We start from the raw sequence: 72,089 nt of genomic DNA on the forward strand, positions 1-72,089 counted from the left end.
ATATTCAACGACGATATTACAAAATTATGACAGCAGAATACCCTCTCGGCACAAACCAAATTCATCCCGCTAGTAGACATTATGCCTACTAAGATGCGCTGTTCCAATTATACAAACAAATTTTTGTCGTTCATTTTACCGTTTAGTCACCAGATTCTAAATAGCAAATATCAGAGGCAGTGAAAAATTCAATGGGGACGCCGAAGGTTGGTGTAATATTTTTTAATATTTTTTTTTCTCTAAGTAATGAGAATTGAAGAATTTAAATTTTACTCCTTGGTCTTTCTTGTATACAAGAGGAGATTTTTTTTCTGTTTTCTTTCATCAAATACTGTAATATTATTTCGAAACGCCGTGTTCAAGCCGAGTGCTTTCTCCGAGGCCCGGACAACTAACTCGACCGCCCCCCATTAGCACACTTGCGGAAAGCGTGCGCTTCGGGAGCGGTAAATCCAGGGTCAGTCCTCGGTCGACTCACACCTAAGACCTTAAAAGAGGTCCTGCAACAAAGGACGCACATTAGATGCACTATAATGATTCCTTCGTCGTCATATGACTGAAAGTTTGTTAAGTACGACGTTAAACACCAAGCACTCAATCACTCACTCCGCGATAACTAGGTCAACATTGCTCTCATCTTAAAAGCCACCACCACAAAACTGAAGCATACAATTCAGCGACAGTCGAAAGTCTAGGTCAGCCTCAGAGGTACTTAGATTTATTCCCAATGGTTTCAGAATTTAGCATGAATCTAGTTATATAGCAATCCTATTGCAATTTTGTAAATATTTAATAAGTATCAAAATGACCCTCCCTTTGGAAGCTACGAGCTGAACCCGGAATACCCCGACCGTGCATTTGAAGGCTACTTAAAGTGTAAATGATATAGGGGGCTTCCTGTATCAACAGTTCAAGCAGTGGAGGAAATATCCTTACAGTATGTCCAATTTCCGGGAAAGCTATTTATTACTTGGACCTTCATTGCCCAAATCCACAACTTCTATCTGTCATAAAAGGCTATTATCCTAACTAAAGTACGGGCAATAGCTTCGACGTTAGAGAGCTAGCGTAAACGTGACGTCACCATGCTGTCGATAATGGAGACGCGCTGAAGCTGTGTCAAGAAATTTCAGTAAACTTTACTGGGTTGAAACAAATCTAAAACAAATGTTTAGTGCAGGTGTAAGATACTTTGAATGGTAGTCTTTCAGTGGACATAAACATTAGGCAGGTACTGTCTTTCCCATTAATCATGTGTTCAAAACTATGGGCCTTAGTGAACCTGGAAGTGTAATATGTCACGTGCTAAGATGATAAAACAAGCAATGGCTGAAAAAAACTGTTTTGTAACAGAATAAAGATGTTGCTTTTTACACAACATCTAATTGGTTGCATACGAAGTACTAGTGTTTGGAAAACAGTCGCACACCCGGCATTGGGATGCGTGTATTTTAATTGCTGGGGTATGGGGTGGAGAGCTCAGTGACCCTTTGATTAACTTGCTGGTGCAGCAGAATGACTCAGGAGGCTCTGACTAATACAGTCGCTGGGAGTTCAAGTCCAGCTCATGCTGGTCTACCAGTATCTTGCGGATGGTCGTGGGTTTCTGCACGGTTTCCTCCAACCATAATGCTGGCAGAATAAGTTAATTATTCTGGAGTAGGCCTATAGCATAAAACGTCAATCAAGTAAATAAATGAGCCAGTGGCTGGAACAAGCGGCGTGTTACAGCGATCAATCCATGGTTCTAGCGGTTTTTTTCCTTTTTTTTTTTTTTCGTGATTATCCTGCGGTCATTGTTTTAAGGGTCTTACTGACGCTAGTTGCAGGTTCAAACCCGGCCATGGAGAAGGGATTTGTAGAATAACCCTCCGTCACACCCTGTGGGGCCTTGGTGACAATAAGCGGTCGACGAGGCTCGTGTGGCCGTCTGCGCAGACCACTTGTTTGAAGCGTACTCAGTGGTTTTTACCCATTGGAGACCAGAAAAGCGAAAAGGACGGAGTCCCAATAAGTGAAAAAAAGTGAATCTCTATAAATAAAAAGGCAGAATCCCAATAAGTGAAAAGGACGGAGTCCCAATAAGTGAAAAAGGCGGAATCCTCATATGTAAAAAGGCGGAATCCCCATATGTGAAAAAGGTGGAATCCCCATGTGTGAAAAAAGGCGGAATGTCCATACGTGAAAAAATTGAAACCCCAATACACGAAAAAGTCGGAATCCCAATAAGTTAAAAGTCGGAATCCCAATAAGTTAACAGTCGGAATCCCAATAAGTTAAAAGGCGAAATCCCAATAAGTTAAAAGTCGGAATTCCAATAAGTTAAAAGTCGGAATCCCAATAAGTTAAAAGGCGGAATCCCAATAAGTCGAAAGGCGAAATCCCAATAAGTTAAAAGGCGGAATCCCATACATGAAAAAGGCGGAATCCCAATACAGGCATAAACCGCGATTTCCGGACGGTGTGGTGGGGGGGGGGGGGGGAGAGCTAAACACAAAAAAACAGACTTAGCCTATAGTATGGTGTTTAAGACATCGATGTTACGTTGGTTTTTATACAGAATAAAGTCCAGACAAGAATATTCCCATAAAACTGGCATAACCATTACTTCTGCCCGTACATGTCAAATTTCAAAACAAATGGATCAGCAGCTCTGGATAAGGTGGTTTAATGTTTTCATATACATATGTCTCAACTATAGCGGCTAAGTAGGTCAAATGTGCGTAACTGTTCATATCTCACGGTGGAGTCGAAGTGATCTGGTGATGAACAATGTAAATTAGCAGTTTTGCAGTTTTCTAGCAAAAAGACGACAAGGAGTTTTCAGATACGGAAAATAATATCCGTGACAGAGTGGTACGAATTTCAATTCTATCACGGAGGCCTACGTCATGCGGGATAAATGGTAACAATCCCAAGAAGTGTAACACTTTTTTAAAGGAGTTGCAAACGTACAAACATAGCCTATAAACACGTAAGATTTATTTATCATATACCTTTAGACATACATATTTACAAGGTCATAAAATAAACATGTATACGTACATAAATGCCTACACATTTATGTGCATTATCAACAAAACATTGACATGTGGGTAAAGTGAGTTGTTACAATGAGTTTCTCCATACTGATATAACCAATTTGGTTATGGTTGATCATTTTTAGTAAATATGTGAACACTGTCGTTCATAGCTGCTAACGATTTTTTTTTCCATTATACATTGATTCTCCAGTAACTGGAGAAAATCTAGTATTTCTAAATTTAATATAACGTACGAATTTCTTTGCAAAAAGTATAATAGAATTTGTTAAATTTTCGAAGTGTATAACATGACTCTACTGACCGTTGTGTAGGGTCGTAAGCACTGATTTATGCACAAAAAAAAGGGGGAAAAAAACCCCGACGCAATACAACTGCGCTACAATGGACACGTGTTGAGTGTAGTGCACAGTTCAGTCCTGAAGTTGTATGTGCTCCGACGACTAGCACCAAATCCGTACGAATAGCTGAGTGTATTGTGCTGGTCACATTCACTAAATCCATATATGCTCGCCTCTGACCGCCTCTGACCAGCATGCATGCATTCTAGACTACTGTCAAAGATGTTTCATTCAAGGACGGTGTATGAAATATAGGTGTTCGTTTACTATTGAATTGCATGACGTCCACGCGCTGAGGTACGTCGAAAGTCAAAGGATTAATGAAACACGTGGATTTTCGTTCGCTGCTTAGAAAATATTTTAGCGTATAAAAAGTACTGACAAAAAATCATCGGGCTATTATTGGGTGAAGGGGTACCAAAGTAGTTTAAAATATAGTTTATCTAAGGCCCCAGCAGTCAGTCAGGAAATGAAGTAACATTGTCGTAACGACAACGGTCAAAACCACACTCCCTACACGGTATGCCCCGTTCTCTCAGCTTTACATCACTGCCACCACTAGAAAAACGCCGAGGTCACTGGGGTCAGGGTGACAAGGCAGAAAGTGATGTCAATGATTCCGTTATACGTGTGCATCTCCATATCTAAAGTGCCAACATCTGAAACCATTTTATGGATGAATGCTGATAACACAGCCCATGTAGAGTTATGATACCTTACAATCTGGATTGTAAAGTTAAGGCTTTCTGAGGTTGTACACACTGGTGTGTTTAGATCGATGAGTCCATTATTTACAACAACTGAATAACTTTCCCTTTACCAGCTGTGGAAAACGCCAATCAGTCTCTTGTCTTTGCTACTCTTTAAAAATCCACTTAACATATTTGTGTTTTGAGAACACACATCAAATAGTACACATCTGAAACATCTCTGGTTTCTTTCCTGCTCTGATTCATGATGACATTTCACATTAAAAATGGCCGACAAATGATATCGAGGTATAGCCTACTTGTATGTATTATTCATTTTATCTACCGGAATCAGACGCAAGCCAGCGAGCTGTCTTTGCTGCGTACAAATACACCAGTGCGTGCGCGAATGCTGAAGTGTGTTTTTGTTCTAGACATATATTGACACTTGCGTGCAGTTAACAGCTTACCTGTGAACATACCTGCTAATTACTAAGATAAGGGCTGTCTTGTGATCTCCACCAGGTGACTGGACGCTAACGGAGGTGTGACTTTTCAGTCATGACAGGTAAGTCTCTTAAGATGTACCTGCTGAAAGCGGCAACTCTGATCTCTCTTGCCTTCGCTGTCCATGCAGGTAAGCTTTTTATTGTATTTATAATACATATTTACTAGTGTAATTTCAAAATAGAAATTCAAGCTTCACATTATTGCTCAAGAATTTTTTATATGGGTGATGCTGGTAGCGTTAAAATCACACTCATAAAGCTGTCTGTTTGTTTTGTTATTGATCACATACCGATGATTGATTTATTTAGTGGAACTAATCGATACGCTTAAAACCTGAACATTATAAACGCCATATACAATAATCCTTAATCATTCTAAGCGATAACATATTTTAAACCAGGAAACATTATGCGCAAACTGCCATGTAGGAACTTTGTATACTGAATTTAATATTACATGCAAGGCTCAGTGGGCTAGTTACTGACCTGTTTTAACAATAAATAACAATACACACAGGGCCAAGCCTGATTGAATATGGTGTATACAATGTCGGCGATTTTAGACATTTTTCTCTCACACCAGTCCGTATTACAATGGTACTGTCATTCGCTATCAGGGCTGGGTTTCTAACTTAGAAGAGATTAACGAAAATTTGCATGTTTTAAGCGTATGAGATAACATATATACAAAGCTCCGCAACTTCACTTCAGAACCACTCCACGTATGTGAGTGATTTCTTGAAATCTTTCGCATATCTAAGAGAGCACGGCCAGCAAAACACACGCGTTCCTGTCGTCAAAAAGAATAGCGATCTCTAACATTCGTACAGTTGAGCATTCGTCCTTCTAAAGCAAGTCTTCGTTCACAGTTATTCTGCCGTATATATAGTTGTTTAAATAAAACTTCTGAACAAAATTCACCGGTGATCTTCTCAGTGTCCTGCCTACAATAAGCATAATAGCATCGCTTTGAATGGGAGGTTTTGTATCAATGTCCTCGAGCTTTAATAAAACTAGGTCAAGTAAGGGTCTACACAGAAGACCTGGCTGTCAGGGGAAGTGGAGGTTGGGGAGGGGCTGTGGTAAGAAAGCCTAACCTATGACAAACTGAAGATTAATCTCTGATCTCCTGGATAATATCCAGAAAAGTAGATGATATGTGATTGGTATATCAGATGTAGTGATTTAAGTCCAGTTGTGATCTTGTGTCATGGCGGGATGAGCTTTTTGTATGAATACTGAAGGTCCCTGTGTAGCCTTGCTTAAAACGACAGGGTATGAAATGAAGAATTATACTTTGATCTAAAGCAAATTTACATGTATATAACGAAAAGTTAACTATAGGCGTTTCATTGTAGGGTCCCAATATGTATATATTAGGATTAAATATGAATGTGTTTATTTATTGATTGATTTATTTGTTTGGTGTTTTACGCCGTACTCAAGAATATTTCACTTATGCGATGGTGGCCAGCGTTACGGTGGAAGGAAACTGGGCAGAGCCCTGAGGAACCCACGGCCATCCGCAGGTTGCTGAGAGACCTTTCCACGTACTGTCGGAGAGAAAACCAGCATGAGCTGGACATGAACTCACAGCGAGCACATTGATGGGATGCCCGTAAGTCATTGCGCCGCACTGGCGCGCTAATACCCCTCGGCCCTGGAGGCCATGGACACGGATTGGACTGCTACCTCTAGTCTCCTACATTTCTGTATTAAGCAACGTGCAAAAACGGGCAGTGAAACCAGAGCCGCGACATTAGTATGACAGTTGACACACTGGATAACACGTAATCGGTGAAATCCGACCTCTTATATTATATACAAGCGTCTTATATTACCATTCCGTCGTCTGATATAATATACCCGGCGTTTTATATCATATATCCGTCGTCTGATATTATATACATGGCATTTTATATCATATACCCGGCGTCTGATATTATATATCTAGTGTCCTATATTATATACCCCGTGGCTTATATTATATGTCTGGTTCTTCTATTATATACCCGGCATATTATGTTATATATCCGATGCCTTATATTATATATCCCGTCTTATATTTTATATTCAGTGTCTTATATTATATACCCGGCGTCTTATATTATATATCCGGTGTCTTACATTACTGTATATAGCCCTTAAAATTAGGTTGGACAGGTATATATAATGCGTGTTTTATTATCCGGATGACAAAGCTGTTTGCGGAACGGATTTGTGGGCCACTTACACGTTTCAGTGTGCAACAGTTACTACCACTGAGGTACCGGGCGAGTTTCACTCGAACTGGTCCACTTCCCGCGGATGAAGAAAGAAAATCGGCTTTGTTACGTCTATGTTTTAGACCCGGGACAAACATATTTTAACCACTCAACCTGAAAAGCTGCAGACAAACTATATGGTCCAGTAATTACACAGTGTTGTCGTTGTTTGTTGTGACACATTTGACCATATGGCCTCAGGAGCGGACCGTGGTCGTGCGATTTAAGGCGTTCGCCTTTCACACGATGTGCTGGTTCAAAGACGACTCACTTGGACAAGGATTTTGTACATTACGCCGCTCTCACTACACCTTGGGCCTGGGTGACAAGAAGTATTCGATCACATCCGTGGCCGTTAACGTAGTCTAAGCAGCTACCGTTCGTTAAGACCACTTCAGTTCTTCAGCATCTTATCTAAGTTCAGTGCTTTACACCCCGCGCTCCGCTTTCCTCAGATTCTCCCCGCACATCTATGAGTAAAGAATTATTCACGGCGTAGAGCAAAAATTAATCTATTAATCAAATGAGAGGAAGGCTTCGCGCTTAATTTTGCTGTATCCTCGCTTGCCCGTAACTTGACTGATTTGACCTGTCCTATTACAAGGGGTGAGTGAGTGAGTGAGTGAGTGAGTGAGTGAGTGAGTGAGTGAGTGAGTGAGTGAGTGAGTGAGTGCTTGGGGTTTAACGTCGTATGTCGACAAATGTGACGACAAATGAATCCTTAGAGTGCATGTAATGTGCCTCACTGTTGCAGAACGGATTTCCACCGCTCTTTTATCTAGTGCTGCTTCACTGAAACGACTTACCGAAGGCAAGTAAGCGGCCCTTCCGAGCGATTATAATAATACGGGTCAACCAAGCGAGGAAGTTACAACCTCTGCTATCGGGGCCGGTCCTATGACAAGGAAATAAAACATAGTGATGTGGGTGAAATAATGTTGAAAGCGACCTTAAACACATATCTCACCAGCCAGCCCCTTCCAAACCCTCACAATAAAACAGACAAAAAACTCTAAAAGCGAAAACACTTTAACGGCGGTAGAGGAGGGTTAATAAAACATTCTGTGTATCGGTCTCTTTTTTTGTTGTTGTTGTACAATATTACCGCTATGTTAAATTGATGGAATGTATTTAACAGAATAATCTGTTGCAATTACAACTGAATAAATTCTAGCGTCACTCAAACAGAATACATTCTAGCGTTACTCAAACAGAATTTTTTCTAGCGTCACTCAAACAGAATTCTTTCTAGCGTCACTCAAACAGAATACATTCTATTGTCACTCAAACAGAATACATTCTAGCGTTACTCAAACAGAATTTTTTCTAGCGTCACTCAAACAGAGTTCTTTCTAGCGTCACTCAAACAGAATACATTCTGGCGTCACTCGAACAGTATAAATTCTACTGTCACTCAAACAGAATACATTCTATTGTCACTCGAACAGAATACATTCTAGCGTCACTCAAACACAATTCATTCTAGCGTCAACCAAACAGAATTCATTCTAGAGTCACTCAAACAGAATACATTCTAGCGTCATTCAAACAGAATACATTCTGGCGTCACTCAAACCGAATACATTCTAGAATCCCTCAAACACAATTCATTCTAGCGTCATTCAAACAGAATACATTCTGGCGTCACTCAAACAGAATACATTCTAGCGTCACTCAAACACAATTCATTCTAGCGTCAACCAAACAGAATACATTTTGGCGTCACTCAAACAGAATACATTCTGGCGTCACTCAAACAGAATACATTCTAGAGTAATTCAACCAGAATACATTGTAGCGTCACTCAAATAGAATACATTTTGGCGTCACTCAAACACAATTCATTCTAGAATCACTCAAACACAATCCATTCTAGTGTCACTCAAACAGAATACATTCTGGCATCATTCAAACAGAATACATTCTAGTGTCACTCAAACACAATTCATTCTAGCGTCAACCAAACACAATTCATTCTAGCGTCACTCAACCAGAATAATCTGTTGCAATTACAACTGAATAAATTCTAGCGTCACTCAAACAGAATACATTCTAGCGTTACTCAAACAGAATTTTTTCTAGCGTCACTCAAACAGAATACATTCTGGCGTCACTCAAACAGAATACATTCTAGCGTCACTCTAACAGAATACATTCTGGCGTCACTCAAACAGAATACATTCTAGAGTCACTCAACCAGAACACATTATATTTTGGGATCAGGAAAAGTCGTGTTATATTAAGGTGGTGAACTTCACCATATATATGTGTCACTGATTGTGTCTTTGTTCCCAAGTCTATCCATTTTCACAGATATTTCTCCATTGTCTTGGTTATGCGCATCTCGTGATATGTCCGAAACCCTGTGTGTGTCAGATTTTGTAAATTCGGCTGTGCATGTATTCAATATGCCTGCGCTCGTAATGCTAGATGCATTCATTTTTCTGTTCGCGTTTTTGTATTTGTTGTTCTCTTGGCTGTAACCATGAATAGTTGTTTGTTTACCAGTACCAAATTTACCTCCACCTTCAGAGATTTCGTGACTTCTTCCCGTGCGATACGTATCCACCCCGCCATTTTTGGCATTTCCGAGTTTACTTGCAATCTTGGTTTTGTCAGTATGCATGGTTTTCTCGTTCGGCGATGTAGGTCTGTCCCAATATTTGTTCGATGTTTTGAACCGATATGAATCTCCGGATCTGTGACTGTTTCCGGTAGTTCTTGTTACACTGAGTGTAAGCTCATCTGCGTCCACGTGAGCACTGTTGCACTGTTTTCGTTTACGACGCTTTTTCTTATATCTCGGATATACCAGCAGGTAACAAGCCTCAGAAATAACGGCTGCGAGGAAAAGAACTCCAGGTATTATCATACCGAGGTAAACTCGCCAACCTCTGATCAAGGACAATAAAACCTCGGGGTGGCTATCTCGTCCAGGGTAACACAAAAATGTGTGACCTATCGCGCCGTAGTTTCGTATAAACTCATTGACAGTTTTGTTGTTACTTGAAGCATCTTTTTCGCACGACTGTGTAGAGCACTGTAAATATCGAAAAGCAGTTTGACAGTTAATGCAGTTATGATCAATACATTGGGATTGGATCTTTATATGCAGTTGGTAAAATTAGAGTAATCTAAAAGTATAAGTCCAACATTCGCATATATACCGCCCATAAAACATAAGGGCGTTCCGAGTCGATAAACCCACGCAAGAAGCATTTCTAAAGCAATCTAAATCACTAATGCTCAAAAAGAATCTGTCACAAATTATAACAAAATAGTAAATAAAACTGGTAACACCGGAGAGAGAAGCTGACAACAGTTTCAGTGATGCAGATAAGACAGGTGACATCCTAGGCATGACATCTGATTCAAATTTGTTGTCCGTGAATAATTTTCAGGTCAAAATAAATATAGGTGTGTCAATAGATCCTTGATCGCAACTATTCATAAAGGAAACGGAACTGTCACAAGTCTTCAAGCTGTGCAAGGGTAATGTGGAACCAGTTTGTTCACAGAACGCCATCGCTGAGCAGGAATGAACAGGAATAAACTTGACAGCAAAGGCTTTCCAGTGACTTGTGGGGAGGAATTGAGCCGTATAAATGGGAAGATATCTGTTACTAGATAAGATTTACACTTAAACAGTCTCGAATCTCCATATAATTTACCTGGTATTTAACTATGAGCAAGATGACCATTATGACGTCGTAGTTTTTATTTAAATGAATGGATATTTTTACGTACTTTGATCATTTCTGCGAAACAAGAAGCATTATTTATGAAATTCATATCGATATATTATGTATGAAAGATTCAATGTTTTGATTTCACTTGCTCTTAACTTCGAAATAAAACGCAAAAAAAACAACAATGTTAATACATCGGTTGTTAAAACGATAAATTAGTAATTCATTTCATCAATCAATCAAATGAGTCTACATACCCGTTCATTCTTGAGGACTCCGTACATATAAGGATCGTCATACAACATGGCGTCACGAACAACGTCAAACTTTTCCTCGTTGACGTAATTAACCCTTATCTCCACGCATGGTGACAACGATCGGCACACCGGAGTTTTTATAGCTCGGTACCCACAGTGACAGTCGACGCTGGGGTGGCGCCATACTGTCCTCACGGTGCACGTGGACTTTCGCCCTGAGAACTGGCGGGTGTACATGTAAGGTGTGACGACGCCAAATCCCACGGCGAGGAGAATGACGGGGCAGCTACAGATTAACAAGATACACGCTGTGTGCCATAGAATGACGTCACGGCTGCACTTCCTGCATGACGTCATTTCCACGTACGCCTTCGGCTCGCTATCGCCTCAGCTAACGTAGTCCACTTCTGTTTTCCCGATTTGGGCGAGTTAAAATGGCCGCCGATCCCAGACACGGTAAAGGTAAACAGGAGATTGAATCCCGGTTGTGAAGTTCCCATGAAGGCCCTACTCACACTACAAGATACAAGATATTTCCGAGTACTGAAACGCTGAGGTCCGGCTTTCACAATCGGTAGTTTCGACTTAAGGATTCCATCTATAATACATCCTTCTATTCGTTGTATTTACAGTTTAGCAATATAAGGTCACTACATATTCTCTTTGGTTGAAGTCTACTTTAGCTGAAACTTCACTCCTCATAAGTATGACAGGCGACTGAGCGTCGCCAGTGGTAACCATGTAACTCGAGTCGACTGTTGACATTGACATTGTCGATCCCGCAAACACGAGCCTCGTCCTCAGCGCGTGACAGCACGTACGAGTAGCTCTCATTCACAGTTAGAACTAAGCTTGTCCTCAAAGGTCGATGACTTGCGTGATACATGTCAAGTCTGTAATGGAATTAAATTTAGTTCTGATAATGTTGATTGGCAGAGCACCAAAATAAAATCCAAACAGAACATTCAATGTGTAAATTTTTCAAAATTATGACAAGTAGATTCGATGCTGAAGCCTATATAGATGTGAACACGCTGTACCTCCTAGGTTTATGAATAATAAAAACTGAATTATTTTTCTTTCTTAGCACTAGTTTTGAGGATTACGTTTTGATTACGTTTTGTTTGTTTGTTGTTTTTTATTTTTCACAGCTAGGCGTTTTCAGTTGTTATAGTGATTACTGAAAAACGATTTCCTTTGCATCCCACATGCAGGAAGAAGAACTAGAGATGATACGTTTGTAGCCAGTGATCTTATGCTCTTGCTTAGTAAATATTGCCGTTAAGTATTGCAACCATAGCTGTCAAATAGTTGTATCCAATTGTGCGTAATTCAGGAGGAGTGTAAGCATTCAGGTTTGTTATAGATGCATCAGTATGAAGGTTTTGTGAATAGTTGCAATCTAAGAGCGACTGAGACAACTGTATTTGTATTCGATCTACATATTATTCATAAAGCTTCGAGTTTGAAATTGCAATCAGATGTCATGCCTATAATATCTTCCCTTTATAATTGAAAACTTTTGACTTCTCTCTTACATGTTACCATCTTTTCTTTCATATTCCTTTTGGAACTGGTTACATATTCCTTTGGGTGAGTGAGTGAGTGGTCGGGGTTTAACGTCGTACTGAACATTTTTTCAGTCATATGACGACGAAGGAGTCTTTAGAGTCCATGAAATGTGCTTCGTTGTTGCAGAACGGATTTCCACCGTGGTCTAGTGCTTCTTCATTGAGACGATTTACCGAAGGCAAGTAATCTGCCCCGCCCGAGCCATTATACTAATACGGGCAACCAGTCGCTACTTTTATGCTAAACGCCAAAGCGAGGAAGTCACAACTTCCTCTTTTAAGGTCTTTTGTGTTACCCAACCCAGGGTTGGCCCTGGATCTTTGTCAAAGGTGATGTAGAACGCAGTTTGATGTGAAAAAATTTGTTTAGATATATAGTCCTTCTGTTGTCCTTCTAATGTTATATCTATACTTCATTTTTGCTTTTTGTTTTCTCTCTCTCCCCCCCACCCCCGCCCCAAGTGCTGAACTTTACACGAGTGAAGCAAATAAGAGTACAAATGTATGCATCTGCTTGTGGTTTAACCTCGTACTTATCTATTATTCGGTAATATGACGGCGAGGAGTTAGTAAGTGTGTATACATACCGTGATTTTTTGTGGGAGAGTACCGCCATTAAAGTATCATGACGAAGACACCAGACACGACACCACACCCAGTCACTTTATACTGACGCCCGGCCAACCACTCATGTTTCCTTGTTCTAACCTCTCAGTACTGACCGCCAAGAAAGGCAGTAGCCTGTGCCGTTTTAAATTCTTTGGTATTCACTGATTTGCACTGTACTTTGTACTCCAGGTAAAATGTAGTAACTTTGCAGAAACAGGCGACTCGCGTAACAGTAGACAACGAACGACAAGTCGCGACCAAAACTGCATGTTCAGTGCGGAACTATTTCTAAATTAGGCCCAGTTTCAGGCGATATTTGGCCGAAAATAGAATATGAATAACAATAGCAAATAGTTGAATGAATGCGAGGCAGGAATTTAATCGTAGTGGGCTTGTACTATCCTGTTTCAGTGAAATAGTAAGGATCATGGGTGCTGGAATATGAACGCTGGAATATGAACGCCGCACATATTTGTACTTGAGAATATAAGGAGTTTTAAAAGTCGATCGTTTCCTCTGCTCGGTTAGATTTTTAACCTCCTGTCGTTTCCACACAAAAATCATGTCCTCTCAATAATTCTGGTGACGTGTAATAAATTGTAATTCTGATCGCTGCATTTTTTACCAAAGTCTGCTTAAGCCAAGGTGCTAAGGGGCGTGTCATTTGCTGGTGTTTAAACATTTACATGAACAAACCCGAACTGATGTAAACTGACAAGAGGCCGTATTTCACCGGTTACGAGTTACTATTTGCCAACTATAAGACAGTCGCCAATGCTCTGATTATACTCTCTGATCTGTATGCGTATTTCACTGGTTACGTGTGACCATTCGCCAACTATCAAACTGTTATTACGTTGAAGTTAAATGCAATTTATGTGACGTCACTGGCCTAGCATTACTCAAGATGCTGTGTTGTCATCACATTTAACATACAATAACATTAAAACAATGCAAAAGGATCAAGCCTCGGGAATGCTACTTGTTGCACCCTCTCTTGGCGCTCAGCATGGAGAGGTTAGAGCAAGGAAACAGGACTGGTTGGCCCGGTGTCAGTATAATGTCATTCGGTGGGGTGTCACGTCTGGTGTCTTCATCACGATACTTCAGTAAAAGCAGCACTTTAGTGGCATGGTTTATATGACTGTAATCTTGTTAAATACGCCGTAAAACCCCAAGCATACATACATATATTTTCTGTTGCTTGTGAATCGAAACAAACAGTACAAAAGCCGTAAATTAACGTGAACAAAAAAAATTACTAAAACGCATCTATATGATGTTTTTTGCTGCTGTTTTTTTTTAAAACATAGTATACGTTGAGAATTCTTTAGTGAGACATTAAACAGCTCTATATATCAGTCCACTTGCACATATATTTTTTCGCGTTGTTGTTCTTCGGTGTTAAGGAACCACATGTAACATTTTCTGATTCTGTTTGATTTTCAAAATACATTAAGGTAACGTCAGAACGCCATAACGTAACGATATCTATTATACAGTTGCGAAATATATATAATCTAAAACAGTTCTACACATTTCGCTGAAAATGTCGGCCCCACTCCCTGCATCGCATGAGCGTCAAGAGGGCGACGTTATTAATTGTGCTACAGGCCCATGTTCCATGTTAACGACGAAGAATGATTGGATTCTACAGAAAAATAATTTATTATAAAATATAAAATAATGTTAAACATGTATAAAAATATATATAAAGAACGTAAATAAGACAGTCAGCGTTTTAAATCTCGATTTAAAATATATAAAATTGTAAACTTAACGCTGACTTGCACTGGCAATGTAAATTCTTAGGTTCGAGGAAGATAACAACGAGGTTTTGCAATACTACATATACACATACTGATAAGAACAATAATAGGATAATAGGAACCTTTTGCGTTTACACGCAAAGATACTTCTGCTAGTCTATTGCCATCGTAATTCATTCAGTCATATGCTGTAAGTTTTGAATCTTTACTAGAATCCGCTCATATTTCATTCAGAAATTGTCAATCAATGGTACACGTAGACGTACTCATACACGTACAAGTGGTACACGTACAAGAAAAACATTAAAAGTACCCCATAAAACTGACGTGCATGTCTTCTTATATCCTATTCACACATACACATGCCTGCATATATAGTGCGGATATACGTCACAGAGACCACACAAAGTGATGATGTTTCAGTACTCGTGTAAGTCTCTCCAATGAACAGATTGGTGTGTGTTAGCAAAGTCTATACGCTTACATGTACAAAATTCGAGAAATCTGCTTGGGCACAGAACAACATTAATAAATACTCCCGTTTGTGGCTATTTGCAAGCAGGTATTGCGTGAATTTTTTCCCGTGACCCTTAAACAGTTTACATATGTTATCAGGGCATCTTGTACTTCACCTTTCTCCGGCCGTATGTGGGAAGGCCTCTTAGCGACCTGCGGATGGTCTGAAATATTCTTGAGTAGGGTGTATATCACCTATCAAATAAATAAATAAATCCTATCTTTACTACCGTTTATACCTGGGACAAACTACACAATAGCAAATTTCCGTGACGGCAGCGGTTATAAAGATAGCAGTGGGTAACAGCATCCCCAAGAGAACCTTCCAGTGTTCTATGATGTTCAATAGAGCCTCGGGGTTCGAATCTTTTCCGGGATAGCACGGAAATGTCCGACCTATCACGCCGTACTTTTGGACAAACTCGGCAACTGTTCGGTTGTTTTCGGCTACATCTTTGTCACACGTACTTGTAGAGCACTGCAATGAGAAGACAAAGAGATTTTTCTAAAATTAGACCTGGTTAGGCAAATGTTTTAACGGGAAATCCAGTATTCTTGACAGATGACAGACTGACTAGAAAGTAAATCTGTGTAAAGGACCTCTTGTTTCATGATGGGAAATTGCCCAGCCCTTGTTCTGTTCTATTGCTAACCCGCAAGCATTGAAGATCTTGTGCGGACTCGTTAGGCGGTTGAAGTTGTTATATGACAGATTCAGTTAAGGAAATAAGACAACTAAAAAACTAATACAACTAAAAACCTTATACAACAATGGTCGCTCATACCATAAATGGTTTTAAAGTACTCTCAATCTTTGCACTACACAATGAACTGGACACCCTGACATGAGTTCGAAACTCGTCCGAGCTCCTTTTCACTGAAATCAATTTTCGCTACATACATTTCAATTGTTGAAATTAACAGGTACTTCTTGTACAAAGGGTTGTTATCACGTGACATTCACATCAGGTGACAAAATAATGACTAATGAAAACAACAAAGAAAAAGACAGGTCTGACACATAAAGCGATTATGGACAGTTGAATCGTTAGTTATGGGCCAACGCACGCTTTTGATGGACTACCCGATCTCTATATTTATTGATATGGGTAACCTGTAAAATTACAACATGTGATGATGTCATAATCAGACATAGCACTTAATCACGGCCTCATTGTCTGCAGGGGTCTCCGTGGCCGAGTGTTTAGCGTGCTAGTGCAACACAAATTCTCAGGAGCCTCTCACCGATATGGTTGCTGTTAGTTTAAGCCCAGCTAATGCTGGGTTCCTATCAAGTCGTTCGTGGGAGTGCCTGTCAGCAACCTGTGCATGGTCGTGGGATTCCGCCGGGCTCTGCCCAATTGTCTCCCATCATAATACTGGCCACAGTAGTATAAGTGAAACACTCTTGAGTACGATGTAAAACACCAATCAAATAAATAAATAATTTGTACACAGATGGCTCGGAAAAGCCAAAAGTAAATACGGGTTACACTCTCACTATCACGCAGTCGCGCCAAAATTTCCACTGAGTGATGACGCACGCTCCAGTACACAGGCCTATATCCGCACTATCCAGCCAGTATTTATCTGCTTCACTGCAGCCTGTACATACATTGGTCTTTCCAGAATGTGCTATTTACGTCTCGCTCATTTGAAGGGGAAAAAAATGTTAATTCCCATTGAGCGCTAAATCCGGGTCACTGACAGAAGTATCAATCTTTATAAACAGGTGTGGCGATATTGAGATGTTTGAAAGGTCATATATCACGAGACACAGCCGTTAAGGCATGTATGTATTTACGCTTGGAGTTTTACGTCGCACAGGAGTTTTTCAGTCATATGACTACGAGCAGTCATCACGTGTGTGTACATACCCTGTGTTCTCTTGTGGCAGGGCGAGTCCATGTCCCAAGAGCAACCTTTAAAGATTTGACAGGAAAACGCAACGGCGAGCCCCAAATAATTTGTAATTTCTAATTTTAACACTGGTAATCTTGAGAACGCTCTGACATTCTGCTGGATTTCAGGGCGGCTATAAATCACTGCGGATCTAAACACAATGTATCTATTTAAAAATACTTCTTTATAAACCACGATACGAATATTTTAAGTATGTCAGAAAACAGCACAACCTGGTGATTTATTTATTTAAAATGGGAACTTCAACATACCCACCGTAAAGAATTATCTGTAATATATATCGAGGTATAACTGTGACATTATAATAAATTCGTAAAATTAAATATTTAAATACACACTAAAAATAAGTGGTTTGTTTTTAAACACATTTACAGTTTCGAAACTGGTATTTACTTCAAAAACATATCATATGTTTACTAGAGTAAACCTTTTTACACGTTTACTAAGTATGAAATGCCGATAGTCATGTTTAGTGCACTATATGATTTTCTGAAAATATGCACCACATTATTATGCAAAACTTTTCACATGTACACTCTAATAAACACATCTCTTTAGAGTTACTTACTAAATATAGTTTTTATGACTAAACACCAGGACGCGATTCGAAACTGTAACAAAAATGCGTCCATAAACGAAACACTTATTTTTAGTGATTAGGGTCGACCCTATTATCATTGACATATTAACATATTTACATTTGCCATGGCAATGTGCTTTCGACACACAAATATCAGTGTCTAACAACAGCGTTTATTATTCCATGAACGTATGAACTTGTGGCCTGGGCATTCGTAACAAGAATGAGACACGGCAAATATACCCTTAAAAAAAAATTAATTTGCAACATAAGACGGTTAAAGTCGGGATAACTGACACATTGAACTGTAAAGTCATATCTGAGACTCTTAATCCAGTTCGGCGAAACTTACTCTGTATTATAGTTTTGGTTAACATGTAGGCATACGTACCATTAGACGTAAACCTGTGTAGTCTTGTTTTAAACCTTAGAAACATAAGGTTTAGAACTGTTGATTTCATGTTAGACTAGGGAGGTTTTTAAAAATGATTATAAGTGATCATTGAAATTAATTAACTCACAACATTCATCATATCTGAAAGCTTCTACAAACTAAAAATAAAATGTTCCAAGTGAAAAATTGTGTATGATAGGAGTAAGCTGTAGTAATGCCTTTAGTATTTGAAATCTGATAGTATTGTATGAATGGTGAATGCCAAAGCAGTTTAGAGTAGGATTACGCCAAATAGTTGGCTAGATTCCTATTTTATAAAAATATTTTACAAGATTGTGCGTATTAGCTAAATTTATCAAAGACTTTGGTGATTAGCGACCTATGGTATTATTCGCTTAATGATTTAAGCGCATTTACTTGAATGGCGTCTAACATTGATCCACTTACAAATGTAAAATTGTACGCATTAAATATTTCAATGTGTAGCCAAAACTTGTGATGATTATAAGAATTTTAGCTTTGTGCTTCAAGCATGTGCGACAAGTCCCTTGTAACACTTACGACCAACCTGTATGTTTTTGTAAGTGGCGTAAGAGTATGGACTGTTGTACAAGGTGGCGTTCCCAACTCGTAGCATGCTCACGTGGCTGACGTAATCAACCAGGATCTCCACACAGGGGTGTTGTGACGTACACTCAGCGTCCTCATCGGCGCTACAGGTACAGGAAGAGATGCCATTTTGTTTGAACGCCGTCACGAAGCATAGGGTGGGGTCGTTTGAAAAGTGTCGGGTAAAACCGTACGGATAGGCCACTCCAAATCCGACAAAGAAGATCGCGGCCGCTGACAAGCAAAGAAGAAACATCGGCAGAACTCCAAATAATCCAAATTTACAATCAGAGTTTGTTCCAGCCATTATTATTCCATCAAGTTTACGTTGTACTCTTGCTCTTCGAAAGGACAGAACTTTCGAAAACTCTTTCACAAGATACGTGGAATGTCACTCAAGACTGGGCTGTTCTGTCCGACACACGATTTACCTGCCCCAAGTCTGCTTGGGAGTGCCCTATACGCGCTTGCTTCTGCCTATCTCAAACAATATTGGGGCCCCTCTTTTAAGTGCGCTCTATTCTTACTGTGTAAAATAATGTTATGACTATTTGTAACTGAATACTTCATGCAAAGAAAAAGTTATAGCTGAGATGGTTTTCAGTTAGGAACTTGACGACGGAAAACATTCCCACACATATATACTAAGCCTGTATCCGGGTTCCATTTGAGTGAACGGCTTTAGCTTACAGTTCCGACGAGATCGCGAGAAATACCGCGTGATTTCGAGTTTATTACGGTTTAATAACAGATCACAACAAGCTGAATGCTGTAACGAAATCAGGCGAACACACAAATTATGATAAGTTAGTTACTACATACGTAAATAATCAATAAAACTCCACAGCAGATTATTATCCGATTTCTCATCCAAACAAAATATTCATGCCAATGAACTAGGTAAAAAATCATCGACAAATTCGCAAAATAATGTCATTAATGGTATTATCCCCATAATAAAAAGGAAAATTGTGATCAATGAATTAAAAATTTTTTAGTCCTATGACTGGCTGGACATAAATGTAATGAAATCAAAGTATCTGTACGTTTCACTACCGGATAAAAGTTTGTTCGTGGAGAGAATATTGTCGAGCTGTTCTCCCTCACACTGAGATTTTCTAAAAGAAAACAAATTCAGTTGTATATCCCGATTTTATATCACTTGGACAAAGAGTGGCCGTTTATGGTTGTCTACACCTGTGTGTTACACAAGGTTGAGGGCAAGTGTGTTGTGAAGCCTAAATGTAATAATATTGATGACAACAGGCCTGGACCGACAGATGATGAGTAAATTAGGGTGATGAAATATGAACAACGGTAGCACAAGTCATAATATTAGTATGGGATATTATCTAAACAAAAATGGCCAACAACCTGCGGATGGTCGTAGGTTTCCCCCGGGTTCTGCCCGCTTTCCTCCCACCCTAATGCTGGCCGATGTTGTATAAGTGAAATATTCTTGAGTACGGATAAAGATAAATAAATATGGCGATGAAGAGGATGTAAATAAGTAAGATGTTGTGAATGAAGATGAAGATGACGATATCAGCTCTTACTACTGCTGTGAGAATGACGTGGCTATGATCTTAACGGCTTCCGATAGCTACCTTATTTATTTATTCCATCGATGTTTATGCCGCACTTAGAAATATTTCCTTCATACGAAGGCGGTCAAATTATGGGTAGGAAGAAACCAGACAGAAACCTTGGGAAACCCACAATCATACACAGGTTTGAAATATTGAGTTCGGCGTGAAACAACAATGAAATGAATAAACAAGGCTAATGAAAACGGTGGAGCTGATGATGACTGTGATGCTGATGTTGATGTTAATAATAACGATGATTCACAAAATGTAGTGTGATGATGACATTGATGATGATGAATATGTAGATTATGTAGATGGTGATTATGGTGTTAATACTGCTGATGTTGATGATGATAGTGAAGAAGATGAAGATGATGGTCAAGACGATGATCAGTTCTACGCACCTGCATTTTCTTGTCACTTAGGTAACTGTACGGATGGTGATATAAAGTGGCATTTTCCACAAGCGACTGGTTTACGTGGCTGACATATTCCACCACGATCCTCACGCACGGATAGTTGGAAAAGCAGGAGTTATAGTCTTCATCGCAGTAATTACACGAATACAGTCCTCGCTCTTGCACGAACGTCACGTGACAGGTCACAGGCTCCTGCGAGAAGTGCCGAATGTAACCATATGGTAATGCTAACGCGAAGCCCACTGCGAAAAGTGCTATGGGAGCTGCACAGAGAGCAACCAGCACAACAGTTTGACAAAACACGCATTCACAGCAACAGTCTTGCTTCTTCGCCATTGTTGTTTTGGTTAAATAAAAAATGACTCCTGTATTGTTCTCAGTGGCATGCACCTGGATTCGATGTTGGATTGGATGACTCCAATCACCAAATCAGTGCGTTTTCTCAGTAAACTCGGGTTTGAGTAAACTGGCCGTTACGGGTGAACTGTCTTCTTGAATTGTAGACTAGGTTACGGGTACAGAATTCTGGATTATTTCACCGGCTGAGCCGTGATATAGATACCTTTGTAGATGTAAGGTTCATGTAGTCTCCCTTGTAAAATACTGACATCATAACAGTACACACATAAGTAGGTTAGCACTTCCAATAATGCGCTCTAACAAACCGGCCGTATATCACACAACACAGCCTGTAGATTTGGGATTCCTACACTGGCGTAAAGGTGGAGAACCAGGATTCAGATGTAACAATTCACCTGGTCAATTCAACACCAGGACTCCGTTATACGCAGTTGGCCTAGTTTTACACATGCACAGGTGTGACTACACCTAGTCAGATATGTCTGGTTCATATGACTATACATATTAGTACAAGAAAATTTCTCTTTTGTTAATTCACTGAAGCATACAGATATTCCGGGATCTCCATCCACATATTTGTGTGGGATTTTTCCGTTATCCTCACCTGTACGGTTATGCTGATACGTCTGTTTAAAACGCGCCGTATACTTGATATATCCGCCTCGTCACGTTGTTAGGCTTAAATCCAGCGTTGTTTTTCCCCCTCAGCCACATCTGTGTCTCGCGTGACCTATATTTCACATAGGGATATGCCTTTTGTTGTGTCCACACACCTTCTCCTGTCATTCCGTGTATTCGTGGTTATTGACCGCGACGACAGGCTAGATCCGTGTTTGCGGCCAATGGGTCATTCTCAAAATATCTCCGTCACTCTTGGGTAAATTAACTCGGTATTTCTCGTAAACTCGATTCAATTCACGATCTTCACTTAAACGCGGCAATGCTTACTTACATCGGGCAATGTACGCGACAGATATCTTCAGCTCGTTCATTTTGCGTCCATTTTTTTTTAACATTAAAACTGTCTGATTGTTACAGCCGAGTGCATGCTTTGCCTTGATTGCGATGCGCATGCCCGTTTGTTTGAGCTGAGATGATATGAATGGGGTAGCAGCTGATAATGGGGGTTCTGCGGTGTTGCAGGCTTTTGTGATATTTATTCAGTTTAGCACAAATGATAACAGTGCTGACAAGCTTGTAGCACATATTCCGGTACACGTTATTGCTTATGGTTGTAATAAAGGTATGCATACGTGGAAAGGTCTGTCAGCAACCTGCGGATGGTCGTGAGTTTCCCCCCGAGCTCTGTCAGGTTTCCTCCCACCATAATGCTTTCCGCCGCGGTATAAGTGAAATACTCTTGAGTATGGCGTAAAACACCAATCAAATACATAAATAAATAAATAAATAAATAAATAAATAAATAAATAAATAATATAGGTATATAAAGGGTGAAGGGGTCTATCTATTTTCTTACTATACTTTGACACTATTGTGACCTGGTATGGATTTACGTAGTTGGAGAGATCAGAGTGAGGATGTAATACTCATGACGTAGGAATGGGATTATTACCAATGCGACGGATGTGATGGCGATGTTAATTGATTATTGTGATGATTGTGATGAGAATGATTACGATGATAACATCCGTGACGATAATAATGATATTCACGGTGATGGATTTCTGATGACGATGATGGTGGTAATGATGACAGTGGTTTTTAATTAGTTTTGATCGAATCCCCATTGTAATAAACATCAGAAGAGCCTATTAATTCTTGCAGCACATACCTTCATACCCATATACTCGACGTAATAATACGGACTGGTATACAATGTAGCATTTCCAACACGTGACGCGTTCTCGTGACTGACATAGTCTACTAAGATCTCTGCGCAGGGCTTTTCCGACACGCACTTGGTATGTGGCTCTATGCTGCAGTCACACGTTACCATGCCTCGCTCGCGCACTGACGTCACAGTGCACGTGGAGATCTCCTGTGAGAAATGCCGCGTGTCGATGTAAGGCTTAACCACTCCGAGCCCGACGCCTAAAAGTATTATATGGGTAGTAGCGATGGCGGTGATTGCCACAACGTGACCAAACACGGATATGCATCGCCAGATGTCGTGTTTCACCATACTGAACGGTCGGTAAGACTGGAGTCGGTATCGGTTTCGAACTCTCCCCACGAAACTGGCAGTCTAATGGTGTAGCGCCACCCACACGCTTCAACTGATCCAAGTCCACAGCTCAGTTGTACAACCTTCTTGAGTGGAGCAAAGACCACGCCAATGGCACTACATGTACACTTGAGTGGAGCAAAGACCAGGCCAATAGCACTACATGTACACTTGAGTGGAGCAAAGACCAGGCCAATAGCACTATATGTACACATTCAGCTCATTGAAATTCCCGGCGCATGCTCTCTAACACATACATGTACATGACCTTGATAACTGTGTATAATACAGTAGACTGTTCAGTTCTGTACTTATTTATTTCTTACTCTTCTATAACACAGGCTTCACGGATATACATAGACGTAAATGAATACTCATGTATCTAACTGTGATGTTCATGAACGAATGTAGTGGAATTTCCATGTGAATTAGCTGTATAGTTGTTCGCTTATTGATTCCCTCCTCGTGACACCTGGACTGACCCACATACCTGTATACCCGTCCATGTCGACTTTTCCCCACCAATATATCCGCTTCGACCCGTATTTCTTCTCTGGTATTTAACGTTCCGTGGTGTTGCAGGCTTTTGTAATAATTGTTCAGCTCTGCCAAACATGCAGTACACACTCTGATTGTGCCTATTGTTCAGAACTGCACGTGAAGAGTGTAGTGTATAAAGAGGTCTGGTTATATGGCTACTACACTACGCATGAGTGAGTGATTGGGTGATTGAAAGTTTTAACGTCGCTTTCAACAATATTTCAGTTTTATCGCGGCAATAAAAGGTCAAGTAGTCGATCTACTACGGATAAGTCATTTACTAGTCAGTCAAAAATACATCAGAAGTCACATAACAAACACAGACGGTACACTACGCATGACTATGGTACATACATGTATGTATGCTTAGGATGTTACGTCCAGCTTAAAAATTTTTCGATCATATGACATTATCATCATGTCATTCGATCATTAAAACAGTTAATTGTTTAAAACAAAACCGGTGGTATTCTGTATCCCAGACTAGCATGCATACAAATTTGCACATGTATATTCGTTGTTTAGGTTGGAGAGTCCTTTGGCTTCACTAATAGACAAGGACGTACGCATATGTACCTATATACCCTAAATCCTGCCTGTCTTGGTCATTTGATAGACAGTTTGGAATTTCCAGGTGAATTGCCTTTATATTCCACTGACTGATTTCCTTCTCGTAACACGTGGGCTGACCCACATACCTTTACGCCCGCCCCACTTCTCCTCATACAGCATATCCGCCTCGGCGTGTATTTGTCCTCTGGACCACGATGCAACTACCACGGCACATTTAGCCGCGCTGGTCTAAAATTAAATGTGCAGTAGAGTTGGTCTAGTAGTCTGCGTTGTCTTTAGCACATATAGCCGCCATTCAGTCCTATAACCAGCTAGGGAAATCCCCTCAACTCATTCAGTCATAACACTCCATACGACTTCCTATTTTAGTACCTCTGTGTCACACACACACACGGATGCATATCCGCTCACACTCGGTTGACCTCTATAGCTGTGTTCTCATACACATGTGTAACTCGGGTGCAGTGTTCCCTTGTCAGCTGACACGAGTGTGTAAGCGCAAAAAGAGTGTTCTTGCTGTACCCCGCTCCAATATCGGAGAAATGGGGAGTGAAAATCTCGTTAGCAAACATTGTTCTCGTGTTACACTTTGGCATTCGAAATCTTTTTCTCGTGTGGAAGCAGTACATGTACAGCCATTCGAGCACACCCTATAATGTCCGTCAACGATGAGCTGCTTTCATACTTTTATTCTCTGAATAAAAATTATAGGCCTGCGGTATAGTTTAACATTGTAGATATATTGGTGGTCATCTAGGTTTGGACTTCTGTGTCCCTTGTATGAACACAGACCTGATGTTGATGATGATGCATAATGGCAATGTGGTATTGATGACTACAAATGGCAATGTGGTATTGATGACTACAAATGGCAATGTGGTATTGATGACTACAAATGGCAATGTGGTATTGATGACTACAAATGGCAATGTGGTATTGATGACTACAAATGTCCAAGGAGACTTTTACCGATTACGTGTGACCATTTTCCTATTATCACACTGTCTCCACTGCTCTGGTGTTATCCACTCTGTAATAGTCAGTTACATAACCCAGGATTGTGCTGGTGGACTAAGCATTCCTGACACCTGGATCTTTTGTATTGTTTTCATGTTATTGTAAGTTACTCGTGACGAAACCAGAACATTTTGCGTAATTCTAGACCTGTGATGTCTAACAAATTCCAGCTAATATCACTACAATTTGTTTCTTTTTATTTTTTATTTACATAATTTCGCTGGAGCCCATGGTGCTATGTTTGTTACTACATGTATTCACGCATTTTCATGAACAGTTGGAATAAAATACTAACTGGGGTAAATTGACATTGCTATGCATTGCTACAGGTAGACACCGCTGTGGTATGATGTGATGTATTCGGCACTGTGTTCCAGTGAGATAGAACACAATCCAAGCAAACAAACAGTCAAAAAATAAAAGATATCGCACCTTAAAACATTTTGACATGCATGCTGCAACAATACATTGCAAGGGAAATTCTTTTATAAATATTCAAGTTGTTTTATTTACCGTGGCATATAATTACGTAAAGTTATGTACCTTGTTGTATCTTCAGACTGGACAGAAGACATAAAGGAGAGGAATGCCTTGTTTACCCAGTACTTCCGGTCTCGTGATTTCCCCGCTATCTCGAGAATGTACACCGAGGACTGCCATCTGATGCCTTCTGGTGAAAAGGCGATGGACGGACATAAAGGTTGGTGCAAAGCTGTCGGTGCCATGGGCACAATCAGAAATGCATAAATTACAAGTGTCCCCAGATGTCCCATGTCCCATTTCATGACAACGTTACTTTTCATTCCATTCCAGGTGAAAATAATTGTGACATCATAACATCACATGCAGAACGATTTGCAAACAATGTGTGGGACATCTGGTTTACCTATTTATATTATGATTGGTCCAATACGTGCTTGAATTTTGTACACGTGTGTTTCAATACCTGATCGACAATTCGCAAAGGTCTGTAGGATCGCACAGCTCTCCTGAATTTAAATACCAGGCTCAGGATGACGAACCTGTATTAGAATTAAATTGCTTTTGTTCAATTTGTGGTATAATTCCTGAATTTATAATAAAAATTTAAACCCTAATTTTCAATTTATCTTCACAGTCTAAGACAATTCTAAGTAATAAACAAAAATTTATAAGGTAAGTAAGTAGTTTAAAGCAGAAAACTGTTTTGTAGTTAAGTGTAAGCCTGACAAGTCTAAGACAGCTTCGTGATACTGGGGCCTGGGGCCGACTTCACAAAGCCATCAATGGTTAAAGTAAAAATTTGAAAAACGTATTTAAAGCTTATTTTGGGCTTTTAGAAATAAAAAAATTATGGCTATCAATACCGAGAGAAACTCATGATATCGCATTGATTTCTACCCCGAGCTTTTCATGCGTGCTGGGATTAATATACTTATGGCTGGTGCGTGATGACACCATAGTCTAACAATGGCTATGTATAGTAGAATATACATGCATGCACAATTCGAAATAAAACTTTCGCAGATAGCAAGCAAATATGAAAATATATCAGAAATATTGCCTATATTAAAAGGTTTCCAAAAAGTTCTAAAAAGTAAATGAAAGTATTTTTACGCATATAGATTGTAGTCGTCCGTCTGAAAAACGCTGGTTTATTCTTCAGGTTTATCATAGAAAATCGTCCGTCTGAAAAACGCTGGTTTACTCCTCAGCGTTATCATGGAAAGTCGTCCGTCTGAAAAACACTGGTTTACTCTTCAGCGTTATCATGGAAAGACGTCCGTCTGAAAAATACTGGTTTACTCTTCAGCGTTATCATGGAAAGTCGTCCGTCTGAAAAACGCTGGTTTACTCTTCAGCATTATCATGGAAAGTCGTCCGTCTGAAAAATACTGGTTTACTCTTCAGCGTTATCATGGAAAGTCGTCCGTCTGAAAAACACTGGTTTACTCTTCAGCGTTATCATGGAAAGTCGTCCGTCTGAAAAACACTGGTTTACTCTTCAGCGTTGTCATGGAAAGTCGTCCGTCTGAAAAACACTGGTTTACTCTTCAGCGTTATCATGGAAAGCCGTCCGTCTGAAAACGCTGGTTTACTCTTCAGCGTACTTTTAAAAAAATGCAATGAAATTTTAAGTTTTTAGTTCTTTAAAGTATTCAAATGGTAAAGAGTAAATTAGTGTTCTTCAGACAGAGGACTAAGGAAAGTTGTCCGTCTGAAAAACACTGGTTAAACATTTCAACGTTCTTATACTTTCAAATATTTGAATTTTATTGTGGTTCTGAACCGTATATCTGGTGTTTAGACGCTATCAGTAGTTTTCCCATGCTCTTCCTTTCCATCTAACACCGCTATATTGATGGACTGTAGCTCTTACTACATGAATGATGCTCACAATGATGATCACAATTACATGAATGATGCTCACAATGATGATCACAATTACATGAATGATGCTCACAATGATGCTCACAATTACATGAATGATGCTCACAATTACATGAATGATGCTCACAATGATGATCACAATTACATGAATGATGCTCACAATTACATGAATGATGCTCACAATGATGCTCACAATTACATGAATGATGCTCACAATTACATGAATGATGCTCACAATTACATGAATGATGCTCACAATGATGCTCACAATTACATGAATGATGCTCACAATTACATGAATGATGCTCACAATTACATGAATGATGCTCACAATGATGCTCACAATTTCATGAATGATGCTCACAAAAATGTCGCTTTGTGTGAATGTAAGAAAACAAAGGTGATGTGACGTGAGAGTACTTTGTCAGTGGCCGTATAATCCATAGAGCTTAAAATTCCAAAATTAAAATCCATTTAATTCAATATTTTAAAGTCTGCAAATATAAGAAAAAAGCATGCTTATTTATCCCCTTTGCCAATGCTTTCTTCAGCTCTGAGCTGTCTTTCTCTGCAATTCTGATTATTAAAATAACGAGGCGCTTTTGATAATTCATGTACGACACCATACTTACGAATTTTCCACTTGATCGATGCAGGTTACTAGTTTGTTTAACTAAACTAGGGTGTACTGTGTAAACCACTTACCTTTGGCAAGTTAGTGACGACCTCTCCCTCCAGTAACCCACAGATATGCTTGCCTTAATGGTGGAAGCAGAAGAACTGATACCTATGTGATTTATATGTACTTGACTTTTTACACAGCTGTACTGGACATATTTTCCAAATTACCCGGTCTTGGCGTGGACAGCGTTACCTTAACAACAAAGGAAGTAATCCCGATGAACGACACGGCGATCGAGAGAGGAGACCTGGTCCTAGTGGATTCTTCTAGCACGATCGTCGACACAGGGAAGTAAGTGGCGTCCTAACCATTGATGTGTAGGGCAGAGTGTTTGAAGTAGATTCAATGTACACAATATTGTGTAATATTGATTAAAGTATTTATTTGTTTATTTGTTTGGTGTTTGAAGCCGTGTTGATATGAAGGTTGTAAGGTTTTTATGTGAAAGAAATTGGAGTGCCCGGACTGAACAAGAGACGTGTCAAACCTCCTAACGTAAAATTTTCGTTGGAAACATCGAGAGCTGGATTCGAAATCCCGAACTCATCGGCCAGGGGTCTGTTAGTGGCAGGGAACTAGCGATTTAACAATCTGAGCCAGCCAGACCCCAAAACGGATACAGCCCTAGAAAATATATTCTCATAAAATAGTTCATAAAATCATTCATGGTGAAGAATATTCCAATGGGAAAAATGCAGCTCAAGTCTGAAAGCATATACAGTTAAGTATCTTTTTAAGTCTTGAATATCTGCTATTTATGGCACTGAGTTAGATTTGGAAGTCGTGAATACCTGCGATTTATGGCACTGAGTGAGATTTGAAAGTCGTGAATACCTCCGATTTATGGCACTACGTGAGATGTGAAAGTCGTGATTACCTGCGATTTATGGCACTAAAAGTGCTTGGGGTCATGAATACGTCAGAGTTATGGCACTAAGTGAGCTTGGGAAATCGTGAATACCTGCAATTTATGGCACTAAGTGAGCTTCGAAAGTCGTGAATACCTGCGTTTTATGGCTCTGGAATATAATTAATAGGACAGGCCGAGTTACAATGCATCGATAATAAACCAAGCATATAAGACTTGACTGTTCACAATTTGTTGCAAAGTATACGTATCAGGGTCACCTTTCACAAAATTTCTTGATGTCATCTTAAAGTATATATATCAGATAATTTTTTTATACCGGCCTCGAATTTTTATTATTATTATTTCAAACATTTTTACGTCATATCTCTCGTAAATGACATTGTCTTCAGCACTATGACACAAGGTCGTTTACGAGACAATTCACAAGAAAAAATCTTCGAAGTTTTGTAAAGAAGGACCCATGTTCGGTGAATGTTCAACCAAGTTGTCTCCCTTGATACCCTTTTTTTTTTGTTCTTCAGATACGTGGTGATCTGGAAAAGGATCCAAGGAGAGCCGATGTTGTACATTGACATATGGAATTCCGACAGCCAAAAGTAATCCCCATTAATCGGTGAACTGGCCTCTAAACCTAATGTTCTCTGGAAACTCGAATGTTACACCTAAGTTACAGCTAAATTTCTTGGGAGTTAGAGAAAATCGTCGTTGCCCTCTCCCAAGCTACGTGAGAACAATACTGCGACGTACGCCCAAGAACAAAACAAAAACATGTTTCAACTGTATGAAGGGTTTAATGATAGATTAAAATATCACTAAAAAAACGGAGACAAATACTTAATTTCTTTATTTATTTGATTGATGTTTTAAGCCGTACTCAAAATGAGTTCACTTATACTACGACAGCCCGAATTATAGTGGGAGGAAGCCGGACAGATCGAGTCTGAGGGCAACCCACGAACATCAACAGGTTGGTGCCAGACCTTCCAATTTAAATGCTCACAATATCAATCCGGTAGCATTCCTCAGTTGCACAATCAACTTCAAGGTAATCTACTTCCCGTTTAAGCCAGGAACACAAGTGACGATGTGGGTCGTACCGGATATGACAACACAGCTCCGTCGCGAGACATTTCTTAACGCACTCTACCAGACTCCCAGTGCTGGACAAAGGGACGTAACCCCATAGCCCGGTGTTTACTTTCTCCAGTTGCACGCTTCTTGTCATGGCGTCCCTGAAATGACCTCCGGATTCACACAGGCTCTTCTGTGACTCGGCGGGGTTAGGGAAAGCAATGGTAGGAGATACTTTATCCACTTCCGGAGAAACGTCGTCTAATTCAGTCTCTGGAATACGTGAACAGTGTGTTAGTAAATATGTAAAAAATACTGGAGAATGGTAAGTAAAACAAGAGCAGCGACGACAGTGTGATAGTTGGCCATTGCTCACACACAACCGGTGATCTCCGGTCTATTTTCAGTTTACCTCAGTTAGGGTTTTATTCTAATTGTTACTCAAAATGCTGTGTTTAATAACCATTTAGACGAAAACAATACATCTGATATCTAAGTACAAGTCATAATGTCCAGATCATGCCAAAAAACATATATACGACAGTAATACACATCTTCAGCTCTACGGTCTTTCCCGCATTTTCTCAAAAAAACTTACTGACTGTTACTTTGCTACAGAACACGGATCTAATTTGTTTTTCCTCGTAATTTAAATTCGAAAAAGCCTGGCTATTATTTAGCGTTATCTAGAAAGTCTAACTCTGCAAGTTATTCATTTTTAAGCATTTACATTAAGAGCGGAAATAAAACCCTAACAGAGGTAAACTGACAGGAGACCGGACTTCACCGGTTATGTGTAGCACTTTGCCAACTATCACACCGCCTTCGTTGCACAGCTTTTTCACTCTGTGATGTAGTTTTTCATATTTTCGTTTGCACTGTTTGGGTGGAACGTGAACCGTTTATCCATACAAACCACGTTCTAAAGGGCCTTTTACATATTCATCAACATTTATACCTCTACAATTCTACAGAATAATATTAGTATACTTTCCGACGGCGTTCCCTAAAGCTTTCATATAACACGTCGCTCGTTCGGATGAAACGTGTTTTTTTCCGTCGCCAAAGGATGGCTATAATGCCAATTGCAATGTGATTTTTTTTTATTTTGTTTTCATGTTGGTTTGCCGACCTTCTCTTTGTTTTTCGGATAAAATGTCTCTCTCCTAGATAAAACGTCGCTTTTCCAAATAAAATTTCATTCTTTCAGACATAAAACCTTACTCTCTCAGATAAACCGTCGTTGTATCAGATAAATTGTCGTTGTATCAAACAAAAAAACTTACTCTCTCAAATAAAACCTTCTTGTATGAGGTAACAAAAAACGTCACTCCCAAAGGTAAGTAGAGGATATGTAATGAGTGACCATCGATATCAAATTTATTAAACGAGAGTAGTAGTTTTCGTTTGTTCCAAACGTTTGACCGCATAGTGATATCACATATATAGGTCAAGTGAAGTGTCATCAGTAAGTGACCAGTACATCGCGGAGTACAATATAGTACAGAAAAAATTTATTTACACAACGACTTTTTTATACCACAGACGTCAAAAGTTTGCTTTATACAATATATCGTTCAATACGTTAATATTTATAACAAGACTATTACATTTTACTACAGAAAGAGTTACTGCCTAAAATAGACAAATTTCACGTGCGCTGAGTACACTCCGCGCAACTTTCAAATAAACAACTAACAGCTTAACTTAACGAATGTTGATCAAACAGTCTACAGAGTTGTAACGGCTAACTGGAATTTAAGCACCAGCTAGTGTTCTTGTGAAGATTCGGGTGACGATTCGCTTACTTTCATCTGTATAATGTCAAAATTTGCGAAGCACAAAGTTTTAGTTCTATGGAATAATGTTAAGAAAAATAATGGCCTACCCGATGTTTCCGTTCTGGGGATTTTACTTAGCCTTCGTGGCGATAGATCTATGTCGTAGTCAATGCCGAGAATTTACACATTGATTCGATTATCTCTTGTCACATTTATAACTCTGGCGCGTCCTTTTTCTTGTCAATTTTTACGATATCTACTGGTTGAAAGTCGGCCATGTTGACATTTGCAGACCACACGGAGAAGTTGTAAAAAAAGTAGTGCCTGTACAGCCGAGTTGTAACTTTTGATTTCGATTTGATGAATGAAAAGATACACGGACCAATCAAAATGTCGGAATTTATATTACACGTGGTTAATATCAAAACGATATGTCACGCCTTTATTACCCGGAAAAATGAACATTTATGGGATAAAACATCGTTGTATCGACAAAAAACTCACTCTCACAGATAAAACGTTGTTGTAGCAGACAAAAAACATCACTCTGTAAGACAAAATGTCCTTATATCCGACGAAAAACCTCGCTTTCAAGAATAACGTCGTTGTACCAGACAAGAAACGTCACTGCCTCAGATAAAACGTCGTTCTTTGTAACAAAAACGTCGTTTTTTTTAAAAAGAAAATGTTCTTTCTAAACAAAACGCCTTTCTTTCCGCTGCCAATCAGTCACTGACCATTGATAAGTAGAAATCTTGTGCTTCGGACTTCGGCCAGGACATCTCTTGGTTAAAAGCTACTTAAAAAGATCCAAGGTAAGATATTCAGATATGTGTAATGTTTGTCATGCTGAGGAGACCATCATATCATGTATGTGTACTGACCATTGCTGCTGGGTGCCTGAAAATACAGCCCTCGTTTTCTGGGTGTTGCGGCTTTAGGTAAGCGTGCATGGTCTTGGTATTCCCCGATTAATCTCCTATCAAAGGTAGGTATCTGACAAAGATTATAACAGGTTACATATTCCTGAATCCGATGTTAAACACGAAAGAGACTTGAAAGGAACAGTAAATAGGATTCTGTCAGTGGCAATGGTTGTGTTCGTCAACGTATTATGTCACACTCACCAGGAGGACTATTTAGGCATGAGTTTACTTCACATATGACGTTAAAAGACGACGAAACCCGAATCTGCATCCAGTCTCCGTTGTGTTGTATGACACCGTTATCCCCATTAGTTTCTTTGTTCATCCATGGGGTGTAGTTGGCCTTATCCCTTTTGTGCCAATCCTGGTATCCCCAGTACCACGTGGAATTATGCACAGTTATCCCAAGCCATGTCGCCCAAGTACTGGGAAGAAGACCTGCGCATACAGATAAAAAAAAGTTAAACCAATTATTCACATCATTGGATTGGTATTCAACGCAGTGCTCAAGATATTTTAGGTATACGACTGCGGCTACCAGTGTGATGGAATAAACCGTACAGCGCCCTAGGGATATCCACGATCATCCACACGGAATCAAAACAGACAATCGCTGATATTAAGTCAGAACATACCGTGCGTCTCTGAAAAATGTTTACTGCTGGTCTTTGGATGGCTCCGTTGTATTTTATATACTTTCTTTAGTTCTTTGGTGGTTTGTGTTATTCGTCGTTTTGGGAATTGACCTTGCAATCATTGACTTGAACGTCCTTGTCTCTCGACGTATAAATCAATGCTTTCACGCTTCAAAATATTAATTTTTATGCAACGTAATGAGATTGCAAACTTTCAAGTATCACAATGCAAGTTGTACAGAAAAGAAGATTTTGTCTGAGTCTCCAACATGATAAGCGTACACCACGTCTGGGTGCCCTTTCACGTCATGCATCTGACATAAATTTCCTGTGGGATCGCTTACTTTCTATCACATTGGAATACACTGTGGGCTTGCAGTCTTTTTGCAAATCTGTGCTTCAGATATGCGAAAATACTGCAGATCATTACCAAAGGTCAGCAGCTTTATTCCGCGTATTCCGTCATCCCCCAGTCATTAAACTGACCCCGTCTTATAATAAGGGTGAAATATAATACATTAGTAGAGTGAAATATTCCTGCGTACGGCGAAAAACGTCAATCAAATAAATAAATAAATACATAAATAATACATTAATTGGTATGGGAAAACAATAACAATATATTTATAAATATGAGCAGTGCTTTACGCCTTTCTCAAGAATATTTGTCATGTTGGGAGGAAACTAGGCGGGGAAAACCACGACCATGCACGCTTTATGTTGGGAGGAAACTGGGCGGGAAAAACCACGACCATGCACACTTCATGTTGGGAGGAAACTGGGCGGGAAAAACCACGACCATGCACGCTTTACATTGGGAGGAAACTGGGCGGAGAAAACCACGACCATGCACGCTTTACATTGGGAGGAGACTAAGTGGGGAAAACCACGACCATGCACGCTTTATTTTGCGAGGAAACTGGGCGGGGAAAACCACGACCATGCACGTTTTGTGTTGGGAGGAAAATGGGCGGTGAAAACCACGATCATGCACGCTTCATGTTGGGGGTACACTGGGCGGTGAAAACCACGACCATGCACGCTTTGTGTTTGGAGGAAACTAGGCGGGGAAAACCACGACCATGCACGCTTTATGTTGGGAGGACCCTGGGCGGGGAAAACCACGACCATGCACGCTTTGTGTTGGGAGGAGACTAATCGGGGAATACCAAGACCATGCACGCTTTATGCTGGGAGGAGACTAATCGGGGAAAACCACGACCATGCACGCTTTATGCTGGGAGGACCCTGGGCGGGGAAAACCACGACCATGCACCCTTAATGTTGGGAGGAAACTGGGCGGGGAAAACCACGACCATGCACGCTTTATGTTGTGGGGAAACTATGCGGGGAAAACCACGACCATGCACGCTTTATGTTGGGGGGAAACTGGGCGGGGAAAACCACGACCATGTGCGCTTTATGTTGCACGACAATCAACATGGAGATATACCTCTTGGGGACACGTTTTGGGAATTTCTTACATCTGTTCTCTGTTTTATTTGTCTCAAGTAATAGTATTGTCTCAACAGTTAAATGATGATGTCAACATGCCACACACAAATTTAAAATTTGATGTAGAAATTTTATTTTTTTAAAGGAGAAAGGAGAAAGTGTAGGTTTACATTTACCTCAAACTCGGCGGGCCGAAAAAGTAGTATCTGTATTTAAGACAAGATCTTTTTTATTTCCTAACATCAAACGAATTCCATGCAATTTAGAATAACGCACTCGTTCCATTTCGAATGTGATTCATCTAAAACGACGCCACATTTATTGCGCATGCGCTTACCGTTTCTCCGTACATAATCGGCCTCTTCTTGCGTCTCGAGAAACAGAACATGCGCATTTAGCCACTCACTACACATATCCTTTGCATCTTGAAAGGTCATGGGCTTGTTCATGTTGAAATACACTGTGTTACAGTCGGTGGTGAACCTCTCCATCCAGGGGACTTCTGCGGGCATGAAAACAGCAGTAAGAAATGACGTATTCGTTGTTACGACTACATTTTGGCTAGATATCCCTGTGGCAGCCTGAGGCAAATGGAGCCATGTTTATCATAATGCCTCACCCAAACCCCTCGTCTACATTTGCGGCACTCATTATGTCAACCCAAGGGGTAAAACGTACCCCAAGTGGTGACCATCCCTCACCTGAACATATCAACCATCGGTTTTATCAATGTCATGAAAGTGTAAGTAACTCCTACATAAAAATTAACTATTTGGTCACAGTATACCGACACCAGAACATCCTATCCAGACACAGTATACCGACACCAGAACGCCCTATCCACTCACAGTATACCCACACCAGAGCACCCTATCCAGACACAGTATACCGACATCAGAGCGTCCTATCCAGACACAGCATACCAACACCAGAGCACCCTATCCAGACACAGTATACAAAGACCAGAACGCCCTTTACACACACAGTATACCGACACCAGAACGCAGTATCCAGACGGAGCATACCGACACCAGAACGCCTTACCCACACACAGCATACCGACACCAAATCGCCCTTTACACACACAGTATACCGACATCAGCACGCCTCATCCTGACACAGCATACCGACACCAGAGCGCCCTATCCACACACAGCATACCGACACCAGAACGCTCTATCCACACAGAGTATACCGACATCAGAACGCCCTATCCTGACACAGCATACCGACACCAGGGTGCCCTTATCCACACACAGTATACTTACACCAGAGCCCCCTATCGCCAAACAGTGTACCGATATCAGAAGACCCTACCCAGTCACAGTATACCGACATCAGAAGACCCTATCCACACACGGTGTACCGACATCAGAACACCCTATCCACACACAGTATACCGACATCAGAACACCCTATCAACACACAGTTTACCGACATCAGAACACCCTATCAACACACAGTTTACCGACATCAGAACACCCTATCCAGACACAGTATACCGACATTAAAACAACGTATCCAGTCACAGCATACCGTCACCAGAACGTCCTATCAATAAACAGTATACCGACACCAGAACGTCCTAGGAATAAACAGTATACCGACACCAGAACGTCCTATCAATAAACAGTATACCGACACCAGAACGTCCTATCAATAAACAGTATACCAACACCAGAACGCCCTCTCCACACACAGCATACCGACATCGGAAGACCCTATCCAGTCACAGTATACCCACATCAGAAGACCCTGCCCAGTCACAGTATATCGACACCAGAATGTCCTATCCACACACAGCATAAAGACACCAGAGTGCCCTATCCACAGACAGCATATCGACACCAGAGCACCCTATCCAGTCACAATATACCGACATCAGAACACCTATCCAGTCACAGCATACCGACATCAGAACGCCCTATCCAGACACAGTATACCGACATCAGAAGGCCCTATCCAGTCTTAGTATATCGACATCAGAACGCCATATCCACACAAAGCATAAAGACACAAGAATGCCCTATCCAGACACAGCATACCGACATCAGAACACCCTATCCAGACACAGTATACCGACATCAGAACACCCTATGCAGTGACAGTATACCGACATCAGAACACTCTATTCAGACACAGTATACTGACATCAGAACGCTGCATCCAGCCATAGTATATCGACATCAGAAAGGCCTATCCAGACATAGTTTACTGATATCAGAACGCCCTATCCATACACAGCATATCGGCACCAGACTGCCCTTTCCAACCACAGTATACCGACATCAGCCCACCCTATCGAGTCACATTATATCGACACCAGAACGCCCGATCCACTCACAGTACACCGCCATGGGAATGACCTTTCCAGTCACAGTACACCGCCATGGGAACGACCTTTCCAGTCACAGTACACCGCCATGGGAACGACCTTAAGCATCACACTGTACTTAATCGATCTGAGTCTTTGTGGCCTACGTGGATTGAATCGCTGTGCCCAACCGCAGTGCACGGTATAAACAACCGACCTTCGAGAGATACATCACAAATTTCCTGACTTAAAACCGCACACAAATCAGCCAGAGCCGGATTCGAACACGCGAAGCAAACTGTTGACAGGCCTGATCGTTGCATCGTCCATCCAGCGCTTTAACCATCTGAGCCAGCTGAACCACCCGCACAACCCCCACCCCTCTCTCCCTCCTCACCCCAAGGGTTAACAAGCAAGTGCTTGATCCGTGACAAAACTTTGCCGCTTACCTGACCCTGTACTGGAGCACGCGTTCCACTCACATATGACGTTGTGGACTTGAACATCGAATGACTTCACCCACGGTCCGCTGCTATCCACAACAGCATGATTGGGACCGAAGCTGTTAGGAATGGTACTGAAGTCTTCTTCCCAGGGGAGATAGCCGGCATCTATGGTCGATCCATTCGGGTATTGATTTAACCAACGTTGAAATATTAAGGAATCCCGGGATACACCAAGCCAGGTGGAAACATTCAACATACCTAAGGAAATGAATGCCACAAGTAGATAAAACACACAAGTAAGATTAAAAAAGCATGTTAGGTTATCAGCAATCGCTTACAGGAGGAGAAAATATAAATACGACACGAACATCAGGTGAAAAAGCGTACAAACTTCAAATATTTTCAAATATGCTCGCTCATGCTTTTTTTTGTTCCGATTTTTTTCTTTCAGGAGAAAAGGGCACGTGAAAATATTTTTGTATGGTGGGTATTTGGGTTCACTTCTTGGTACATATAGAGTTTGCTTACTTATGTTCTAAATAAGGATTCGATGCCTGTCTAATAAATTTATTTGATAGCAACTTTGCACTTCAAATTTGTATAACATACGCATTTAATCAGAATTATGATAATATTTATGAATACGTTTAATATATAAATGTGATCAAAATCCAGATTGAACATGTTTGTCAGTTGAAAAGACCAAATTCTAGTGCAAATATATTAATTAATCATGTGCTACATCCCCTTTTATTACGTTATAACGCACAAACAAATATATACCGAAAGGATGTCCCAAATACCTTGAACGTACGCTCTCTAAAAAAGACTATTTTCGAATGTGCACATCGACAATTTCACAATATTTCACCTGCACGACGGTGGCCAACATAATGGTTACCTGTCCTTATGGATACGGTACACAAATTACGCGAGTGAATATCGACGTGAATTTGCATTTTTGTCCAAATACTGTGTACCACTTGTGTACAGAAGTTTGTAGAGTATGGACTAGAGTAAACGGATTTTTTTCTTTAACGTTGTCATCTCACCATTACTCCGTAAGTAGTCTTCTTCTTCGCTTGTTTCCAGGAAGAGGAGGTGTACATTTGGGCCGTCACAAAGCTCCTCGGCTCTCCTGTAGGGGTACGCTTTGTTGTTAAAGCTGTGATACTTTGTTTGACATTTCCCAGTGGTGCGATTTAGTAAAACTGACAAGAGAAATAATTATATTTATTATGGTTTCATTATTTATTTATTCATTTGTTTGTTTACTTGGTTGGTGCTTAGCGCCATAATTAAGACTTTTTCACTTATTTATTTATTTGACTGGCGTTTTACGCCCCACCCAAGAATATTTCACTTATATGACTTGGGCCAGCATTATGGCTAGAGAAAACAGGGCAGAGCACGGTGGAAACCCACGACTACCCGCAGGTTGCTGAAAGACTTTCCGACGTTTTCACTTATTTGACGCGGTCCGGTTTATGGGTGTCGGAAACCAGAACTCCAAGAGAAAACCACCGTCCTTTGTCACTTACCGACACACCAACGCCAAATCTGTCTGCCAAACCTCTCTTTTTTTCAGTCCACACCCAACAGATCCTACTAGATTGCTTCAAACTAGCGCCATCTTACAGGAATAAAAAAGTTAACGCCTTCCTAATAATTCGGTTCATATTTGCCATTCATTTATTTCGTCTTGAAAACCGTTCCTTTTATACCGGGTAATAATCAATCATCATATAGCTTGGCAAAAATACTTTGTAAATAATATAAATAACAGAAATTTGCATACATGAATGTAGATAACTCACGCGGATATTGGAAACTGAAGGACAATGCACATATCCAAGTGGTGACGAGAACTAAGAGGAACTTATAACCCTTCATACTGGCAAGCTTAACCTCTTTGTTGTCCAGCTTTGTTGTCATCAAGATTAATTTATCTGAAACACGAGGATAATAAGTTCTCAGAACATATTTGCCAGCCCTTCTCAGCTTAAAACCTTCCAAGCTTAATAACTTCCAAGGCTCAATAACTTCCAAGCTTAATAACTTCCAAGCTTAATAACTTCCAAGCCCAATAGCTTCCAAGCTGAATAACTTCCAAGCTCAACATTAAGAACGGTGCGAAATTTGAGCACTATGAACTAAAAGACAACTAAAGTTGACCTAGTTGTCTGGTTGTTTTATTTTAGCTCATTATTACTTTGAGTTATAGTTTGTTTAATTTTGTTTTCTGTTAGTGATTTCTTTTTAAATTACACAGTGTTTCAGTTTAAATCAATACACCGTGTTAGAGCTACAAGTGAAGTTACTTGAAGAGACTGTCATTTACAGTTTGTCAGTCATGAAGCTATTGATGATTATTATATATGCGTCGACGGCTGGCATTCTTTTGGAAGGAAACCCCGGGGAAACCCTGGGGAAACCCACGACCATCCGCAGGTCGCTGACAGACCTTCCCACGTAAGACCGGATTGGAAGGTATTGAGCTGCATTGGCCGCATTGGTGAGAGGCTCATTGGTTCATTGTGCAGCGCTAGCATGCTAACTAATTGGTCACGCAGGCCTTTAATTAGTTCATATAAAATGCAACAAACACTTACCAACTACCGGTATTTAACTGCTATACATGTGAGTGGCAGACTCTCTCCACCTTTCTTTTAATTTTAGATGAAGATAGGGAAAGAAATGCTGAAGTTTCCAGCTGAAGATGGTGTTCTAAAAGAGGGACCATTGTCTCTTTTCTCTAGCATTTCCGTATATGTTTCCAAGGCTCCAGTTATTGCTTTTAGCAAAGTCGTCCAATGAGCATGTCCAACCTACCGTGACAGACTGAAGAATTATACTCTTTGGGTCACTTCGGGATTTGAACTCGGATCTCCTGATCGTAAATCCAGCACTCTACCAACAGAGCTAAAGAGAATTTTTGGTACCTTCTACTTTGGAAGCTTTGGAAACCTGCCCTATTTGTAACGTGATCACGTGATATACATCCTTAGAAATGATGCAGAGAAAGACCAAAAAGCTTACAATTTTCCTTAAAGTGAACATCAGTCACTAAGCTGAATTAATTAATAAAGTAGTATTCCAGAAATGTTCTAAAAATTTTTGAAAAATTATACACTGTTTATCAACAAAATAAATAGCAAACAATCGCCAGTACCTAGTCACGCATTTGGTGACGCCATTTTGCCATGATGTAGCTATATAAAGTGGCGTCACAAAACCTAGGAACTCTCCCGTACCATCGGTATTAAACGCTGTGACAATGAGAAAATACAAACAAAAACGCCTGATACCAACCACAGAGTATCAGCTATGTTGCGTGTTCAAAGGGCTGATGTTTCTTTAGTTTGGCGCGCGGTCAGGGCGATGTTCGTGGACACAAGCGTCGTGTTTCACCGGTCCTGCTCGCCTTCGTCCAGCATGGGTGTAAGCATTTCGCCTTGCTGGCTGTACAGACTTCAGGGAATTTACCAAACCTTCTGACTGATAACAGTCTCTTTCATTCAGATTTTGTGAAGATATTTTCGTAATAAATCTGACTTTGCCAAGGGAAAATAATGCAAAGTCTTCAAGCAATGACTCTCCCGAGGTGGTTTTCTTGCCAGTTTTCCCTGACAAGTTACTGAAGAATCCTGGCCAACAAGCACGCATTGCCACACGTGCCGCAGTTCTAAGTTCCCTGCTTATAAACGTGTTGTCCAACATGCATTAGTTTAACACTTACACTTGCCGCAAAATGCAATTATTTCATTGATATCTGTCTATCACTGACAATAGAGACCTAATAGGTTTTTGACGTGACAGCCAATTATCAGGAGAAGCTTTCAGCGCTAGTAATTGCCCAAGTTTATAAGGCTTCTACAACATGGCTTCTCGGAGTGACTTGTCCATCAGTGCCATATCCCCAATGCTGAACTTCATCTTCCCGGCTTAAAAAAACTTTATAGAATTTTTTACATATTTTCCTGTGAAAACTGTGTCCTATAGCTTGTTTTCTATGTATATATAGTGGCAGACTTTATGTTCATTTTAAGGTTAGTTTTTACAAAAGATAAAGATATTTTCTTACGTCAGGTACACCAACAGGGTCAGGAACATCTCCATCCAGAGAGCCGCCCACCACGCACCGCTTGAGTTTACTACTGTCCTCTACATGAATAAAACCTTCGATGTTTTATATGTATGCTGAAAATGTTTACTCAAAACACTTGTGATTGTTATGACGCTTCCACGCTTAGTTGCCACAGCAAACTATATCTGACCAACATGGTTGCTACACTGTTAGAAGGCTCTTGTTAAGTGCGACTAAACTATGTTTGGTCGATAAGTCTGTTAAAAAAAATCGATTTCCGATAGATGTTTACCTCAAAGATAGGCCAGTGAACAAATGGAAATCCGGTAAAAGTGGATTATGCCTACTACCCAATCAGGGGTGACGTTACATGTCAGACAAGTTGAACCAATTACTCTGGTCAGTCCATTTTGTAGACATTGATGAAACGCTTGTCTGAAATGGAGTTTGTAAACATGTGTAACCAGGTCGCGGTTTAATGAAGCACATTTAGCTCAGTATGCCACTGCCATGATAACGTATGTTATAGAGATATGAAGTGAACTTAGCTCAGGGCTACTTAACACTAAGTACGGTTCATGAAAACGATCCCTAAAATGTATCCTTGATCTGTATGTGGACAGCACGAAAGACTGAATTTTTCAAAAATTGAACTGTTGCTTCTTTGGGTATCGATTACAAACATATCTTGAACTTAGTGTTGGTGAATATACAAGCCACCATTCCTTCCATTTATCAGTCCTCCCAGACACACACATTTAGCAGGCATAGGTCTATACTAGACTCTTTGCTTCTTCAAATCCACTAAGTCTAAACCCTCGACCATTCTGTGAGATTTTCATCACTTAGCAACGATTCTATCGATAAACTCCATTTCTTGTTGCACAAAGTTGTATATCCGGTGTATAGCGAGCTTGACGTCAACAACAGACACGAATTCGCAGCCATGTCATCCATTTTGCGATCGGAAGGCCCATGTTGAGATTGCTTTGCCGAAAGATAGCTCACGTATATCTCCGAAATGGAGACATCACAATGGAAAAACCTTTTTACCACGGATATCCTGAAACGCAAAACTCCAAAACGGAACTTCCGGTAGGCCTACTTTTGTTCTACAACATTACGATCAGTTTACAGGGTTAATACACCTCAAGCTACACGTGTGGCGACTTTATACAGTATAAGTGGAGGAAAAGTTCTCCCATTACACCCCTCCCCTGTTCAATCCTCCCCTCTCCAAAGACACGCCCACATTCGCAAGCGAAGGGCCTCTCGTTTGTTGGAAGTTAACGTTGTATAGGGCCCTCGTGTTAATGATTTAAGAATTTATTGTGTGGGTCGCGTATGCAGGGAATTGAACTCAAAACTCCTGCTCCTCTCTCTCTCTCTCTCTCTCTCTCTCTCTCTCTCTCTCTCTCTCTCTCTCATTGGTGTTTTACGCCGTACTCAAGAATATTTTACTTATACGACGGAGGCCAGCATTATGGTTGGTGGAAACCAAGCACAGCCCGGGGGAAACCCACGACCATCCGCAGGTTGCTGGCAGACCTTCCCACTTACGGCCGGAGAGGAAATCAACATGAGCTGGACTTGAACTCACAGCGTACACATTGGTGAGAGACACTCAAAACTCCACTGAGGTAGAGGGAAATCCCGGTTAGTATATGACTATAATGGAAAACTGTTTCGGATACACACGAATAATAGCAAAGGTTACCATATCCAATAGACTTTGGAAGACTCTCTTCGTAACTTATTTTTCACCTGAGGATGGGTCGTGGGCTCGTGCGCTCGTTGTCAAGATGGTCGTCTCTTAAAGACAATGCCAATGCGATCCAGATGCGGGTGAGAAAGTTTGTTACTAACTTACCAAAGGTCATTGGTTTATCCCAGGCACTGCGGTGTCCAGTCACTAAACTGGTAGCCATCGTCCAAGTGAAAAAATTTTGAGTATTGCGTTAAGCAACAATGAAATAAATAAATATAATAACCTGCGACCAGAGAAGAAGCCAGTATGAGCTGATCAACTGACAGTGAAGCCATTGTGCTGCACTAGCACGCTACATTTGTGATAAATAGTTATTTCCTCTGGCTTTAGACGACCCTTGCTATCTCATTCACGGGAAGTGGATTGGCCCTTGACCAATGGGGTCACAGGCTCGAATCCAACTCTTGCCGTTTTTTTTTTAATGTGGCTGTCGGTCAAGCCGTTTGTCAGGTTCCTGGCAAACGGCGGTCGTTTCAAATTGTTGTGTACGGTTTTAAACGTCAATCATGCCAATCAAATCCAAACTGAAGATCTCGTGGGGAAACACATGGAGATGTACCTGTACGCATGATGGTTCTAATGTAGACGTGGATATAGACATTGATAGGCCAGCAGTCAGCTGTAATGGACGTTCTGCGTGGTGAAATAAGGGCAAGGCCAATTTCCAAAACAACACGAACCGCCTAAGTACTAAGAATGTATAGTAAATATAGAGATTATTCCAATTGATACTAAATAATGCATCAGTCATTCACTCGCTTTGGTATGACCAGAATGCCCAGTATGACTGCATGTAGAAATAAGGCCGATTCCTCCAAAAGTCTGTTCCAGTGTGTGTTAAAGTCAAATAGAAACTTTGGTAAACGAACGACTCGGTGCTATAGGCCATAAACTATTGATCCAATGACCCGTGAAAACGACTTCCGTTTTTTGGTGTTTTACGCCATACTCGAGAATATTTCACTTATACCACGGCGGCCAGCATTATGGTGCGCAGAAACCTTGCGCAGAAACCTCGATTTTCTCTACCCATAAAGCTGGCCGACATTGTATAATTGACATAAAATTCTCGAGTATGGCGTAAGCAACAATCAAACAAATAATAAACAAATGTTCTTTAATCCTGACCATGCATTGCATTGGCAGCTAGTGTTAAAACAATATGCATACAAAATAAATCTGTCTGTACATGTAGTAGAAATTTTGTTATGCATAAATGCCTTCTACTCCAGCTCTCGGTTTCTCCAGCTCTGATTTATCTGAAATATAGTCCTTTTCCGTTATTATAATAGAGTCGCATTTTACAACCATCCATTTACGGAACAATGGAACGAAGAGAAGAGTGGCTCCAGCTAGTATCAGAATTCCACCAATCACACAGAAGCTTATGACGTAACTTCCGCTCATGTCCCGCAGCCAACCTGAAACATTTAAAAATACAGAATGTACCATGTTTTATAAGTCATTTTGCCCGACAGGGTCGAAAATGGTCAGGACAATCAAGACACATAAAAATTAAATATTCGCAGCCAAATGTCTTAAATTTCCGACAAATAATGACCTTGCGTTTTCGACAATATGAGGTTGAACTCCTGGTGATTAGCCTAGTGAAAAACTCATTTTTCGTCGATCCGTTTTTGACAACAAACTTCGAAACATACAGAGCCTTGAGTTTTGCCTGTTTTTAAAGAAATGAAGATTTTTTTATCATAAATTACTGCTTCATCCCAAATAAGAAAAGACAAAGCGCTATATGAACTTCGAGGAGCAAAAGGATAAAGAAATTGGTGGCGTAAATTGCAAGGAACAGATTGTGATATCCTACGGAATAGCACAACGGGAATGCTGGTGATACATGTTTTTACAACTACTGTTTCCTGCAAGTTTATTGCATAAAATAAATGACCTTATGCAATCTTAAGTTAAACTAATACGACAAACATGTAGCATCTATCCTGCTCGTTTTGTTTTTAAGATACAAAACAAGGGAGAAAACTCTCGTGGATCAGCGCGACAAAAACAACTCTGGGGAGCCACGGCCTTAAACAATTCACAGCGATTTACGGTGATCATAAATCTTTTATGATATTTTTCTAAAATAATATTCACTGGACTTTCAAGACGAAAACTTTGTGGTGTTTTAAATCTTCAGTTTTTAGTGCTATAACATCACATCAGCATTCTAAGACGTTAAGTTTCGCGAGATTCGTAATTCACTGAACAACATATATATATATATATGTGTGTAAAGGAGCAATACAAGAATTTTACATCAACACATGCGCCGTTCTCTAAGTTCGCTTTACATCACTGCCGCCACTAGCAAATTTTGTAGAGAAATTTTCAGAAACATCAGCGAGGTCACTGGTCACTGTATGAGACGGGAAGTGACGGTAAAAGACAAACACTCAACCTTTGTTTCTAATAATTCTTTATACACATGTATTCTCTTTATGCTAAATGTGCATAACATGATTCTAGCCAACAATTTTATGGACGAATGCTGATTAAATAGTTCCCTGGCGAGGGCAGGAGAGATGAGGCTAATCCTAAAGAAACCTACTCTAATGGTCAAGCTTGTCTAAAACGAGCGTAGAGAGCGGCCCGTATGCAGTAAAGAGTATGAACTTACCCAGAAAAGGGTTTCCTGCACACAGTGCACTGCCCTGAAACAAGAAAGTTACTCCTAGTGCCCTGGGTAACACGTGTGACCCGAAGAAGTCTGTTAGCACCACAGCGATCAACGAGTACATTATTCCACCGCATATGCCATATGATATTGACACTGCCACGAAACCCCAGAAGTTCCTGGCCAAGAAAGTCAAGATGGCCGTCAAGCCTAGCAACAGGTAGCCTATGGAGAGGATTCTGTAACTGGCTATCAGTTTAGAATCCACTAGTAATCCTATAAGAATTCGTCCAGCAAGGTCACACCCTCCCATAACTGATATCAACGGCGGGATTTCGTGGTTGCTGAGGCCGACATCTTTCGCGTGTGGTGGTATGAAAACTACTTGGGTAGCAACGCCGATATATCCCAATACACATGAAAATAACACCAGTAGAAACAGAGGATTCTTCAGGATGGAACAATAATGTGATATCCCGCTGCAACAACGACACATGAAAATGGAGGTACACACGCAAGCAGTGTTGTCGATGGATTCTGTGAATCCCCTGTTTGATGTGTGAGAATGTGAAAATATTTCTGGTGTAGAATATAGATTTCCTGAGCTAAGATGCAATGGCGGGTCAGCCCTAACGAGCTGTAGGTACTGTTCTTCCACTCTGCGCTGGGAACCATCCCGTGAATCAAGCAACGCACTGAACTTTTCTTCTTTTATTGGAGCAACCTGAACGTTTCCATTTTGCAGCTGCCTTCCATCGTCACGGATCTTTGCCATCCCGTGTTCATCCAGCATGACTTCATGCTCATTTTTCTCCGCTGAAGAAACTTTCTCGTTAGAGTAATCTCCCTTGTTTTGCTTCTTGCCTCGCCGCCGTTTGGTGTATTCTGCCACAGGTCTCATCAAAGCTCCGCAGACGACACAGTTGAGGATAAGTCCACCGAAAATGAGGACAGCTCCGCGAAAGGCAAAGACGTCAATGAAGTAGCGAAGAATCGGTGGGAGAGCAAATTGGCCAAGACTTCCTCCGCAGACGGCTATCCCAGACGCCACCGCGTATCGTCTGTGGAAGTATGCTCCAAGCATAACCATATAGGGCCCCGTCTGGAAAGCATTTGCTACACCTGAAGAAGACAGTGATGCATTAAAAGGAAAGACAATTAATGATGTAACCTGACTTATTTAGGAGGATTTTTATAAGTTAAAATAGACCTATACGTCTACAGACATTTCTCTCTGAGGTGCTTAGTATCTCCATAAAACAGCTTTTAACTGTGAATTCCTATGAGGCCATGAGAATGGCCATGTAAAGGCAACCGGAAACACGATTTCTCATCAATCATACCCCACGCGCATACACTGTACGGTTAAAACACGCATACACTGTACGGCTAAAACGCACGTACACTGTACGGTTAAAACACGCATATACTGTACGGTTAAAACACGCATACACTGTACGGTTAAAACGCGCATACACTGTACGGTTAAAACACGCATATACTGTACGGTTAAAACACGCATACACTGTACGGTTAAAACGCGCATACACTGTACGGTTAATACACTGTACGGTTAAAACACGCATACACTGTACGGGGTATAGAGATAACTCGCACTTGATTTGCGGCGTATTCGATTTTTCCTGTTTACGCAATTTTGAGTATTTTGAACGGCGATATCTCAGTTCCATACATTTCCAAAATTAATTTTAACACACTTGAATATGAAAAAATCTTGAATATGTGACCTAACCACTCTAAAATTTCTCAATATTAAACTAATGTTTCGACGTTACATTCCTTTTGTGTACGAGGAAATATTTCATCCAAGTGTACACATACAGACAGGGGAAAAGTTTCTCAGATGGGCATCTATGTCGCATGGTTTATGAGGAAAGTTGATTTACGATTATAAAAGTCAACCTCAAACCACAAATTTGAGTAACTCTACTCTCTCATCGGGTGAATACTACACAGTAAAATAAGTTTATAAACATATTTCTGTTATTGTTTAGAGACGCGTCCTTGTTTAGTATGTTTAGTAACTAGAAAGATGCGTTCATTGTGAAACATGTGAAAAACATGTGAAATGTGTTCAATAAACACAAACAGTCCAGTAATAAAAAAAGGATAAACATTATGTTTACATAATAAATAGGAAACATTTACTATAGAAGCAGGTCACAATCTTACTGTGTTAAACAATTCTGTTTACTGGACAGTGTATGTCTGTTGAAAATATCCACCACATTACGATGCAATCATTTCTCATCTTTATTAGACTGAACACATCTCCTTAATTTCTAAACATTTTTAAACCGTAACAGAAATGTGTTTTTAAACGAAACACTTATTTCTGGCGTGCATAGTGGAATTCTAGACGCCCCCTAGTGGTGAGCGAGTGACACGCCTCTCAGCACCTATTATCCTAACTGGTGCTATGACAGATAAATGCGCCAGCTCACCTGTGAGTACTCCTATGTAGAGAATCGCCTCCGCCAACGTTTTCGCCTGTGACGCCAGAATGACACCTAAACTAAATCCCACACCACCGATCATGGCCAGAGTTCTGCACGTCAGGCGTTCAATCACCACCGTCATCACAAATAAACCTGCGCAAAAAACCCCCAAAAACCCAGTAAATTAATTGTGAGGCTCAAACAAAGAATCCCTTTGACTTAAAACTAATTTTATTTGTTCCTTTATTTATGCCCAACCCCATACTCAGAAAGTTTTTACGCACGCATTTAAATGAAGTGTTTCGTTGATAAACACATTTCTGCAAGAATTTACAAGTGACCTGATGTTCATTCATAAAGACTGTGTTCAGCAATTTTTTAAAAAATGTGTTCCATATATGTACAGCAAACATGTGAAATATTACATAGTTATGTAAGGGGTATATTTTCAAAAAACACAAATACTCAGGTAAACATGACTTATTATGTGGAAAAATCTCATCATACTGTAAAAATGTTTACTATAGTAAACATGTGCTACGTTTACAGCTCGCTAGTAACTTGTCAAAGATAGGTAGTTTACTCCAGTGAGAAACCTCACCACCATCGTAATGTGCCCAGGTTTAGAGTATGGCGACTGATTTAATATATTTATATTAAAGCATCGCGTGGAAATGAATGGATGGGGTTTATGTCTGCATTATTACAATTTATCCATATAGCTGCGACACACATGGGAAAATGGCATGGCTAACTTACTGGCCACGCTGAAGGACACGCCTTGTATGCCAAATATGAGTGAGGTAGAACTGGATGTGCTGTCAAAGAGATCCAGGTATTCGACGAAAAAACAATCCAAACGACTTGGCGAATCCAATCACGAAGAAGTTTCCGAACAGACAGGCTGGAAAATAAACACACCAAAGGGATTTACTTGCAAGTAAACCAGGAAATGAAACAACCACGTGTTTTATAAGAGGATTTAAGTGAAAATGAACTTGCCAAAAGAGTTGTGTATATATTTGTTATACTGTTTGACATCCAAAATTAACGCTTATTTTTTTTTTCAAGATTTCTTCACTTAAATGGTTTTTGGGCAATCATACAGTCATCATAGAAAACCGGCGAGACCGGGTTTCTAGTCTGCGACCTAATTGTTGAGAGGCAGAGCGACACAGTACAATACAGCCGTCAGCCTTGCTGCACAGCACGTCAGTCACGTGGTACTGATCAGAAGTGTCATACGAAGATAAAAAGGTGAATTTTACCTAACAAAACACTTTACTACGCAACTTGGTTCAGAATCATTTAACCAGGGGTTTTATCCTATAACAGTATGCGGTCGCTGTGAGTTCCAGTCCAGCTCATGCTGGCTTCCTCTCCGGCCATACGTGGGAAGGTCTGTCAGCAACCTTCGGATGGTCGTGGGTTTCCCCCGGGCTCTGCCCTGTTTCCTCCTACCACAATGCTGGCCACCGTCGTATAAGTGAAATATTCTTGAGTACGGCGTAAAACACCAATCAAATAAATAAATATAACAGTATGCTGAGTTAAATGCTTTTCTGGTACTCCACTTTTAAGAGGGGGCTGAAACAGACAAATAATGAGAACCATTCCCTATTTACATGTTTAACGTAACGTTTAAACGTTTAGCTTAACGTTTAACGTACTTTAACAACTTTTAACGTCACTCATATGACGACGAGGAATCATTAGGTGCGTGTACATACAATGCGTCTTCTTGTGGCAGGGCGAGTCCATGCCGCTACAGTGCTGCCTCCACCGGCATAACATACCGAAGACACCAGACAGTGATACCATACCCTGTCACATTATACTGAAACCGGGCCAACCAGTCGTGTTCCCTTGTTCTAACCTCTCTGTTCTGAGCACCAAGCGAGGCAGCGACACATACCATTTTTAAAGTCTGTGGTATAACCCGACTTCAGGGCGGGCTCTCTAACCATTGGGCCACAAAGTGGTCTATTTGCATTTACCTACATCAACAGCTGTCTTAACCACTATGAACCTGAAACATGTCAACTTGGGTGAGAGAAAACATCATTTTAATGTAATTACCTACCATGTAGATCTAAAATCCCCAACGACCATACAGCCATACACTCTCTCGGCAGTTAAAAAGTTAAAATGTCGTTTCAAAAATTTGAATCATACAATGGGAGTGATGGAAAATTTGTGAACTTTATTATGGCCTTGTGGCTGCGTCTCCATATAAAGCCTGGTTCTAATAAAGCCCGCGGCCACCCCTTAGCGATTCCCACCATCTGTAAACAAGGCCGAGAAAAGACACTAGTCAAAAGACACCAGTCGTGATACCTTTCCCAGTAACGCTACATAGTGAAACAGGGCCAACCAGTGCTCTGCTAAATACATGAAGCCTGAGATTCGTTACACTGGTAAAAGCATACCTTATATATAGTCTCCACACAACAAGTTGTAATTTTTTTTCGATTTTTTGTTTTTGTGAAAAAAAAAAACCTACAGGGTTCCAATGATCCATAAATACGCAAAAGCTCTATAATGAGTACCTCTGTGGATATCGCCATATTCTTAAACTATGAATTACATTAGCGCATTGAAATTCTTCTTGTCAAGGAAGATTTTCTCAGGACCAGCACGGTTGTTTCATTAACCGTCGTACCTGACCACACAGGCATGACAAAATGTATGTTCTAAAAAATGGCTTGTAGGCATTCCAGTAAATTACATAAATACCTATTATCTCATTAAATTTAATTAAATTTTGCCATACCACTTCATGCAGTTCCCCCCACCCCCACCCTCAACTCCCCACCGCTCAGGACGGCTTGTGTTAAGCGGGCGGCGTGGCCCATGATCTGAACTCACCGACTGCAACTACCCAGGCCCATCCTTTATCCTTAATGCTATCTTGTGTGCGCTCCTCCGCAATCATATTCATAAAAACCTGTTGAAATTAAATAAAGAAGAAAATGACTGACACAAATACACATTTAATTTACTTATATATTTATTTGTTGGGTGTTTTACGCCGTACTCAATAATATTTCACCTATACGACGGCGGCCAGCATTATGGTGGGAGGAAACCGGGCAAAGCCCGGGGGAAACCATCGACCATCCGCAGGTTGCTGGAAGACCTTCCCACTTACGGCCGGAGAGGAAGCCAGCATGAGCTGGACTTGAACTCACAGCGACCGCTAAATACACATTTAAGTATTGTTTCCTGTTTAGATGTATATATATAAGAATACCCTGTACCGTGTTGACGGTCGGGCGGCAAACGTTGATTGTGTTCAAAACATCAAAGGGTGACCTTTATTTTAAACCGGCAGAAAAATTCTTATACTCACGGAAGATTTCTTAGAATCAGTACGGTTGTTTCGTTATTCTGAGTAAAATTTCAAACAAGCATGTCAAGCAGTTTGTTCTAATGGCTTGTAGGCATTCTTGTAGATAAAAAATAACGTAGACTTAAATTAATCTTATTTAATTTTAATTTAAATTTTGTGTCGCATATTTGTGTAACGAAACCAGAAATTGTTAGTTTACCCTCAAACCACTCAGTTTATGCAGACGTAAAGGCTACACGTAAAAGCATGTGCATTAAGTTTAAAGTCTATTATCCTCAGTCCTAAGCAAGTCACCTCTTTAATACAAGTCGTGTCCAGTGCTTTCATATCTGTCACAGTTTCTCACTAAATGCCACGAACGTATATCTAAACCCGAAAACAATTGTGAACTCATGAAAAGTTATCAAACGGAATTCACTGGCAATATTAATTAAGTCAGTTTATCCTCCAAAATTTATTTATCTGGCTTACATAATCTGGCTTGTCGTTATACCTTGTCTTCACTACAGCGATCTTTCCAAAATAATGCGCAGGTTTTTAAACGCTGTCGGTAAATTTAGTGCAAACAGCAACCGATCCAATAACTTATAATATCTTTTACTCATTTTATTTAACTAGTATAGAAAAGGAGTATACTCGGCTCTGTACTGCTTTTCTATAACATCAATCACTGCACGGATTGTAGCTGTTGTACACATACATATCTGAAATACTGAGCAAACATGGGAATGGTCGAATTAGTGAAACGTATATTCTTTCAGTGCAGCGCTGTTCTTAAGTCGAGGGAAAACAATTAATCTTTACCGTATACAATTTCTTAAAGGTACATTTAGAATTACATAAAATACATATATATTTACAATAATGTATTCAATTGTTATACATATTCATTTATAACAGTCATATTAAATAGATACAAATTGACCTGCTTGAGCAAATATATATTTCTTCAATGCGGAGCTCTTCTTAAGTATATAAGTGTATATATACGTTTTCGACCACCCCAGTCTACCCAGGTAGCGTTACACGTTTTCACACAACCGGCTTGTTGTCCGCTGACGCGAAGCTGGGGATACTATTATATCGAATGTATTGTCAACTTATTTCTTGTATATACTGAACATATTTCAACGTGTCAAACTACTGTATACGAAAATTAAATCAAGGACTCACGGATTACTACTCTCCGTGAAGAGAATGGTAGTTCTGCAGGTAGCCTGGTCAACGCGGACGGCGAACGTCTTGACCAGGTAGCCAGGTACTCCATCCGAATTTGTCTGAGACACTCCTGGGCAACCGCGATTCTTTCAGTCAGTGAACATGTGCTTTGCCACGGACAACCACATGGAGCACTTAAAAGGGCACACGTTCAGTAGGAAGACATTCAATGTGTCACTGATTGGAAACCTTGTGTTGTTTAGGGAAGTGGCCCAGGCAATGTTCGCTGTATAAGTAACGCACTTAATAACGTAGACGCTTTAACTCTTAATATGCTGTGTTATATAATGTTTCCCGTTGTACCAAGCCATCTCATCATAACGTTCATTTACTGTATATATATATATATATATATATATATATATATATATATATATATATATATATATATATATATATATATATATATATATATATATATATATATGTGACAATATTTATAGAATAAACATTCATTTCTTCTGCTGATTGGAAACCTTGAGTTGTTTAGTATTTCAGAACTTTATCCAATCTAGTTACATAATAATACGTTCATGCCGCCGGCGAAGTTGGTGACACCTGCTGTTAACCCAGGTGTGTTCTCTCAAGCTATCGGTGAGTCACAGGTTCTGACGACTGAGTTACTTTGGCCCTCAGAGACCGGTTGTGACATGTCCATTCCGACACTGGTGCCAATACACACCAATAACTTACATGCACAGCCGTCTGCTGAGGTGCAGAAGTATAGGGCGTAGAAATAAAAGTAAACATACTATAGGTGTTGCATTTCGATTCCCATTCCACTCCAAAATCACACCTTTCCCCACACTCCCTCACCCCCACTACCTTTCCCACCCCATTACTTTTCCCACCTGTCTATACTTCCTTGTCAACCTCTTCCCGCCATTGCTCTTATATATTATTACAATACAAACGTGTCGTTAGTCAACTTTTGTATACAATTTTGAAGAAGAGAAGAGGGTAATACAAATGGTAGAACTTGCCAGCAAATCCATTTGATCAACTGTCAACAAACAAAGTTAAACTTCAAAACAGCGCTTGATTGAATGTCTTAAGTTTAACAAGGTAATAATACTGAGGTCATGTGCGTGGCGTCGCGGTGGGTCATTGTTCAGTAATGGGTCCATGACGCCGCCAATATTGAAAATGCTGCCTCACTTAAAAGTTACGAGATGTGACATGTCTGTCGGTCACAATATATACCTAGCGGGAAATATCAAAATGGCTTCTAGGGCTTGACACGATAATTATTTCTGATCTGAGGGACAGTTTGACCTGGGTCAGTCCATACCAAACACTAAAAACTTGTACTTGTTGAGAGGTTAAAGCAAGGAAACAGGACTGATTGGGCCGGTGTCAATATAATGTGACTGGGTGGGATGTCATGTCTGGTGTCTTCGGCATGAGTCTTGCAGCACATTATCAGCACAGTGTACACACTCCTCGTCGCCATATGACTGAATAATTGTTAAGTACGAGGTAAAACCCAAACCATACATGCATACCTACATAAATATATATGTACAATGTACTGTTACCCAAACTGAATTTATAGCACTACTGACTTGTGCTACTTGCTTGTGCTACTTGCCTGTGTCACTTTGTAAGACAGCTGTTGATTTGAAGAAGAAATAAAATGTACTATTACCCAAACTGCCACCAAAACCTACGGCGTTTTCACGGTGTTTTTACGATGTTCCACTAACAGCAACCTGTTTTTTCTACACTGTGAATGTAGTGAGAACAGCATAGCGGTCCAGTCCGGCAACATTTGGCCACTTCACAATGACAGGCTAATGTGTCACGTGACAGACTAAGGTGTCACGTGACCAAAGCATGGCTTTCCGGTTCATGCCACTCGATGTTAGACAACCATATTAAAACCAGTTTGTAAACAAACTACCAGTCCCTGTGAGCAGGTTTGCAATCTACCTAAGTGATTTGCATCTAGTTGCAAGGGTTCTTTTCTAATATACTTAAAGATATTTTTCAAATAACTCATTTCAGGATTAGTGGCAAGACTGTAACATAATTAAATAGGGAGTCAACTCGCCGGAACCCCACCAGACAGAACCCCGGCAAATCCACAGTCGATCTGGTTCCAAGATCACGAAGCTCTTGTAGACTTATGTCAAACTCAGTTTCATTTTTAATACAGTTTACTGCGCTAAAAATTTGACTCCCTTAAGGATTCATATTTTTAATACTGAGAGGTGTCTTAGGCATTCATGACAGAGATGAAACCTGGCGTCCACATGTAAGTTCAATTCTAAGTTCAGCATAGTACCACAAACTAAGACAGATTCTTGATCATGGAGCCAGGAGATGCTTGGCGATGTACACATACAGTTTTATACAATATACGAGAAGAGCCTATTCTGTACACCGGGCCCAAAAGGGTGGGGGGGGGGGGGGGGGGGGGGGGGTCAACGGTGTAGCCCTACTTACAATTTAGGCACAGCTTGCTAGTAGAGGGCAGATGTTTTACTGTTTTTACACCCGAGATACAACAGCGGTGACGACTCCGCCCAAATGTTCAGTGCTATACAAGCCTGGATATAACTCACCACGACTCACCACTTACTGTTCATTCGTTTTTTGTTTGTTTGGTTTTTTTTTGTCTTTTTTTTTATACAAGCTTTGTTTATGACAACGACAGATCACTGCTACTTACGTCCGTGTTCGCCTTTTGTTATGTGGGCCTAACCATAGAGTTAACGCTGACGGTACCAACTCACTCTCACCTGAGGATGTAGTTCCACACTTCCTTGGTCTCACACAGTGAATGCACGTGTATGTACAAACGTATATACGGCGTGCTGGTCCACTAATTTTAGGCCAGCGAGCCGATTTACAAGCCTCAAGGAACCGCATTCATACATACTGAGAAATGAATACCGCTTTCTGCACCTAAACGCCTGCAGAGTGATATGTCAATCAGGCCGCGAAAATCTATAGTTATTTTCTGTGAGAACTGCATCTGGCACAAATAACCGGATGTCGGGGTCTCAACATTTAAACCATCCTTCTTTTGTGTGTAACTTAAACAGCCTACACACAGCCTAAAGACAAGATTTTGCCATATGTGCAGTATGTCAGGGACAAACGAAAATAAACTATTACAAAATGCAAAATTTTCAGTCATAGGAGGCTTTACCTGCTTTAGTGACACTGCCGAATTTAATACAAATTCTCAAATCCACTGACTCCCGAAATAATGCTTTTGTTTTCATAAATGTCAATGTTTAAGTTTCCATGTAATGGTGTGAATCTGTAGAGATGCAGTGGTTAACTTTTGCACTCATGAATTACTTAGTTTTTCAATGTTCTGTAAGAATTTGGCTTCTATTTTTATCTAGGCTCAGAACATTTTGAGTACGTGGCGTGTGAGGCGCGCCACGTGATCAGCTGTATCCTATCACGTGTAGCGTGATATTTCATGAGAGAGCGAGTCGTGATTCAGTGGTTAATGACGCTTCCAATTCAGTGTCAAGGACAAACGAGGCCTCAAACTTGCTTGGTGTTTTACAAATTTGCCAGAATATACCGCGCTACCGTCCATGACGATGGAGCCACCCTCCTCATAGGGCAACGTTAACTACAAACTCTGCGCACTACAAAGGGGTAGTAACCCCATACCAGTGCGTCTCAGTGGGAATTTGAATCACAGCGAGAGGACTATTGCATCGGAAGATATAGTCTCCATAGGACAGCAAGATTTATTGAGTTACCGAGAACATTTCTTGTTTACGGAGAGCGGGAATATGCCAGGCTATGTAGTACCTGGGCAGGTGATCGTGAAGCCCACAAGATCACACGGATCAATACGATAGTAGGCTGTGAACCACTCATTCATTTACGGGTTCACTGTGTTTTGTGGCGATTTTCAATAGTCTCCCAGAGGTCTACAACCGCTCGTTGAGCGATCAACCATACCATATGTGACAATTTGCCAGTTGTCACACTGTCGTCGCTGCTTTGATTTTAATCTATGCGCTGGCTTGAGGAAACCAGAATTCTGCTGGTGTCCTGGGCAACCCCGAGGGCTGTTCCCATTGCATTATTTTAATGTTATTGTATAATGTTTAATGTTATTAAACGGTGACGCCTAACAAATTGCGGTTAACATTTATCTAATTCTGCTTAAGGCATGGTGTAATTTGCTGATATTTATTTAAGTTAGAACAGTTTTGCCCGCTAGCCCACTGTCGTCGCTACTCTGGTTTTACTCTGTATATGCTTGAGTCTTTTACACGTATTATATTCTCCTATTATCCTGCATTTTGACATCTATCCTCGAAATCAGTCGACAAAAACGTGATGGACACTGTGGTCGCGTCTATCTCATGTGAGCCTCGAATACTCCGTGAGTTGACGAGTATCAGTGAGTGAGTGAGTGCTTTAACGTCGTACTTAACAATATTTCAGTCATTTTACGACGAAGGAATCCTTAGAGTGCATGTACGTGTAATGGGGCTCCTTGTTGCAGGGATGGATTTTCACCGCTCCTTTATCTAGTGCTACTTCACTGAGACGACTTACCGAAGGCTGGTAAGTGGCCTCACCTGAGACATTATACTGATACGGGTCAACTTGTCGTTGCACTATCCCCTTCATGCTGAACGCCAAGCGAGGAAGTTACAACTTCATTTTTTAAGGTGTGACACGGTTTAGGATTGACCCTGCGTCTACTAGCGGACGCTCTATCAGTTGTGCTAGCGGGGCGTCGAGTATCAATGACAGTCTTAATGTAAAGTAAGATGGGAAAAATGTGATATGCTACGGCTGCCTAAAGTCCCAGATTACATCAGGAATTGATAATAAATGGAGCAAAAGTATAGATACTCAAAAGAAAAAGGCTCAAAAGTCGCAGTTTTAATATTTTCAAAATTTAGTAACAATTTGACTCAAAATTTTGATTAAAACACAACTGATTAAATTCTGCAAATGCTTCTGCGAATTACGAATGTAACAGCGAAGTTTACTTGCTTGTGAACGCAAAAAAATTTTTTTTTTTTTACGTTGTTTAACGGTTTGTTTGTGTTGAACGTTGGTTTGGAATTGGTCTTGCGATTACTGACCCGGAACATTTACTATGGTTGGCGTCTGGTACACGGATGTCTGCATGGACGTCAAGATTCTTGCCTATCGACCGGTGAGATCACAGGTTCAAATTCAGCTCACATTTGTGTTATACCTTGGCTTCTTGTTAGCTAGCCTTTCTCTGGACTATGTCACATTTCCTGCGGCAATAAACCTGACAGTCACATCATAAAAAAATTCTTAAGAATTATTAAGTAATTAATTATTTGTACTAAGTACTAATCAGATTTTTGGTATCAGTGTCACTTTCCACAAGAATATGACGTGGGGATGTTTGTGTTTCCTAACACGGCGTACGAGTACATGAGAGGTACCGTTATGCAATTTACGGTGCATGTTTGAAATTTCAATTAGTTTATAATACAGTAAAAAGCAATAATGAAAACATAAGTATATTCTTATTTTAGAAGGACTGGCCATAAGTAGCCGGTGGCTAGTGTTAAGTTGTTAATCAAGATTTAATGAAGAGTTGGAGAATTGAGATTTGATCTATTGATTTACTTGTTTGGTGTTTTACGTCGCACTCAAGAATATTTCACTTATACGACAGCATTATGGTGGGAGAAAACCAGGCAGAACCCGGGGGAAACCCACGATCATCCGCAGGTTGCTGGAAGACCTTCCCATTAGTACGCTGGGATTTGGGACATGGAGCTAAAAATGCATGTGATAAAATCCAACTCTGTATCAGATACACGTTAGTATATGTATTTAACTTGATATGAGTGTAAATTATTCGCTATAATTACGACACTAGTGCAATCGGTCATTGTCGTGATGTCCTTGCACCGCAGAGGTCTTCCGCAGATTAGTGGTGGAGCGAGGCATAGTGAAATGCGCACGCACGTCTTGTATGCGTGACCATATTCTGAGCGGACATCAAAACCACAGCTTTACGGTGCTGTATTTACATCCACGGAGTGTTATTCCATGACTATGCCCGCACACATCCGTATTTAACATCTGTTCGTTTGGTAAGATAGCCCTTATAAACGTGAAGAAATATAGGCTTCAATAAATAGTAACTTACCTCACTTTAGCCACAGAATATATTTGCCTATTTCAACGGATTGTTAGCCTTTCCTTCGGACAAAGAGCATGGAGGTTTTGTCGTCGCTGCTTCGCCCTGCGCAAGGCGGAAAGACTGAGCCGAGCGGCGCACAGCCTTCACACAGCTCGTGGATCGATACGCTTTATTCAGTGTCGTCGCTACTCTGCACTCGGAACTGTAATTTGAGTCCGTCACTTTAAAAACATGGGACATGTACTCGTTCTACGATGGTCCGTTAGGGGCATTCGAATTATTTTCTAATTTTCTCATAGTTTCCACACATTCATAGGCTGTTATAATTTGAAACTTTTCATCCTTTGGAACAAGTTTGGCAGTGTTTCCAAGCGAAAACAAATTAGAAAGAATTGATAATTCACTTATAATCTTATTAAAATTATAATATTATTATTTTGCTTATAATAAAAAATACAACTTTTATATATACCTAAAAAAAAAGCAAAAAACAAAACAAAACAGAATTATACGGTTTCTCAGAGATGTAGCGGTTTAATCCGTGGTGAAAAGTTTTCTCTGCGAAGCAAACAATTCGCACCGGGAAGAAAACCGTTCGATCCATCGTGAAGAAACTATTTACACCGTGGAGGAACTTATTTACTATCATAACTATAGGCGACGAAAACGATCACAGCGAAAAAGAAGAAGCTGTTCACGCCGCTACGAAAATGTGTATAAAGGGGAGAGAATCTTTAATGCGCTTTGTAATAAGGACAATTCAGTAAATTCAGTTGGCATTAACGGGTCACCGTAGCCTACCTCCGCCTTATAATAACAATTAAAATCGCGCAGCGGCGAGAATCATAATCGACGGTTCAGTTTACATCGTAATAAATTTCACCAAAAAGTTTACAATCAGTGCGAGCTTGGAAGTATAAACAGATTTGAAAATGTTGTTTATCTATAATGTTATTATGAGCTCAAAACCGATCCGATGCTTCTTCTCGTTAAATTTAATAATCTGAAGAAGGCAGAAACTTTGTTTCTACTCCTCACAAAATATATACTGAGACGATCAAACGACTCATACCATGCAACGATCACACGAGTCACATCATGGGACGATCAAACGACACATCATACAACTATCAAACGACTCAGACCATGCGACGATCAAACGACTCACATCATTGGACGACCAAACGACTCAGATCATGCGACGATCAAACGACTCAGATCATGCGACGATCATACGACTCACACTATGCGACTGTCAAACGACAGTACCATGCTACGATCAAATGACTCACGTCATGCGACCATCGACGACTCACACCATGTCTGCAAACACGTATACTGCCAATTCTGCATGTCCAATCACTGTATATTCCATAACAAATACAATCTGTAAGAAATGGTCATGTGTGAAAGTTTAATACTTTCTCATTCTCTCATATCATGTATGTTAAACATTCAGCCCTAGAGCAACGAATCATCACAAATGTGATTGTGTAGCTAGCGATTTTAAAGATGTATCAGATTTATTTATTTATTTATTTATTTATTATTTATCTATCTGAATGGTGTTTTACGCCGTATTCAATAATAATTCACTTATACGACGGCGGCCAGCATTATTGTGGGAGGAAACCGGGCACAGCCCGGGAGGGGAAGCCAGCATGAACAAAGTGTATTTCACACGTACACAATCGTCCATGTCATTGCAATGAATCTGTCCGGTTGGTGTAGCATTGCCTTTAAATCCTTCTGGCCTTTAAGAATGCTGGGTTGCAGCACTTGCTGGAGGTATGCATAAATGGATGGATGGATGAGCCTAAGGAAAGATAAGAGCAAGGAATGAACTTAATTGATTGACTTCATCTGACTGTTCGCATGGTTGTTTGATGGATTATTAGATTATTAGAGTTTTTGCTAGAAAGAGTATTTTGGTTGAACTTCCAGAGGTTGAAATGTCAGTTGAAGGTAAAAGATTTGAGGCGATCACGTTGACACATTTTATCAGTTAAACTATCAGCAAGATCAAGAACTTTGACACATTGTATCAGTTAAACTATCTGCAAGATCAAGAACTTCGACATAAATCTTTGGCACAGGATAGAATTAAACAGAGATAAAACTTGATATTGATGGAGGTGGCAAAAACCAAACAACAGGTTGATCTCCCATCCCTCATAAATACCCTTAAAGATGCTGCTCACTGTATTGTAGAGTTTAAAGGCAAAGGAAATACTAAAACGAAGTATGTCTCAGATGAAAGACCATTCAACACGATTTAATTTTTAGAATGTTTCCAAACGAGTTAAACGCATTCAGGACATTGGATTTTATGGTGGCCTGTTGGTTATCAATAAGGTCACATTCATGTTTTGGCTTATGATAGCTTTCTCTCCGGCCGTACGTGGAAAGGTCTGGCAGCAACCTGTGAATGGTCGTGGGTCTCCCAAGGGCTCTGCCCGGTTTCCTCCCACCATAATGCTGGCCGCCGTCGTATAAGTGAAATATTCTTGAGTACGCCGTTTCTCTCCCACCATAATGCTGGCCACCGTTGTATAAGTGAAATATTCTTGAGTACGCCGTAACACACCAATGAAATAATTAAACAATAAACAAGTTTTATTTTTGCTTGAAACAGTTTGTTTCACGGTTCATTCGGTGAATGCATTCTTAGGTGTATATTTATACATTTCGAATGATGAAATTTGCAGTCTGTGTATTAAATGGCCACAAATGATGTGGCCAGGAAAGACCACCGTAGAATCCAGAGTTTCTACTGCCTTTTTCTATAGGCTGTGGAAGTTATATGACTAGATGTACTTTTCATGACAACGTTTAACGGTCGTTCGTCTGAGATATACTTAACGTTAGTGTTTGTTTGCCGTTAAGCAAAAAAAAAACATGAGTGCAAATTATTTTAGAATTGTCCTAATAATTACCTTTCACAAAATATCAGCTTTGTTTGTGCACACTTTACCTTTCAAAATAGGCAATAAAGTTACTAAAATTAAAAAACGGGTATCACTACATATCATTATAAGTTTTTCGAAACTGTAGAATAGTTTTAACACTGTGAATACTAAATGTACGAGCCTGATAATTCAGAAAACTGGATATAATTAACAAATATGGATTTGGGCCAAAAATATCAGATGTAACCTCTTTAAAACAGCTATCTTCGCTCACACCAGTTTAGACAGTTTAAAGTTTTCGATAAATTCTTTTCGCTAATTCTTTTATTCTTTACAAATGATTTTATTTTATATATGCTTGTATACAAACATATTTAGTTATTCATATCTGTATACACTAACACACGCTTATGTAATATTAAAGTGAGATACAGGCATTCTCAATGCTATTCAATTTAATTTGACACAAGAAGCAGATGTAATCCACTGATGATTGATGTATTAGGAACATTGCATTAATATGCAGACGGTAGTGTTTATTGGTGGGGGGACCCAGAATAAATCCTGCCCCGCCCTTTATGAGATAAGTAACACAAACCTCTTGATATAAAGCCATTTTCATGAATAAAATACCTTTTATCTTAACAATAATAATAATAATGTTTCATCATCATAGTTATCATCATTATCATTAGTATTATTGTTCTTTTTCTTGTTGCCATTGCTATTATCATCATCATTATCACCATCATCATCATCATCATCATTACTGTCATCGCCGTCGTCGTCGTCACCATCATCACCATCATAATCATCATTAAACTTAGTCACCCAGTATAAGGCCGGTACATTTACCATATGTTTCTACGCAAGGTTACACATATGCCGTGAGAAGCATACTATACATACATGCCACATAATGCTTTATATATCCCCTCTATGTCCTTGGTACAAAGTTGTGAAGTGGCAAATCCAAATATGAGCGTAGATCTGTTTACATTCCGTGCAATCATAAAAGACCTTGGACTCGTACCCACAGATCTGCATATAGTGAAACCATAATGCTACAAGATGAACGTAAATAAAGCGATTCTTCAACACCTTTTATTATTTTCCATCAGTTTGATAAAAACACAAAGCATGTAAGAAAGTAAAGAAGTCTACATAGTATATAAACGTATTTATAGCAGCATTGTATAAGCTACGTGCACATTGGCTCGTAAAGTGTGATTAAAGTTTGCTGTGTTGGATTTCTCTCCTATTTAAATATTTACATTAGTATTGTAATGTTTACTCACATGTATACACTGTCCCCAATAGGCTAGGTTTTATAGGTCAGATAAAGCCTTTTATAGCATATATCCCTAGATTGTTCATTTCACTAACACATTCGCATTTGTAAATTATTTTTCTATCGCGCCAACAAGGACGCAGTCTCAACAGGACAGTTTCGAGACAGCTTTTGTAGGCATTAATTTACCGATCTCTTGGTTTACCGTGTTCTAGAGGCACAAATTACACCTCTAACCTTTAGAATCTTTTTAGTTCATATAAGTTCAGCTTCTCAATTTTCCCCATCGTTTGTCTACTCTAAATAAGGTTTGGCGATTTTTTTTCAGACGTCCTGAGGTTACAGTAACTCTGACAGCTCACATGATACAGCAGGACATTTTTTAATTTTAACGATAAAAGAGTTCGCACTCGAAACGCCCGTTTTACAATATAAGCAGAGGAGAGGCCTTCTTTTTTTAAACACTTCAGAGCAATGTCGGTTTGTTTCTATGACTACATAATCTTGGATATGTCAATAAATCTCATTTATATAATTGTCGAGATATTGTTCGATAAATACTGTTGACGATGCGTAATGCCTTAAATAATCATTTACTATCATTCTTTTTTTTAGATTCTCCCCTTATATGGCTTAAATACATTCGAGGTGGAATAAATTCCTAAACATACATTTATCGTTTTTTCAAACTGTTGCCACAATATGGGCGCGAACCCCTGCGGATGTGGCTTAAACCCTAATCATTTAGTTATTCATAAATTTGTGTAGCTGTTACCACGATATATTCAGTTAAAATACTTTCGATCCCATTAATTCTGTTATAATTGTCGCTGCAAAAATTGCGGGAATACTGATGGCAGACTTATCACCAATTTTTGAGGCTATTTAAAGGAGAAGAAAAGTTTAAAAAATCACTATATAGGCTGAAAAGAGCACATTTTTCTATCTGGTGGTGCCTAATTTTGCGATTTTTTCTCGCCATACACGTAAAGCCTGAAAACGGCAAAGCTGGCATAAATCGCTGCGTCCATGGCGTCCTCCATCTTTAACACCTTGTAATTTATGCTAGGGGTGTGTTGCCTGAGGGTCGCTAAAACTGCCGGCTTGTTCGTGTAAATTCGGTACCTACGTCCAACATTCCGGTTTCCCGATCGTCAAGCGAAAAACGAACTGTACTGTTCTCTACCTTCTGGGAAGAAGAGTTCTACCGGAAATGTACGACCTGTACTTCGGTGGAGTCGCCCACAGAGAATTTTGACGTTGACTTTATTTATGATTTATCAACTTGAGGTACATATTAGAATTTTTGTATGGCATGCCCCTGCGAGGAAATGCATACCCTTTTCAGTGGTATTTGATTGATATTTAAATTTTCTTCTCCTTTAAGAGATTTGCTCATTTCCATGATTATAACATTGTTACAAACCTGTGAAAATGAACTCTTGGCTGAGGAGGTATCAATGTCCGTGTCACGTCACGTCCTTTGGTATATATGATGCTGTGTTTTTTTCACACGCATGTGTTGGTTTCAAATAGTCAAGGAAAGTATTCTGAAACCAAATTTACTTTAAACTTACAAAATGTATGGGTCAGGATACCCAGTATCCACATTAAAGCTTTACTGAGAGGACGAATATAACCTCACCACTTATATCATTCGTAGGACAATGATTTGGAATAAGCAATAATCACACAGCATAATAATATGGAAAACGTGAAATGTGAAATACATTTACAGTATGATCGTTAACATGAGAAAATGCAACTGCATTGCTACCAAGTCCTATGCCATGTAAAATTCGGTAAAAAAAATTTGGTAACCAGAAGTACCTTAATTCTTCTAAGTCTTGGACTTCCTGTCTGCTCCGATTAGCCAATCATGCGTATAACAGTTTCTCTTTTCTCACATGGTTAGTCCATCTCATGAACAATATATACATGCCTTTACTTTTCCAAAACAAAAGTAGACCTATACAGAAATGCAATGTTTTGCTTTCAGTACTACTATGTGGCCGGAAACGGTTCTGACTTGGATGGAAAGATTAATCCGAGTGAGAGGTAATTGTTTTTATCCAGGTAAAAACGTTTCTACTCAGATGAAAACCAATTAAAATTCACAAAACTTAGAAAAACACTAAAGTAGCGTTATTCAGTCACGTAGTGACTATCAGTCAGCTATTTCCGCGCGGGAGCTTGACTATTTTCCTGATCTCTGTGGGTCATTGCTTATCACATGTCCAGAGCAGTTGATTGTAAGCCTATTTCTCGACATTGTATACCGAGGCCTGGACATCATGTATATTATACTACTTCCATGGCCACTTAAAAGATTTGTGTCAGAAATTGTTTTACTCTCATTTGAGGATTTGATGGGCACCGGTTTTGTGTACTGTAACTAAACCCTTTTGAAGATCTAATGGATGTAGAGTTTATGTTCAAAGGCAGCACGTGACCAGAGTGTGTTGAAAACATGTGTGACGTCATCATTGTGGGGAGCGAGCATAAGGTGTACATTTTGAATATAAAGCATAACCTGCCTATGGAATACTTTGATACTTGACACTGCTCTTTCCTCGTCAGCAATGCACCCAGTTAATATGAATTCAATCTGATAAAGTGTTACGGAGAAAATGGAAGGACAGACATGCAGACGGACAGGCCGACAGATAATAGTCAGATGCCTACACTTGCTCAGACAATGCGCAAAAATAAAGAAATTGTCCTGCCAAACAGCTTAGGTGCTACATGTATATGTATACCGCTATTCCAAATCGACCAAGAACATACTAGTAGTTTGGTAACCAATTACACTGCTTAAAAGACAAAACCATAGTATAAGATAAACAGGCATAGAATCCAAGAGTTTAGATGTACCCGGACAACTCACCTTTACATTCGGGTCATCACTACACGTACATAGGCCTATTATCGGTATTGTAATAGGATTATAAGTCATGCTCATGCATATAGCAATAGGCATGTTAATAGGTAGCCCAGGTAGAATATAATAGACACTAAAGGAAAACATTGTGCTGACCATTCAAATGCTAGATTGTGAGATTCAAATCTGAAACAATTGAGCAAATGACATACAACTTCTTACATGAACATTTTATATGAGGAGCCAGGCAAGATGGTTATGTACACTGTAAATGTAATGTGTTAACACCTGCGAATAGGACCCATCCCGTTTTATTCATTTATTTAGTTATTTATTTTATTTTTAGTTTTGTTTTCTTTGTTTGTTTATTCGTTTATTTTATTTATTTGATTGGTGTTGTACGCCGTTCTCGAGAATATTTCACCTATACGTCGGATCATCCCTAGGACACTTCATCAACGCATAAACTATAGATGCCAACCACAGATAACTGGTGCTCGACTTCAAACCACAAGGTAAACGATGGACACCTGATAGACAGGAAGTTAGATCGATAGGACAGCCAGAGATTACTGTTTGAAGAAACCGAGTTATAATGTTTTGTCCGTAATCTTTCTGACGATTAGAATCAATTAAGAACGGATTATCAAATTATAATTTCAAATACTTGACTAACTACGGTAAATGACCACAGCTTTCGCCTTAAAGGTGAAGTTTTAGAGGCAAATAAACCCCATAAGATGATACTTAAGACGATACTTTACTGCTGAAACTTACATGTGTTTCCATAGTTTCCATAGAAACCTTCCAAACAATCTGAAAACAGGTTTCTAAAAACTACAGAATTGTCAGAATTAGTCAAATTGTCATGAGCGACATTTTCCTGGGTTTAGCAGGAGAGTAAATATATGTTGTTTGTTTAGGTAGGGATCGTTTGTGGCAATTACGGAGCTCCGACCACAATTACGGCTACAGAGATAGAGAGCTTAAGTGACTGACGGACGACTTCCAAACCCAGTTAGAGATGAAAATAAAATCTAAGATCATTCCAAACAGGTTAACAACTAGACCTTACAATCATTTAACTAAAATTACAAAACAAAATTCTGAGTTTTCCTGGTATTCGTTATAAACATTTCTATTTCATAGAATACTTTCCTCCCGTTCCGATTGTGTACTCATGATGCATATCACGGTGGATTTTTATTTCTCAGTATGCAGATTAGGGTGTCGGCAACATGTAAAAGTACAATAAAGCTACACAGCTTTCCTCAAGGAGCGTAATAATATCAGTTTTCCTAAGGCTTCAGCGGTTAGTCCTGAAATTAAGTGGCCTGCAGTGGTGACGTCAGTATTAAGCTGACCTCGCGTTCCCAGTAAGTTCATTGATGACGTCATATAAAAAGTTCCCCACCACTGACTGCAGATAAACATAAGAATAAAAGACTGGGATATTAAAAGATTTAAAATATGCCTAAAATTGACTTTTGGCATAATTGATTTCCTTGCCCTTAAAACTTTGAATCATAATCTTCATTCTCAGAGTTCATTATCTCGTATCGTTTAAACTAGGGTACTATTATCCTCTGGCATAATGTATACCAGTTCATCGCTAGTTATACTTATTACATGTACCTGGGTCTATATCCCAATACGGAGAGCCTGCTTGAGTATGTAATATAACGTGCGTCTGTGACCGCGGTTATGCAATAACACGCTCAGCCATTTAATAATGACACAGTGCAAGCGCAAATCAATAGACCTAGTATAGGCACTCGTGCATAAGTCTATAGAATATGCACTCCTGGCCAAAATTTATTTTGGTTCACCTGCTGTGCCAGACCTTACAGATTTAACCACCAGCACCCCGTCCCCATAACCTCGGGTTCAGCTGCTGAGCACGTATGGTATGTTAATATGTAACTCTCGATAGGCTACAAAATACCCCGCATGTAAGGAGATTTGTAGTACACCGCATGTTAACGTGGATGGTTGTTGTGTCGTTGTTATTGCTATTACATAGGTAGACGTAAGCTTATACGGTAAACTGGAGTATACTGCATATTAATCACGCGGATAGGTGTTGTGTCGTTGTTATTGCCATACATAGGTAGACGTCAGCATATAAGGTAAACTGGAGTATACTGCGTATTAATCACGTGGATAGGTGTTGTGTCGTTGTTATTGTTATATGGGTAGAGCCTGGCTGAGTTAAAACTTAATCTGTACATAACATAACATTTGATTTTAACATACACGTTAGCAACAACCCGCGCGAATAATCTTGGCAGAGGCCCCCGTGGTCGGGGTGCTTAGCACGCCAGCGAGGAGCAATGACTCAGGAGCCTGTCACCAATACGGTCGCTAGGAGTTCAAGTCCAACTCATGCTGGCTTCTCCTCCGGCCGTACATTGGAAGATCTGTCAACAACCCCGAGGCATGTAAACATTTCTGTCAGTGTCTTGCTGTTTATATCGTGGGTTTCCCCAAACACTGCCCGGTTTCCTCCCACTATAAAACAGGCCGCCTGCGTATAAGTGAAATATTCTTGAGTACTGTGTAAAACACCAAATAAATAAGTACACCAAATAAATAAATCAAATAAATAATGATTGTGTTCGTGCATGTATCAAACTTAGGCAGATTTTACAGATTTTGGTCGTGTGGCTGTTTTGTTTTGTCTGTTTCTTTGTTTGTCTTTTGTTTTTCTCATACAGACGTTAAAAGACCATCGTCGTTTAAGTAAAACATTCTTGAACACGTTGTAAAACATCATATCAAATAAATAGATGAAGAAATAAAGAAATAAACCGAATTTATTAGTGCTGCCTCACCGAAATACCACGTAGAAATGATCATACGTGACACCTTACCCGGGCACATTATTCTGACTACACTAATATGTAGTTGACCAAACAATACTTTCCTTCTTCACATGGCTCTACAACGATTCCTTCCGCCATAATGTTGGCCGCCGTCGTATAGGTGAAATATGTATGAGTAGGGCGTAAAACACCAATCAAATAAATAAACAAAAAACTTGTTCACATGTACTTGCCTCTTGCATTATATACATATACAAACACGTGGCTTGGAAGTTCTGTTTTATATTTGGACTTATCACGAAGGTATCTCTTAACAACGGGGCAGCACTGACACCCGTCATATTGTTCGTTGCTTTCTAAATCTTCTTTCATTGGAAGTAAAAAATAAAGCCGAATGACTACCCATCATCTTCCAACTCGCACAACAGTTACAGTAAAACTTGGTAAGTGTTCGTGATACGTTGAATATTAAATATGCCGTAGAGAACAGCGCAGACTGCACATACTGATATGGCATAATGCCGGCGGAATATTGAGGACATCTATATTTTTGAGTTGATGTCAGTGTAAAATATTCAAGAAAAATCAATGCTCTCGTGTAACGTACAGGCACTAGAGACTATTGTGTGCTCGACAGTTATCCCCCTTCGGATAACCCTCTCTAGGGAAAGTGTTACATTATACGTGGTCTGTTCAATCACAGTTGACTTACGGTACAATTGTGGTTGTTAAGCACATGAGGAGTTAATTACAAGAAAAAACATGAACCATGGAACCTCGTGGTTAACGCCATTTATTACGGAAGCACATTTGTTCGCTGTTTACTTCAGTTGATGATAGCAGTCACGTTATTTTGTTGTTGTTGTATCGTCACGTGGGTTGACAAAAAACATCCATAAAACTCTTTCTGATCATATTATTTCTAAGAAGACTTGGATTAAGGATTCAGTGTACTATTTTTGTAGACTCATCCGGGAGAGTTGTCTGAAAGAGAGAGAGAAAAAAAAGTAACATGTTCCCACTTCGAACTCAAAATATATTGTGCTGGATGTGAGAATGTTCCCTACCATGTGTTATGTCCAAGATGTAGTTAGTGTGAATTCATCATTTAGGTATATATTGTTGTCATAATGATTTTAATCCCGTCCCCACGTGGCTGATTAAATCTTGCCCACAGTTCTATGAAAATGACATGACTTGGAGGAGAGACCGTTTATCTGAAAGCACAACCATGGCGAGGGCAAGAGATGGTCCACCCATTGATGGGGGGTGGGGATGGATAGTTGTTATAGGTAAGTACATGTATTGCATTTCTTGAACCAGGCCTGAAGCACGCTTTCTGCCTCTGGGAATTAGAAAGGTGTGTTAGCTACATGTGGATGTTCATGGGTTTCCCTCATGTTCAGCCCGGTTTCCTGGTTTTAATAATATGTATTTTTTAGATACATACTTCTGTGAGGAAGTCTTAAACCATGAACATTATGAAACTCCAGACAGGGTATTACTGATAATGATTCCAGTAATTTTAACATTCACAATCTTTATTTACATGTAAAAGCTCAAATGTGTGGAACTTTACAGTTGGTTAAACCCTTAATGAACATTAATGAGTATTTCTCCCCCTCATACTGACAGCCTCAGGCCTTTCGGGATTCTGTATGGTAGGAATAGCAAAGTCCTTTGGCATTATAGCTGATGAACTCAAGGTGTACTTCGGTGTCCCTCAGTATATGGTTGCCATGGTATTCGCAGTGTCAGCAATTCTTTACACCTTCGCAGGTAATGTTGGCCTTGTAAATAAATTATAGCATTTGGAAAAATTTTGAAAAATATCGCTAACCCATAGAAATAACATAACAGACAATCTAAGTGTTATTTGTTATTGTCTTATTTATAACAATAAATACAAAAAAGTTAACATTAATGTAAAGTCACCAGTCAATTTTTAAATTTTATCCCTTTTGCATAAATCCAGAACATTTATTTCTGTTTTTAAATCACATGAATATTCCAACTTTTCCAGAGCCACTGACAATGGAGATAAAGTGTAATACCCATTCTCCTTGTGTCTATTTCAGCACCAATCTCTATGATACTGGGTGAGCGTTTTACACAGCGCAAGACTGTGATGTTTGCAGGAGTGATAGGCTGCCTGGGAATGGCGCTCAGCAGCCTCTGTGTTGACATCATCTACGTTATCTGCACTTTTGGAATATGTTTTGGTGAGTGATAACACTTGTGTTGTGCTTGCTGATCTGATTACATCTAGAATGTAATTGTAATTGTAAATTACCATGAGGGGCTTTGACCACTTGTCCCCGCTACATGTGCATTTATCAGTCTTGGCTGCACCACTGCTCACTTACTCACTTCACTCACTGCTCAAAGGGTTTTCCGTCACTCCCTCAGCATAATTTGTTTGGACTAACTAAACATGAATGCAGGTAATGTTTCAATTAAATATTAGCAGTTTTCATGAGTTTTCCCATCTCCTGCCAGATTTTAATCTCCATGGACCTCTTTTCAGCATGATGAGAGTTTGTTAACG

The 72,089-nt window shown here is 40.0% G+C and overlaps 4 protein-coding genes and 1 long non-coding RNA gene across 7 annotated transcripts in view; 2 read left to right on the forward strand and 3 right to left on the reverse strand.

The window, feature by feature from the left end:
* The first annotated feature begins 4,399 nt into the window (after positions 1 to 4,399).
* On the forward strand, positions 4,400 to 30,187 carry LOC135479667 (uncharacterized). Of its 2 annotated transcripts, none has more exons than XM_064759563.1 (4): positions 4,400 to 4,639; positions 26,004 to 26,144; positions 28,637 to 28,787; positions 29,889 to 30,187. In XM_064759563.1, the coding sequence occupies exons 1-4, from the start codon at positions 4,633 to 4,635 to the stop codon at positions 29,965 to 29,967; spliced, it is 378 nt and encodes a 125-aa protein (XP_064615633.1). In that variant the 5' UTR covers positions 4,400 to 4,632; the 3' UTR covers positions 29,968 to 30,187. The 2 variants fall into 2 exon arrangements, with proteins under 2 accessions (XP_064615633.1, XP_064615632.1); XM_064759562.1 differs by lacking the exon at positions 4,400 to 4,639 and adding an exon at positions 4,643 to 4,708.
* On the reverse strand, positions 7,682 to 11,735 carry LOC135479492 (uncharacterized). The gene is made up of 2 exons (XM_064759353.1): positions 10,791 to 11,735; positions 7,682 to 9,884 (listed from the first exon to the last, which is right to left on the reverse strand). Exons 1-2 carry the CDS (start codon positions 11,145 to 11,147, stop codon positions 9,099 to 9,101), a joined length of 1,143 nt encoding a protein of 380 aa, XP_064615423.1. The 5' UTR covers positions 11,148 to 11,735; the 3' UTR covers positions 7,682 to 9,098.
* On the reverse strand, positions 14,615 to 22,393 carry LOC135479418 (uncharacterized). The gene is made up of 2 exons (XR_010445850.1): positions 20,755 to 22,393; positions 14,615 to 15,733 (listed from the first exon to the last, which is right to left on the reverse strand). It is a non-coding gene; the product is annotated as an uncharacterized LOC135479418 (long non-coding RNA).
* A 14,788-nt stretch (positions 30,188 to 44,975) lies between the features above and the next one.
* On the reverse strand, positions 44,976 to 59,779 carry LOC135479295 (monocarboxylate transporter 12-like). 2 transcript variants are annotated; one of them, XM_064759116.1, is made up of 6 exons: positions 59,642 to 59,779; positions 51,807 to 51,885; positions 49,698 to 49,842; positions 48,945 to 49,091; positions 46,483 to 47,601; positions 44,976 to 45,271 (listed from the first exon to the last, which is right to left on the reverse strand). In XM_064759116.1, the coding sequence occupies exons 4-6, from the start codon at positions 49,078 to 49,080 to the stop codon at positions 45,057 to 45,059; spliced, it is 1,470 nt and encodes a 489-aa protein (XP_064615186.1). In that variant the 5' UTR covers positions 49,081 to 49,091; positions 49,698 to 49,842; positions 51,807 to 51,885; positions 59,642 to 59,779; the 3' UTR covers positions 44,976 to 45,056. The 2 variants fall into 2 exon arrangements, with proteins under 2 accessions (XP_064615186.1, XP_064615187.1); XM_064759117.1 differs by lacking the exons at positions 51,807 to 51,885; positions 59,642 to 59,779 and having other exon boundaries at positions 49,698 to 50,236.
* A 10,706-nt stretch (positions 59,780 to 70,485) lies between these two features.
* LOC135479548 (monocarboxylate transporter 12-like) overlaps positions 70,486 to 72,089 on the forward strand; it is a 6,100-nt gene continuing 4,496 nt past the window's right edge. Inside the window, exons 1-3 of the mRNA XM_064759428.1 lie at positions 70,486 to 70,833; positions 71,177 to 71,320; positions 71,620 to 71,763. Of these exons, the coding sequence (XP_064615498.1) occupies positions 70,734 to 70,833; positions 71,177 to 71,320; positions 71,620 to 71,763 (388 nt within the window). The 5' untranslated portion in view covers positions 70,486 to 70,733. The remainder of the gene's footprint in view (positions 70,834 to 71,176; positions 71,321 to 71,619; positions 71,764 to 72,089) is intronic.

The sequence above is a fragment of the Liolophura sinensis genome, chromosome 12 (assembly GCF_032854445.1).
Source record: "Liolophura sinensis isolate JHLJ2023 chromosome 12, CUHK_Ljap_v2, whole genome shotgun sequence".
Taxonomy (NCBI): domain Eukaryota; kingdom Metazoa; phylum Mollusca; class Polyplacophora; order Chitonida; family Chitonidae; genus Liolophura; species Liolophura sinensis.

Excerpts from the sequence above, each read along its gene's own strand:
- LOC135479667 (XM_064759562.1), top strand. The coding sequence starts at position 4,654 with ATGTACCTGCTGAAAGCGGCAACTCTGATCTCTCTTGCCTTCGCTGTC. Across the intron at positions 4,709-26,003 it reads TGCCTTCGCTGTCCATGCAG|ACTGGACAGAAGACATAAAG; the intron begins GTAAGCTTTTTA and ends TTGTATCTTCAG. Across the intron at positions 26,145-28,636 it reads GGCGATGGACGGACATAAAG|CTGTACTGGACATATTTTCC; the intron begins GTTGGTGCAAAG and ends CTTTTTACACAG.
- LOC135479492 (XM_064759353.1), bottom strand. The coding sequence starts at position 11,147 with ATGACGTCATGCAGGAAGTGCAGCCGTGACGTCATTCTATGGCACACA. Across the intron at positions 9,885-10,790 it reads GAGTCCTCAAGAATGAACGG|TGCTCTACACAGTCGTGCGA; the intron begins GTATGTAGACTC and ends CGATATTTACAG.
- LOC135479295 (XM_064759116.1), bottom strand. The coding sequence starts at position 49,080 with ATGACGGTGGTGATTGAACGCCTGACGTGCAGAACTCTGGCCATGATC. Across the intron at positions 47,602-48,944 it reads CTACATAGGAGTACTCACAG|GTGTAGCAAATGCTTTCCAG; the intron begins GTGAGCTGGCGC and ends TGTCTTCTTCAG. Across the intron at positions 45,272-46,482 it reads TGCAGGAAACCCTTTTCTGG|GTTGGCTGCGGGACATGAGC; the intron begins GTAAGTTCATAC and ends TAAATGTTTCAG.